The 62,399-nt window shown below is 56.4% G+C and overlaps 3 protein-coding genes across 4 annotated transcripts; 1 reads left to right on the plus strand and 2 right to left on the minus strand.

The window, feature by feature from the left end:
- The first annotated feature begins 6,011 nt into the window (after positions 1-6,011).
- PDK2 (pyruvate dehydrogenase kinase 2) lies at positions 6,012-16,699 on the plus strand. Its single transcript, XM_004591065.4, has 11 exons — positions 6,012-6,235; positions 7,645-7,786; positions 11,709-11,780; positions 12,084-12,268; positions 12,826-12,915; positions 13,121-13,198; positions 14,282-14,358; positions 14,446-14,544; positions 14,731-14,838; positions 15,378-15,491; positions 15,680-16,699. Exons 1-11 carry the CDS (start codon positions 6,118-6,120, stop codon positions 15,818-15,820), a joined length of 1,224 nt encoding a protein of 407 aa, XP_004591122.2. The 5' UTR covers positions 6,012-6,117; the 3' UTR covers positions 15,821-16,699.
- A 1,221-nt stretch (positions 16,700-17,920) lies between these two features.
- Positions 17,921-31,625, minus strand: SAMD14 (sterile alpha motif domain containing 14). 2 transcript variants are annotated; one of them, XM_004591064.3, is made up of 10 exons: positions 31,279-31,625; positions 27,810-27,864; positions 22,150-22,316; positions 21,397-21,685; positions 20,757-20,844; positions 20,583-20,657; positions 20,340-20,499; positions 19,275-19,394; positions 19,025-19,180; positions 17,921-18,226 (listed from the first exon to the last, which is right to left on the minus strand). In XM_004591064.3, exons 1-10 carry the CDS (start codon positions 31,285-31,287, stop codon positions 18,071-18,073), a joined length of 1,275 nt encoding a protein of 424 aa, XP_004591121.2. In that variant the 5' UTR covers positions 31,288-31,625; the 3' UTR covers positions 17,921-18,070. The 2 variants fall into 2 exon arrangements, with proteins under 2 accessions (XP_004591121.2, XP_058532264.1); XM_058676281.1 differs by lacking the exon at positions 31,279-31,625 and adding an exon at positions 29,666-29,730.
- A 2,438-nt stretch (positions 31,626-34,063) lies between these two features.
- Positions 34,064-49,015, minus strand: PPP1R9B (protein phosphatase 1 regulatory subunit 9B). The gene is made up of 10 exons (XM_004591063.2): positions 47,080-49,015; positions 44,040-44,172; positions 42,836-42,956; positions 40,724-40,828; positions 39,613-39,748; positions 38,664-38,816; positions 38,515-38,568; positions 36,116-36,345; positions 35,792-35,888; positions 34,064-35,622 (listed from the first exon to the last, which is right to left on the minus strand). Exons 1-10 carry the CDS (start codon positions 48,502-48,504, stop codon positions 35,569-35,571), a joined length of 2,508 nt encoding a protein of 835 aa, XP_004591120.2. The 5' UTR covers positions 48,505-49,015; the 3' UTR covers positions 34,064-35,568.
- Between the last annotated feature and the right edge of the window lie 13,384 nt (positions 49,016-62,399).

Consider the following 62,399-nt stretch of genomic DNA (forward strand, 5'->3'; position numbering starts at 1 on the left):
GGAGAGTGCACTGGCTGAGGACGGAGGAGGAGGTCCTGGGTGGTACTGAACTGGGTCAGGAAGAAGCTGAAGCTACTCAGCTGCTGAGGGAACAGGCAGGACCACCGACCTGTGGCAGAATTGAGTGGAGAGCCTGCCTTTCTGCCTCAGTTTCTCCACCACTACCCCAGAAGGCCCCAAGGTCCAGCCAAAAGATGTCTAGGGAATCTGAGCCCTTTGGGGGTGCCACAGCGCCCCCTCCCCTGTGGAGCCCCATCCTCTGTACCCATCCCAGGTAGCTGTTACTTCCCAACATTCCCTGGGGGTCCAGGTGCACCTGCTGTGTGTGGAAGTTGTCCCTCAACCATGCGGGCCTGAGGAAAGGGCAAGGCCTCTCTCCGAAGCGTGGTGGCTGCTTGCTGCTGCTATTGACTTGTTTGCTTGCAAGGGAGACAGAAAGATCTGATATCCACCAATTCATTCCCCCAAATGCCTGCAACAGCTGGGGGCTGGACCAAGTTGAAACCAGGAGCCCACAACTTATCCCAGGCCTGCCGCATGGGTGGCAGAGATCCAAGTCCTTGAGCCCTCATCTGCTGCTGCCCCGGGGTGTGCATTAGCAGGAAGCTGGAGTCAGAAGTGGAGCTGGGACTCCACCCAAGCACTTAACTGTGGGATGTGAGTTGCCCAAGCTGCATATCTTTATATATGTGTGTGTATATATATATAAAATATATATATTATAATATATATTATTTTTGATTTCTTTGGAAAGCTTAGTGACACACAGAGAAAAAGAAAGATAGCTCTTCCATCTGCTGGTTTATTGGTCCAATGGCCACATTGACTGGGGCTGGGCCAGGTCAAAGCCAAGAGCTCCAAAATCCACCTAGGACTCTGACATGGGTGGCCGGGGACCAAGTAATTAAGCCATCTTGTGATGCTCTCCCAGGTCATTAGCAGGAAGCTGGACTGGAAGGAAATCAACCATGGCTCTCATGGGCACTCAAATGTGGGCCAGCAGCATCACAGACAGCGACTTAACTTACTACACCACAATGTGGGACTCCAGCTGCCATGACAACCACTACTCCAAACACCTGCCCCACAAGGCTTCTTCGGCCTGAACTATGGCACCGATCCCTCTACTAGTTTCCCCCTGAGGCTTTGAACTTTGGCAGGACATCTCTGAGGTTGACAGTGAGTCCCCAAAGGAGCCTGGGGGTAAACCCAAGATTCACTCACTCTCAGAGCCCACAACCCCCGCACCTCCCACCCTCAGCTTGGGTGGCCTCTTCCCAGTGGAGGCCAGGGCTCAGGGCCCTCCCACCTCCTACCACCTTACCTCGCCCATGCTGGGCTGCCATCTGCCCCCTCCCAGCATGACTGATGGACAGCGGAATGTCTGTCTCCCAGAAAAGCTCTTCCTCTACCCAGAGCTGCCAAGGATCAGAGGCTTGACTTTGCTTTCCAGAATGTGGGATTCACTTTTAGGGACTGACATGCTATGTGGGTTGTCAAAGTCCGGCTAAGTCCTTCTAACCACTTCCTGTTTCGGGCCACAGGGTTTTTACACAGCTTCTGGACCCAGGGTTCCAGTTGAACTGGCCCAGGGTTCCCCAGTCTGCTGGGAGCTGCTGCTTGGACAAGGCACACACACATAGACACACATAGGCATGCTACAAACACACATGCACATGCATGCACATACAGTCCTGCTGTTTTCTGGGTCTCTGAAACACAACCGGCAGAGCTGCAGCAGGGCCCACTCTAGAAGGGCCTGTTCATGGCCAAGCATCTTGGGCCCCACGCAACTGCCGCACCTCCAAACTCGGCCCCTGAGAGGATCCCGGGCCATGCAGCACTTCAAGGTTCCATCAAGCTAACAGGTGGTGGGACTGGAAGCAGACACCCATGTAATTCGTTTTTTTTAAAAAAAGTTTTTCTTTTATTTGAAAGGCAAAGTTATACAGAGAGGAGACAGAGATCTTCCATCCATGTATATATTCTCCAAATGGTCACAGTGGCCAGAGTTGAGCTGGTCCAAAGCCAGGAGCTTCTTCCAGGTCTCCCACATAGATGCAGGGACACAAGTACTTGGGCCATCTTCTGCTACTTTCCCAGGCGCATTAGCAGGGAGCTGGATCACAAGTGGAGCAACTAGAACTCAAACCAGTGCCCATATGGCGTGCTGGCACCATAGGCAGAGGCTTAACCTGATATGCCACAGCACCAGCTCAATTCATGCTTAGTGTCTATTCATTTCTATTTACTTGAATGGCAGAGTGACGGGGTGGTGGCAGTGACAGGAGGTGGGGGTGTGGTGAGAGAAGCAGAGATCTTCCATGTGTTGGTTCATTCCTCAATACCCTCAATCGTCAGGGCTGGGTCTGGCTGAAGCCAGAAACTGGGAACCTGTCCTGGCTCTCACGGGGTGGCAGCAGTTCTATCCATGAGCCATCATCTGCACCTCCCAGATGTATTAGGCAGGAGGTTGGATCAGCAGCCGAGGTGGAGATGGAACTCAGTAGCCAGCACTCTTTATGGGACTCCTTTACAGGCTGTTCCAAGCAGCATCATAAGCAACCGCTCCCCTGTGCCCACCCAGCAATGGGGTTAATTCTTGCCAGGAGGGCAGTGGATTACTCCAGGGCTGGGTCATTTCACGGCCTCCAGCTCCCTGCCCTGGCCAGCTGCCAAGCTGGGGGCTGCAGTGTTTCTTGGGTTCCCCGACTTAGCCTAGTCAATGCACCACAGTACCCCAGCCCTAGCTGGTAACACACTCTGCGGAAGGCATTTCTTGCCCAGCACACAGCTCATGTGTGCCAGGGCGGCGCTAAAGTGAGGATCCTGGAACATCGCTGTCTGTCTTCCACACCAAGCCTCAGACGACCCGGCCTTTGCCTGGTCACTTTCACTTTGGCATTAATCACAACAGCTGGCATTTCTTTCATCAGTGCCTGCAGTGACTCTGGGATGTTCCAGACCAAAGCCAGGAACCAGGAGACCTATCTGGATCTCCCACATGAGTAGCAAGGAGCCCAGGCATCTGGAGCATCCTCCATTGCTTCCCCAGGTACATAAGCAGGAGGCTGGGTTGGAAGCAGAGTAGCCAGCACTCGAACCAGTGCCCCTATGGAACACGAATGTTGCAAGCAGTGACTTCACTTGCTGCTCCCCAACACCAAGGTGCAGTGTATAATCCCCCACGTCATGACACCCTGGGTCTCTTCCTAATTGCTAGCCCAGTGGTGGGGCTCTGCCCTCCGGTCACCTCACCTTGGTTTTCTCCCTGTCCTCCTTGCTGGACGCCTGGTGCTGGAGAGAGCAGTGTCACACCGGGGCAACCTCTGTCCCCTGACTTGCGAGAGGTGGGGAAGGCTTTCAGGAGGAGAGGATGACTAAGCAGACCTGAGTGGGTGAGGCTGAGATCAAAGCGGGATCCAACGGCTCAGAAATTAGAGGCAGTTCAAAGCCGTGAAGGTGTGGCTGGGAGCTGAGCAGGAGCAGGTGGCGATAACAGTCTGGGGAGAGCTAAGCCAAAGCAAATCATGAGACTGCTGGGAAGGTGCCAGGGAGAGGCGGGGAGCAGCTAAGAGGCTGTAAGCAGAAGCAACAAGGGCACATTTATAATTGAAGAGGATCCCAACCTCAGTTTTCTTGTCTATGAAATGGGCATCTCAGTACACACCGGCTATCTTGAGAATAAAGGGCCCAGTACTCAGCTACACAGTTCAGAGTTCCTTCCACTGTGTTCCACCATGACGCCCTGCTCTGTGCTTGCTATGTAGCTGTTGTCCCTCTTGGGTCACACAATTTCACTTTCCACAGGTTGAGTCACCCACAGTCAACCATGGTCTGAAAACACTCGATGGAAAGTTCCAGAAGTAAACAATCCGTGCATTTGAAATTCCATGTCATTCAGGTAGCATGATGAAATCGTGTGCTGTTCCTGTTCTGTCCCACTCGGGATGTGAGCCAGCCCTCTGTCCAGTGTACCCACACCTGTCAGTCCATAGCCAGCCTCCTGCTGTGGCGTCACAGTCCTTGTGTTTGGGAACCCTTGGTTTACTCACTCTAGGTCTCTCTCTGTCTCTCTCTGTACATCACTCTGCCTTTCACATAAATAACAGGCCCATGCTGTGGCATAGAGAGTAAAACCATTGCTTGCAGCACTGGCATTCCCCTTGGGCACCAGTTTCCTTATCCGGGTCTCAAGTTCCAGTTGCTTGAGACTTGCTAATGTGCCTAGGAAGCTAGCAGAAGGTGGCCCAAGTGCTTGGCCCCCAGCATCCACATTAGAGAAGAAGCTCCCAGCTGCTGGCTTTAGATCAGCTCAGCTCTGGCTGTTGCAGGCATTGGAGGAGTGAACCAGCCGATGGGAGATCGCCCTGTCTCAGCATTTCTCTCTGTGTAACTCTGCTTTTCAAATAACTAATAAAAAAATTCCAAAAACAAATCTAAAAAAGAATAGTGGTGCTAACAATTCTATTACAGCATATTGTTAAAATTGTTTTGCTTTACTATTATTCATTGTTAATTTCTTATTGTGTCTGATCTTTGTTTAAAAAATTTTTTTATGGAAAGGCGGATTTTCAGAGCAAAGGAGAGACAGAAAGAAAGATCTTCCATCTGCTGGTTCACTCCCCAAATGGCTGCAAAGCTGAGCCAATCCAAAACTAGGAGCCAGAAGCCTGCAGCCTCCTCTGGATCTCCCACGTGGGTGCAGGGTTCCAAGGACTAGGGCTATGCTTCACTGCCTTACCAGGCCACAAGCAGGGAGCTGTATGGGAAGTGGAGTCGCCAGGACGTAAACTGGAATTCCGACACTAGTCAGTGGAAGATTAGCACGCTGAGCCACGGCAGCAGCTCCTATGCCTGATCTTCAAGTTAAACTTTATTTTAGGTATGTATGTGAAGGGGGAAATATATGCCTAGACTTTGTGGTGCCTGGCCTCTTAGCAGCTACTGAGGGTTTGGGAGCCCAACCCCGTGTGTAAGGGTAGAGACTGGTAGTCGTCTTCAGTTACAATGGTTTCCTTATGCAGCTATTCTCTGACAAAGCAAACAATCTGAAAGACAAGGCTTTATCTTGCGCTGCTGTGAGGCGTTTGGTAAGCACCAGCGGAGGACTGACCGGCCCGAGGCGAAGCATCCACCTCTTCCGGCCACGAGAGGGCGCGCGATGGGCCCACGGGAGGGGAAGGTTCTCCCCAAAACAGCCCGGGGCTTGGGGGTCGGAGGGTGGCGCCGCAAAGCCGAGACTTTGGTTATTCATCCAAATAAACCACATGCTCTTTCTCTAAATGTGGAGCGAGGGTTCAGCCTGCCGGTGGAGACGCGTCTCCCACCCCGGGCACCTGTTCGACTCCAGGCTTGCACGCAGTGCACCAAGCGGCTGGGAGCTCGCTTTCTGCACCTGCCTGTCCACCTCTCAAACTAGAAAACAAAAAGGAAATTGCACTGGTGGTACCTGCTGCCTCCATTGCCTCTGGCCCGGAGGCCACCCCTTCCTGGGCCACCTGGGTCTTTATGGCAGCGGCTGGTGGGTTGCCCGTGGACCGGACGGGTTGGTGCAGGCCTGCAGACCAGTTTGGGGCACTGAGAACCTGCAAGACCCCGCGGAGTGAAAGCAGGTGGAGATGGGGGCGGGTAAAATAGACCTCGTGGAAAGCCATCCGGACAAGTCAGGAAATGGAAGGTTCATCGGTCCCCCCAGCAAGTGGTGCAGACATGGGGAGGAAGCCTGGCAGAAAGGCTCTCTCGGTGGCCGAGCGAGAGGGCTCCGGGGAGGAAGGCGTTAATCCCGAGGAGGAAAAGGAGGGACGTGAGGCCGGGAGGCCGGACCTCGGCGCTGCTTCCCGAAAACAACAGGCCGCCCCGGGCGAGGACGGGTTAAGGGGGCGTGCCCCGGGGGGAAGCCACGTGCCGAGGCGGAATCCCACTGGTTCTCCCGAAGTTGTTTGTGAGCAGCCATTGGCGACGTCGGGGCTCTGCGGCCAGCCGATTGGCTGAACCTGGCAGGACCCGCCGGGGCCAGGGTAGGGAGGAGGAGGTAGCAGCCGAACCACGTCTCCGGGCCCGGCAGAGCCGAGCGCCACCCGCGCCGGGACCGCAGCCCGAGCCGCGGCCGCCGCCATGCGCTGGGTCCGGGCTCTGCTCAAGAATGCGTCCCTGGCCGGGGCGCCCAAGTACATCGAGCATTTCAGCAAGTTCTCCCCGTCCCCACTGTCCATGAAGCAGTTTCTGGACTTCGGTACGGAGGGGACTGGGGGCGGGAGCGCTGAAGGAGACCTCTCCAGGAGGGGTCAGCGCGGAGGCCGGCAGAGGCTCCGAGTGACAGGAAAGGGCTGTCTGAAAGAGCACAGGAAGCAAGGGGTTAACGGGGATGGACGCCCCTGCTGGTGGGACGCGGCTGTTCAGGGAGTGGGGGCCCTGAGATGGAGGATTTCCCTGTGGCCATCAAGGGGGCAGGGAGCAGAGGTGATGTGGGAGTATAGAGAGCAGCCAGGGAGGGAAAGCCAGGGGGCTATGGGGCCAGGGGTGCTTGGGAAGAAGACTGCGTACCTGTAGCCACTCAAGGGGCTGCACCCCTGCTGCCTCAGTGGACAAGGACGCTTGAAGATCAGACTGGTTCTGGCCTGGCAGCCTGTGCTGCCCGGGCAGGGGCCCAGGGTGCCTTGAGATGGAATCAGGCCGCTTGTCCCCTCCCTGGACTGGCCCTGGGCTCCTGGGTCAGGATCGTTCCCCCCCCCTCGCCCCCCATCCCCAGCCTTCTCTGGGTGACTCCCCAGGAGCGGAGCGGAGGAAGGATGTGCCAGCCTGGCAGCTGAAGCCAGCATTGTGTGGGCCTCTTTTGTCTCCATAGTGCTTCCCTGGTGCCAGCTGAAGCCTGGAGGTGGGAAGGCGGGCCAGGCCTCTTGGGAGCCCAGTTGACCATGCGTGGCTTCCTTCTGTTATAGCTGCAACACTCACAGGAGCGGGCAGGGGGTGGTGGCCAACACCTAGGGCACCTTTGCCCAGGGACACATCTGCCACCCCCTTGCCCTGTTTGATTCCTGAGCTTCCCCAAGGCAGACAAGCCTCTGGGTTGCCCTCCCAGCCCTTAGCAGCTCTCCAGACAAATCGCACCCTGCTATAGAGCCATTATAAGTGGCATGGCTGCATAGGGGAGTGTGGGTCACAACTACAGTGGAACAAGCAATGTCCAAAGGACAGGGCAATGTCCAGGGTGACAGAAAGAACACAGATCCCCTGCCTCCAGGTTGGCCTACTCTACCCAGCACCTCCACTTCATCTTCTAACCAGCCTGTACAATCTCTGGCCTCATTTGCACACAGGAGAGCCTCAGTGTAGGGGTGGTGGCACTGGCACTTAAGCCATAGGGGTGCAGGCATACCCCTTCCCACAACCAGGGTCCAGCCCAAACTCCTCTGCTCACCCAGCCCATCCCCCTAAGTCAGTCTACCAGGAGGGAAAGGGAAAAGTGAGGTGGCTTGGGCCATAGGCAGCATCAGGGAGGCTGGAGCTGGGTGGTGTAGGGGGCAATCCCTGCCGGCTTTGCTGTGTGCCAGTCAGTCAGTGAAGGGTTCGCCTGGCCACCCAAGCTGCACCTGGCCACTGTGGTTTCCGGCTCTGGGGGCTTACTGCTGTCTCTCCCCTCAGGCTCCAGCAATGCCTGTGAGAAAACCTCCTTCACATTCCTCAGACAGGAATTGCCAGTGCGCTTGGCCAACATCATGAAAGAGATCAACCTGCTTCCGGACCGTGTGCTCGGCACGCCCTCAGTGCAACTGGTACAGAGCTGGTGAGACCCCCCAGCTGGCTCCCTGCACCTCCCACTCTACCACCAAGGTGTCCCCGGGGGACCCGCTGGGGAAGGCTAGGAGGAGGCCACAGGGGAAGCCCTCGACTCCACTCTGGGGTCTTTGAGAGGCTAATGAGTCGCCCTAGGTCACGGAGACTCCTGGGCCAAGGCAGGAGCAAAGGTCAGACTCCCAGCCTCCCTGTTCAATCCTTACCAACTCCTTCACTGTCGTTGACACAGCCAGGGCCCGTGGCGAGCTAATGTCAGCATTAGCCTGGAACCCTCTGAGGCAATGTTTACTTAGAGTAACCAGGAAACACAGAAATGAACACTCAGTATCATCCAAGATGCCAGTCAGACTCCCAGAGACTCGGGGATGGCACAGCCCCTGCCCTGAGAGCCCTGGAGAGGCAAAGGCCAAACATGTATTGTGCGGAGTCACAGGCGCCGAGGGGAAGCCTTGGCCAAGTTCACTCTAGACCTCTTACCAAGGTCAGGGAGCTGGAGAACCTCAGCCAGCAGCCAGTCATGTGACATACAAACCAGGCCGTGTCCAGCCTGCCACTGGTATGCCAGTGATTAATCATGGGCCTTTCATGGCTCTGGGCAACCCTGCGCTGGGTCTTTTGGATTTGCCCCATGCAATGGGCCGAGGTGTTCTGCTGGACTCAGGAGCAGGTGTCACACTTGGTCTGATCTTGGCCCCCATACTGGTATAAGGAAGCAGCAGCTGCTGCCTCCAGGGAGCCCACAGTCCTACAGGAAATTAGGCACTCTTTGCCAAGGCTGGGTAAACTCCGTACTACATAGATCGGGGGAAGGAGATGTGGACTGCCACAGTTAGTTTTACCTAAGACTCAAAATATTATTTAAGAGTGACATTAATTAAAAAAAAAAAGTAACCCTGATTGTTTTATTCCCTCATTGCAGAAGTAGAACAAGTTCACTTTGACATTTGCATAACACAGGAAAGGAGATAGAAGAGAATGCCAACCACTGATCTCCACTCCATAACCAAACACTGTTAGGTCTCCCAAGGCTTGCAGTGCCCTCCCAGCTTGGCTTCTGTGCACCGGGCGTGTACAGACAGGGCTTGCTGTGATCGAATGAGCTCCAGTGAAAGAGTATTGTCCACAAAGGCCAGGTGTGCATGGAGCAGGTGCATATGGACACTCACTGAGCCAGAGATTGTCGGGGAGTTGAAATGGGCACACAGGATGTGCCTTTGCCACTGGGTCCGGCCAGGACGACCCAGAATGGGAAAGAAGGGGAAGGCTCCCCAGGCTACAGGAACAGCTTGGGCAAGGGTATGGCGTGAGAAAATGGCTGGCATGGGCATCCTGGGCTCTGCGGATACTGTGCTACTAGAGCAAGGTGTGAAAGGGGAGTGGGCGGGGTGGAGGAGCTGATTTCCACACAGTCTAACCAGGTCACCCCTGGCTGTGGCCTGTCTCTTGGAGACCCAGGGCCTCTGTGCCATCCAGCATGTGCCACTGTGGGGTGGAGGGGAGGAGACAGAAGGCACCATCTGTCTTCCCAGCCCTCCTCCGGCTCTGTCCAGCTGGCTGAGCTGGCTGCCAATCCAGCTAGTCCTGGCTCCATGACAGGGCTCTGGAGGTGCCTCCCTGTACACGGTGTTCCTTGGAGAGCTGGGCGACGCAGGAGCAGGCAGGGGAGCTGCTGACCTGCCTCTCCAGGGTCCCTTCCCAAACACCAGCCAGCCGGGTGTTGGAGCTTAGCCCAACTTACTCTTTTTTGTTGGTTTGTTTGTTTGTTTTAAGATTTATTCATTTATTTTATTTTTTAATCACAAAGTCAGATAGACAGAGAGAGGGATAGACAGAAGATCTTCCGTCCGATGATTCACTCCCCAAATGAGCACAATGGCTGGTGCTGAGCCGATCCGGAGCCAAGAGCCAGGAACCTCCTCCAGGTCTCCCGTATGGGTGCAGGATCCCAAGGCTTTGGGCTGTCCGCAACTGCTTTCCCAGGCCACAAGCAGGGAGCTGGATGGGAAGTGGGGCTGCTGGGATTAGAACTGGCACCCATATGGGATCCTGGCACATGTTCAAGGTGGGGACTTGAGCTGCTAGGTCACCGCGCCAGGCCTAGCCTGACTTACTGTTCCTGGACACTATGTCAAGTAACAACAGGAAAGAGTAGAGTTAGATAAGAAAGGACACTTCCCTAGTGGCTGATTCCAAAACTGTCTTGAGCGAGAATGGGCATTGACTGCAGCAAGAAAGATGGAGGTGTGAGGACAGGAAGGACTTCCTGGCAGGGCTGAGGGGGTTGCCTGTGCAAGAGTGTAGATCTTCCTTCTCCATAAGCCCCTGTCAGTCGGAATGGAGGGTATAGACGTGAACAGGGTCTGCAGGTGGCAGGGGGCTGTCTCTGGCCTGTGTCTCCCCTGAGGAAACAAAGCAGGTCCTGTACAAACACAGTTGTTAGGAGTAGTGATGCTTGCTACATGGTAACAGCCAAAGGGGAGTTTCTGCTGGACTGGGGGGCCACTGTGGCCAAGGTGTGAATTCCTGGTTCCCAAAGTGGGGGAAGTGTTCTGTTTCTAAGGGCGAGAGGCCAGCGCTGCAGGGGAGAAGGCACAGCTCTCTGCCAGCATCAGGCCTGTGCACCTGCAGCCAAACATGATGTAATGACGGCAGAGGGTTCCGGACCAGGCAGCAATGAGTCATGGTGAGGAAGACAAATACACCTGGAGGGCTTGCTGTATGCCCAGAGTTATTTAAATGTCCGGGGTTTGATTCCTCAGTCCTCCACTACCACCTCACCAAGTTGGTCTTGTTGTTATCTCCACTTCAAGCTGAGAAGCTAGGGTTCAGAGGGGTGAAGAAAACACTTGGGGAGCAGGTAGTAATGCTAGCATTGAATCCCAGGCTTTGGGGCCTGGAGCCTGCACTCCTGATGGGAGAGGATGGCTGTGCTCTGGGGCCATGACAGAGCTGAAGATCTTCAAGTCCACAGGTAAGTCGGTGGGAAAGCAGGGTGACATGCAGAAATGCTTTGGTGGCTGGTGCTGCTGGAGCCCAGAGGGGGCACCCTGGGCTTCTCCCAAGCAGGAGCCTGAGGATGGGTGTGGGGCTGACCCAGCTGTGCTTCCAGCAAAGGTCGGTCGCACAGTAGACTCAAATGTCAGTCAGCCCTGTCACTAACGGGCAGAGGCTTCATGTGAGCAGCTGGGAAGGGGTGCGAGGCAGTCATCTCACACCAAGCCTTCTTGCCTCTCAGCAAGGTGTGTGTACCCTAGGCCCTGCTTGGTGGTGCCTCCACCCTCACCCCAAGTAACCCTCAGCTCCTGGCCCTTAGAAGAGCAGCTGTGGGCCCAGTACCGTGGCCTAGCAGCCAAAGTCCTTGCCTTGAACACACCGGGATCCCATATGGGTGCCGGTTCTAATCCCAGCAGCTCCACTGCCCATCCAGCTCCCTGCTTGTGGCCTGGGAAAGCAATCAAGGATGGCCCAAAGCCTTGGGATCTTGCACCCATGTGGGAGACCTGGAGGAAATTCCTGGCTCTTGGCTCCGCATCAGCTCAGCACCGGCCGTTGTGCTCACTTGGAGAGTGAATCATTGGACGGAATATCTTCCTCTCTGTCTCTCTCCTCCTCTCTGACTTTGTAATGAAAATAAATAAATCATAAAAAAAAAAGAAGAAGAGCAGCTGCTCCAAGTACAGTGGCTGGGATCTGCCCTGCCAGGCCCGAGGAGAGCTCTGCATTCTGAGCCTGGGTCTGCCAGGCTGCCAGGAGGGGGTGATCCCCAATCCCTCCTTGTCCAGGATCCCCCAGCAAAGGCACGTTGAAGGGGGTCCAGGACAGGAGAGGTGGGGAAGCCGGGTGCTGCGGCTCACCTTCACCAGCGCCGGCTTGGAGCTGAGACCATGGTCCACTCCGCCCCCTGCACACAGGTACGTCCAGAGTCTTCTGGATATCATGGACTTTCTGGACAAAGACCCTGAGGACCAGCGGACGCTGAACCAGTGAGTGACAGTCCTGGCTGGGGTCTGGAAGCAGGGGGAATCTGGGACACAACCAAGGGCCAGAATTGCAAGCAGGATAAAAGACCCTGCCTTCAGCACTGACCCAGTGTGAGGAGAGGCTGCCCTCAGTGGAAAGCCCCAAGGTCCTGCTCAGGGGGTGCTTCCAGGCTTCCCAGCGGGATCCTGTGTAGGTTCCAGGAGGAGGAGGAGGGTTTCTGGTGTTCATCCGAGTGAACAATGTGGAGTTGCAGGGTCTGAAGGTATTTCCAGGCCAGGGTAAAGCCGTGTCCTCCCTCGGCGCAGGTTCACGGATGCCCTGGTCACCATCCGTAACCGGCACAACGACGTGGTGCCCACCATGGCGCAGGGGGTGCTCGAGTACAAGGACACCTATGGCGATGACCCGGTCTCCAACCAGAACATCCAGTACTTCCTGGATCGCTTCTACCTCAGCCGCATCTCCATCCGCATGCTCATCAACCAGCACAGTGAGCGCCTGCGCAGGGCCCTGGGAGGGGGCGGTCGCTTGGGGTGGGCGGGGGTGCAAGGCTGGACAGAGAGGGACGAGTCCCTTTATTTTAAACATTTACAGAATGTAAACTTAGCTCAACACTTTCTTTTTTTTAATTTAGTAGTCATTACAATTCTCATTTTTTCCCCCTGGAGGACGGACTATAATTTGTAGCTAACCATAAGTTAAACAATTCCCTCATGTGTGAATAATTCCAACAGCCATATGGTAAATGCTATGATAGTCTAACAAGAAAAAACAGTCACTAATAATGCTAGTGGGGTGGGGAGAGGGAGGGTGTGGTTTGGGGGTGAGACTTCAGAAAGGATAGGTACTGAGGCCTGCACAGATCCCAAACTGCCTTGAGCCAGGGATGGAGGGGGCAGGGGACAGGACAGGGGGAGTAGCTTTAGAATCAGAGCCTCCTGAAACCTGAGAGTCAAAAGCAGAGAGTGGGAGACCCTGAAAACAGGACAAGGGGGTGCCTGGCATGCTGCGTGACCCAGCGGCAGCACTCTGCCTTCCCACCCACAGCTCTCATCTTTGACGGCAGTACCAACCCGGCCCACCCCAAACACATTGGGAGCATCGACCCCAACTGCAACGTCTCTGAGGTGGTCAAAGGTGAGCCCCCCACCACTGTGCCTGGCCCACGGGGGAGTCCACCTGACCAGAGTGACCCATTCATTCCCTAGTATATATGCATGGGGGGAGGGGAAGCATGTCAGTGTTGGGGTTTAGTGTTGGGGAATCCCAGTCAGTGTCAATGCCAAGTGGCCTGGCTGCTCAGTGGGCTTGCTTGTGCCCTGAGGGGTCTCTCCTCTCTCAGATGCCTACGACATGGCCAAGCTGCTCTGTGACAAGTACTACATGGCCTCACCTGACCTGGACATCCAAGAGGTCAATGGTAAGTGCACATGGCTCTGTGTGCACATGCATGTGTGTGTCAGGCTGGGGCCAAGACGAGGCCAGGCAAGGTGAGATGAGGAGTTAGGATGTGAGCAGTTTCCAAGACTGGGGTGAGGCAGAGCTAGTTCTGGAGAGTGTCATAGTATTAGTCTTATTATCAAGGGCTGAGCATCCCCCAGATCGGTACATCTGAGATCTCTGGTGCTCTCAAATCAGATGTTTTGAACACCAGTGTGATGCCACAAGTGGAAAATTCTACCCCTACCCCCCTGTAACAAGTTGTGATCAAAATGCCAGCTGCTAAAAATACCACCAAAAATTACCTTTAGGCCAGGTGTGTGTATGTGAAACACAAGGTGTGATGTTCAAGCTTGGCTCCCAGCCCTAAGTGTCTCAGCATGGGAACGTAGATATTGCACAAGCTGAAAAAACCTGGACTCCAAAATGCCTCTGGTCCCACTCAGGTTGCAGAAGGACGCTGGGCCCATAGAGATGGGTTTGCTAAATGCTGGGAAGGTGTGAACAAGACAGGGAAGGACCCTGTTCACGTGCAGCTTGCATTTTTGGTGTCGGGGATGCTGGGAGTGGGGTCTTCCACCTGTGAGCAGATAAACAAGTGAGAGAATCTCCAAGTGTGGGGAGCCACAGGAGGGAAGTGGGCAACGATCCAGGCGAGCCGCAGGTAGAGCGCTGTGGTGTGCTCGGCGGGGCTGTGGTCGGTCAGCTGCCTTCCCGGGTTCCAGAGGTTTCCTCTTGTGCCTCAACCCCTGAGAGGGGTGATCAGAGCGAGCTCCTAGCTACACTGCCTCCCTTCTCAGTTCCAGCAGAGGAAGGGGAGGTGGAGTAAGGCCGGGAATTGAGCCTGTGGCTTCCCCAAGTCTTCAGGCCAGCCATCCTCAGCTTGGGGCAAAGCCTGGAGTTCAGGTGCCCTCTGGGCATCCGCATGCCCAGTGACCCCTCTGGGAACTGGTGGACTGGGGGCGCTGTGCATTCATGGGAAAAGAAAGCTACTGGGTGGGTGAGCCAGTGGAATGGTGAGCTCCTGCAATCTCCTGGTCTTTGGCCTCGCTGTCCCTTGCAGCAGCCAACTCCAAACAGCCGATCCACATGGTCTACGTGCCCTCCCACCTCTACCACATGCTCTTTGAGCTCTTCAAGGTGAGCAGACCAGCCAACCCATTGTCAGGAACTGCAGCGTTCAGGGCCAGCTTCTCCCACTCATCTCCTGCCTCTCTCCCACCACAGAATGCCATGCGTGCCACGGTGGAAAGCCACGAGTCCAGCCTTGTGCTCCCACCCATCAAAGTTATGGTGGCCTTAGGCGAGGAAGATCTGTCCATCAAGGTTATGGCCCTTGACCCTGGGGGACCGGGAAAGGGGCGGGGAGAGAACGTGTCTCCTACCAGGGATGTGCTCTCGGGACAGATCCTGGGGTGGGGAAGGGCTAACCGTGGAGATGTGATAGAGTGCCAGGGCACAGGCTGGAGGAACGAACTGTGGGGAGCTCCTGACATGTCCCCTGTCTCCCAGATGAGTGACCGAGGCGGAGGTGTCCCCCAGAGGAAGATCGAGCGACTCTTCAGCTATATGTACTCAACAGCACCTACCCCCCAGCCAGGAACTGGGGGGGCCCCACTGGTGAGATGGCATCACCTGGCCCCCCCCTCACCTCCTTAAACATGCAGTTTCTGTTCTCATCCCTCCTCATCCTGCTTCCCCACAGTGCTCATGGCTGTCCCGTGGTGCTGTGGATGGTGTCGGTCACCTTCCTCCTCTGTGTCCCCTACTTGCCATGTCTCTCTGGCAGCATCTACCTGCCACCTTCCTTCAGGCTTCCCTCCTTTCCGTCCCCCACCCCAAGTCCCCACTTTTCACCCGGCTTTGATCAACTTGCTGCCAACACCATTTCATCCACTCCATGAAATAGAAACGACCAGGCTTGGGACCCACTCAGACCACACAGCCACATGAGTACACTGCTTCTCCCAGCTCCAGCCTTGCTCCCTCCCTACTGCCTGTATCCGTCCCAAAGCTCTGCCAATCTGACCACAGAGCCCTGTCTCTTGGGTGTCCTCACCTGTGTGACCACAGCCCAGGCCCTGGAGCCCATCAAGGCCTGAGCTGCAGCAGCCAGGTGCCGGCACCATCCCTCACCCTGCCCCATGTGCCTGTTGCAGGCTGGCTTTGGTTATGGGCTCCCCATTTCCCGCCTCTACGCCAAGTACTTCCAGGGGGATCTGCAGCTCTTCTCCATGGAGGGCTTTGGGACTGACGCCGTCATCTATCTCAAGGTGAGGCCCTGCCTGCTAAGCCCACCATGGGCCTCCCATTGTCCCTCCAACCACTCCTAAATGGCCAAACTTCAGCATAACCCCTGTGCAACCTGCCTCCCCAGTCCCCCACAACACCCATAGCTGCTTGAGACCTGACAGGAGGGAGCAGGGGTGGAGAAGCAGTTTCTGACCCTGGCACCCCACAGGCCCTGTCCACGGACTCAGTGGAGCGCCTGCCCGTCTACAACAAGTCAGCCTGGCGCCACTACCAGACCATCCAGGAGGCCGGCGACTGGTGTGTGCCCAGCACGGAGCCCAAGAACACGTCTACGTACCGGGTCAGCTAGGGGCCACCATCCCCTTATCCAGGAGGATACACGGCCGTCTCTGGGTCCGTCCAGCCAACCATACTGACCCCTCCCTGTTCAGGGCCAGGGACCAGGGCGGGTGGTGGGCTCTCCTCGATGGCCAGGTCCATCTCTGGGGACATCACTGGTGGCCAGGCCACAGTGGTCCCAAAGTGTCAATCTGTCACAGGTGGGACACCCCGTCTCTGTGGGCCATGCCTGAGGATTGCGATGGCCTACCCAGGGGGTATCCCAGGGCATTCCTCTGTGTCACCAGGCCTGTCTCGGGTCTCATGCACTGTCCCCTGAGACACTGGTCCCCACGTGGCTGCCCCTACTCGCCTTATGCCCCAGTGCCATGGCCCACCATCAGTGTTGAAAAGGGACCCAGGGCTCCTGGATCTGGGAAGTGGGCAGCAAAGGGCTTGCAAGTCCGCTCTCTGGTCTCAACCTGGTCCTGTAGCTTCCCTCTCCATGCTGGGTCTGAAGATCAAGCTTGGCTAGAGGGGCATGGGGCTCCCTCAGAGCCCACTCTAAAGTGTAGGATCCTAGGAAGACCCCGATGTCACCACCCAGCCACGCTGCTTGAGGCCCAGGCCCCACAGGTGGCCTTGGTAATGTGTGCATGGCCTCTGGAGCCTGCCGCGCATGGCCTGTCACTCACATCCCTCCCTCACCTGCCATACCCCTGTGGGTCCCCGCTCCTGCAGGTGGCCATGCTCAGGCGGCTCCCTACCCCTCCACCCCTCCTCTGTGTACATAGCTAGTTTTATAGCCTTGAATGCCCCACCCTTCCCCATAGCACACAGGGGGTCAAAGTGCCCCTCCCCGCAGCTGTGACGGTGACAGTGACATCTATAGTAAAAAGACTGAATGAGAGTGCAGGCTGGCTGTGTTGTTGGGGTGTGTGGGACAGGCAGGGTGGCCTGCAGTGCCCGTGACTGCCCATGATTCAGTCAGCCCACCCAGTCCCACTGGGACCTGCCAAGGGCACCCCCCACACCGTGGGCTGACAGAAAGGGCACTGGCACATGATAAGTGTTTATTGGAGTAAATTCAGAACCTCCTGCCCCTTGCATGCAGGTGGGCACCCATTCCTTCTAGCTCCTGCCAGCCATCCATACTCCCCACTAACCCCTTTACCAGGTGTTGGGAGCACATGTGTCCCCATCCCTGTTCCTCCCACAGCCCCTCTGGCAGAGAAGAGGACAGTGCTGAGTTCCAGTGACAGGGCCCTGAGCGTGAGCCACAGCCCTTGCTCAGGAGAGGGTTGGCATACGTGGGTCCTATCTACCATTTCAGGCAGATGGTCCTACAGGTAATTCTGACCATCACCTGAGAACTGGGCTCATTGCTATGCTACACGTGAACACCGCCTCCCTGCATGTTTCCTAAAAGGGGCAAGTGCCATCCCTGGACTACTCAGACTCCACTGCAAGTCCTCCTTGTAGCCTACTCAGCCACAGCCTGCACGGCCTGCCCATTCCAGAGCCTGCCATGACCCACCAACAATGACCAGAGCCCTTCCAAGCCCAGAAGCCCCCAGATATTATCTCCTGCTTGGCTGGGGTGCAGCTTTACCATTGAGACATTGTGGGGTGGGAGAAGGGTTAGTTGTCCGTCCCCATCATCCCCCAGAGGGCTTAGGTGGCCTGTGCAGGCTCCAGGACAGGAAGGGAAAGAATAGGGGTTGTCACCTCCTGTCTCCTCCATTCCCTGCAGAGCACCTGACCCTGCTGCTTTTCAGCTCCTCGGCTAGGGCTGGGACCAGGAGTCTACCCTGAGTGTAGCTTGCTGCACTTGCCCACCAGCCTCCCTGGGGAGTGGTACACAGCTTAGGCAATGCTGAGAGCTACCAAGGAGCAGTGCTGTCTACCACTGCCCACCTACATAGATGCCTAGCCCAGCTCTCTTCACGCTGGGCCCTCCTAGGGTTCCTCTTAGGGCTGTGGCCAGCAGCCACTATAGCCCCACCCAGCCCGAGGACAGAAGGGCAGGCCACTCTTGGCTCCTCCCTGCTTCCATACTTGCTGCAGCCCTGCCTTACTGCCCCTTCACTGCACCTGCCGCCCTTCTCCCCAGGAACTTGGTGCCCAACAAGTCCTTGAAATAGGGTTTATTACAGGGCCCATTCCCCGAGGATCTCCGTTGCTGAGGGCTCTGGGCCCAGACCGAGTGATGCGGGGCTAGAGGACTTGGAGCCAGGTCCAGGTTCCCCTGGAGAGACACCACAGTGCCCCTGCCCCTCCCCTAGCTCCGCTTGGCCTCCTGCTCCCGGCGCCGCAGCTTCTCCCGCTGCCGAGCTGCCTTCTCCTGCGCCTTGCGCTCCTTCTCTGCGGCCACTGCCAGCTCCTTCAGCTTCCGCTTCACCAGCGCCCGGTCATGCGAGTTGCTGAGCCCCAGGCTCTGCGGGAGGAAGCCAGAGAGCTAGATGGAGGATCTGGTCCTGCTCACCCATTGATCCCTGGCTCTGGCTCTGTCTGCCCAGGTATCTTCTGGGGTAGAAGGGGAGATGTCCCCTCCCTGTGACTTCTAGCCAGGGGGATGAGTCAGAATCTCATGGACGGAACTTGGAATGGGGGAATGGGCAGAACCAGGGATAGGGACTCCAGGGCACAGTGCTCCTCCCACCTCCATCCTTAGTTCATCTCTAAAAATGTCACCCTTAGCCAGACTGTACCCCACCGAAAGCTCCTGAGGCCCAGAGATGGGATACCCCATTTCCAGAGGCTTCCTAGGCCCCTTGCACCATCCCTGCCTCAAACAACTCACCGGAGAGCAGGAGACAGGCCAGGAACCTCCCACCGCCCACTCTTCCCTGTCCCCCACCAAGGCCACCAGTATCCAAGGCTGGTATTCCCACAGAGCCAACCAGGGAGGTGGGGGTGGGGCATCCAGAAAACTCAGAAGTGTCCAGGGTCAGGCGATAGCCTTAGAGATCAAGGTTATCTTAGAGACAAGCTGGAGCTTGAAGGTCAATCTCAAGGACTGGGCTGAAGTTTCAGGTCAGCCTAGGAATCCATGCTAGCAGGCCAAGGTTAAACTAAGGCTTGCAATAGAGGTCTGAGGTCAGGGCAGTGGCTCTGGCATGAAAGGGTTCGTCCTAGAAACTGGGCTTGAGGGCCCACGTTTAAGATGAAAGTTCCCAATCCTTGGATGTGGCCTCAGGTGCCCACTAGATGACTGCCCCTTTTCTAGACCCACCTTCAGTCGGCTGCCATCCAGCTGCAGCAGCTGTGGCCCGTCCACCTGCCGGGCAGCGAACTCGGCGGCATACTGCTCCAGGTTGAGGCTGTGCAGCCACTGGCCCACCTGCTGACTGGTCCAGTGGTGGACAGTGGGTAGGGGTTCATCCAGGAACTGGGGCAGAGACCACAGAGCATGAGTGGAAGGCCTGGCCTGCAGCCTGCACCCCTGGGTCCCGGAGTAGTAGTTAGGGGCCAACCTCACTCACCTCATCTGAAGACTGGGATAGTGTGTGGTAGGGGTAGGAACACTTGGCCTCCTGCCGGGGACCACTTGGGATCTTGGGGCTGCTGCTCGGGGGCGTGGAATCATCACTCAAGGTAGATTCCTAGACGGGAAGGGGTGCACATGGCTGAGGACAGCTTCAGCTCCAGCCCTCTACCCGTCCTGTCCAGAGGCGGTCAAAGTCCTCAGCCGGAGCTGAGCAGGCACACACCATGTGACACAGGACACATGAGACATGCATGCTAAGCTTGGCACAATTAGAAAAGAAGGAGGTACCAGGCTCGGTGTCACTTCCTACAGGCAGCCTACCCACAGGATTTCCCGTGGGCTAGGACAGGTGTCTTGCTATTGCCTCCCTTCCAGCTGGCCTGAGGCGTGAGCTTTGTCCTTGCTAACCTAGCAGCCCCAAGAAGTCACCGTGCACATGGCCCAGAGAGAGGAGCAGAGGGAGGGTGAGCAGAGAAGGACAAGAAGAAGAAAGTCCCATGTTGGACAGAACTCTCCCCCGATGTCCTCCTCTACCCTGGTTTTGCATGAGGAACAGACACTATGCTGAGCTGGGGATCAAGAGTTTTGCCAAGCAAACCTGGCTGAGGATGAGGACGAGCCCGCAGCTGCCCATCAGTGCAGTGGGATGTCCCTGCTGTCCTCCCTACTTTCCTCCTGCTCTGTCATTGGGTCACACCTTTCTCACAGGGTTCTGGGCCTTCCGGACACTGGGCTGGAGTCCTCCTCAGCTCTTGAGCCCCAAGCCCCACCCATCAAGCAGTTGTCCCTGCTGCAGGCAAACTCAGGCTCATGAATGGAGGAGACCTCTGGGTGAACAGCAGGAGAATTCTGGATATGGGTACCAGTATGTCAAGTGGAGGAAACCATGAATGAAGCTTTGAGTGACCTATTCAGCATCGGAATAAATGAATGAAGCCAAGGGATACTGAGGGATGCTGCAGCTAGACATACTTTAGCAAGGCCTGACACCCAGCCTGCGCCGCACGTGGCTGCTGGATGACTTCAAGTACCGCCGAGACTAAGGCAGTCAGGCACTTACCTGGGAAGCTGATTTCTTAGGGCTGAAGCCCTCGTGCTTAGGGGAGCAGGTGGGGGAGGTGGTGCTGCCGGAGGATGCTGAGCCCTTGCCACTGTCTGTGAACCAGGAAAAGGGCAGGAATGGCGAGCCCCCTGACCTGCCAGACCCTTCCACCGACTCCCTGTGGAGAGAGGGTGCATCGTGGGGATGGGCCCAGAGTGGAGGGCAGCCGTGGTTTGTAGCGGTGGCTGGGGTGACCCTTACCTGCTTCCCATGGACAGGCGGTTGCTCCCCTTATCTTTCCGGCTCTTGCCAGTGGATGCCCGGCGTAAGGTGACCCTGCAGGGAAGTGACGAGAGGAGCGGGGCGTTGCTGGGATCCCCTGATCCCCATAGTGCCCAGCCCTGCACCCAGGCCCTGGGCATCCCAGGCCCTCACCCCAGGTCCAGAAACTTCCGGCGAGTCTTCTTGTCCAGCCCGATCGTCGGGCTCGCCGGCTCAGGAGGGCTGGCATCCCGGCTGTCATCTTTCATGGGGAGAGGGAGGGAGGGGGAATTACCAGGTTGGTGGCTGCACCAGCTGTGTGACTCAGGACAGGTGGCTTCACCTCGCTGGGCTTGCTTCACAGCACATATTGGGATACTGACACCTGTCTGTTTTGTGGGACTTCATGGCATGTTTAGGAAAACCTTGCACAAACCGCAAAGCACTTGACAAAGCTGTTCATTTTATCCTGGCCAACTTCCAATCAGCCTTCCAATCTCAGATGTCATTGTCCAATCAGGTCAGGCACCCTACACAATTCCTACACAGCACTTAATAGTTTGTAAGCTAATATTTAATCACTTCATTAAGGAATGATTTGATTCTCTCCAGCAGCTCACCTCCCCTGTGTGTCCTGGAACCTAACAGTGTCTTGGCACGTAATGGGCGCTCAGTAAATGAGAAAGGAACCAGAACCGCGGGGTTGAGCCCCCACGTTTGCAGTTCCCCTGTCCGACCTGCTGTGGCCAGGCCAGGGGGAGACGCTGTGATCCCGGTGCGCACCGGCAGGGGGCGCCGCGCCGGCCGCGCTCACCTTCGCTGTGCGGCTCCGCGCGAAGGTAGCGGCGCACGAAGCTGGGCGAGCTGTCGGAGGAGGGCGCCGAGCGCGGTGGCGAGCAGGAGGCGGCGGCCAGACCCTCGTGCGAGGCGGCGTTGTGCAGGGGCCGGTAGCGTGTAAGCGGAGAGGGCGGCGGCTCGTCCTCATCCAGGCTGCGCCGCAGCCCGGGAGGCTCCAGACAGAAAGAGCCCCCTGCCGGGGACCCCGGGCCCGAGTGCAGAGGCGAGCGCAGCCGGTGCAGAGGACTCCCGCAGCCGTCGGTCACCTGCGGGAGGGGACAGCCGCTCATCACAAGAATTCTACTGCCTTCCAAAAGAGGCTTGGAGACACCCTCGTCCTGGAACCTGCGCGAGAGCCACCAGAGAGGGGCCGGAACTTCTGGGAGGGTTCACTTGTGCCATGTGGCTGATCTGTGAGAGGTGGAGAGGTCACAAAGACCCAAGTTTTAATCGCACTTCCTTTATTTGCTAAATTGATGTGTTTACTACTGAATCACTCAGGGTCTCAGTCTTCCCATCTATAAAATAGGGCAATAGGTTACTAATCTCTTCTTTGAAAGGAGGAAATGAGCCAGGAGTGAACTGCAGCTAGCATTTGTTAATGCAACAATGTTGATGTCTGATGGTGCAGACTTTCCTGGAAGAATCTAGAGGGGTTATCCAGGGGCAAGAAGGGCAGGCAACTCTGTGTGCGTGTGTGTGTGTGTGCGCGCGCGCAGCTAGCGCCAACCTTGCCTCCTGGCCCATCGGAGCCTTCACCATCCTCAGCAGAGCTGGCACTGTCGCGGAGCCTCGAGCGGGATGGCCGATGCCTCCGGCCCTTGGCCAGCAGTTGGGCCCGGGCCTTGTGTAAGCTGCTGTCCAGCCTGGCGGTCTCAGGCACAGCCAGGTCCAGGTCTGCAAAGTTGAATGAGTGGGGTAGACAGAGATGAGACACATGAAATGGCCAGCCCAGTGGCCTCCCTCCCTCACACCTGCCATTCATGCGGTGTTTCCAAGGGCAAGGTACCAGCAGTACAGCAGAGAAGAAGGCTGGGGGAGGGGGCGTACTTGTCTCGGGCAAGAGCCAGTCACTACAGCATACACAGGCAGACCCACTCCAAGGGCTGAGGGTGGAGGACTGAATGGGAGCTGGCAAGAATGACGTTGATGTGCCTGGCATGTGCAATGCTGGGCAGCAGGGGAGGAAGCAAGGGCCATGGCTCCAGGGACAGTTGGGGGCTGCTCTGTGGAGAGAAGGGCTGGGGCAGGGGGCAATGTAGAGATGACCTTGGTGACAGTGAGTACCAATTCAAAAGCACCAACCTTCATCGCTCAGGCCAACCTGATGGCATTAGGCCAACTTTCAGGCACATCTTACAGCTGAATAAACAGGCTCCACAAGGCCCAAGACACTGGACTGAAGCTACTATCTAGCACTGGTCCAGGATATGAGCCTGGCTAGGCTGGCTCTGTGGAATAGTCCTTGCTGGCTAGGCAAAGCTCGGGTCACATACACATACACACACACACACACACACACACACACACACTTCACCGCTGAGTATCTGGAGGGCTCACAGCTGGAGCCTGGCAGAGGGACTGCCCCTCACTACCTCCCAGCCATGAGCAATGGCCAGGAAAACCCAACAGTGTCCGTCTCTCCTGCTCTGTGACCTGGAGAAGGGCAGGCAAGTCCAGCAGCCCCTGCAGAGAAATGTAGATCAGTCTGTCTCATTTTTCACGTTTTCCATCCTTATTCTGTTCTGGCCCTGACTATGGCACTGGGGGTCCCCAAATGAAAGACTCTACCCAGGCCTGAGGATGACTCACAGCCATCCTCCCAGTCTCTAGGGTCTCAGGGACCCTCATTCCATCCTGTGCCCACCCTGCCTTGCCTTCTCCTCTCTCTTGTCTGCAGATACCTCCCCAGCCACCCTAACCACTTTGCTGTCTTCATGACCACCTAAATCAACCTCCAGCCTTGACCTGAAATTCCAAGCCCAGGCACCTGCTAGGACACTTGCCACATTAATGCCACTCGACCCACCGAAATGAAGCCCTCTTCCTGGCTCAATCTGTCTCCTTATTTTCCTGGCTCCGTGGGAGACTCCTGGGACATCCACATCAGACAGTTTCGGGCTCCCCTTCTCCCTCAGCCCCATTATAATTCATGAGTCCACCTGGCTCCTGGACACCCCCAATTGAACAAGAGTGGGCATCGCTGATGTCTATGCCAGCGGGAGGCAGCTTCATCCTTCTTATTACTCCGACTCCTGTCCTGTGAACTAGCCCAGCCACTGTCCCTACCAGTGCCACTTTCACAACACACGAGCATTGGAAATCCTCTGATGGAGCAGCATGAGCCTTTGGGCCATGGGGGTGGAGAGAGGAGCGGGATGTGTGTGGGGGATGGGGCTGGCTGGAGCTCACCATTTTCATGGAGGACCTCATGCTGTTCTTGCCCCTTTAGAATATGGAAGGTCCCCCAGTACTGCTGGGAGGTCTGAGTGCACACTACAAATGCATACGTGCACACACATGTGTATGCACTGGAGACACAGCAAAATGGAGTAGAGGGCGACCGGCTGCTCTAGGTTATGGCTCTCTCTGGCCCCTGTTATTGCAGGAAAACTCTAGCCGGCCTCCCCTCTGCTCCCCCTCCTACTTTCAGCCTATTTTCTACACAGTGAGCAAAGTGACCCTAATGAAACATGTCAGTTCGTGTCACTGCTGTGCTCCCAACACCCTGGTCACTTCCCTCTCATGCAGGGTTGCGGCCACAGTCCTCCCAGTGACCTCCCACACTCAGCCTGCGCTCTCACCATCTCCCTGAGCCGCCGTGTCTCTCCCCTGTCTCTGGCCACCCTGGTCTTCTGGTTGTTTTTCACACACCAGCCTAGCTTGCACCTCGGGGCCTGTGCACGTCTCCTCCTCCCTCCTACAAGGTTCCGGCTACCGAGAGCTGCACAGTGTTTGTGCTGACGCATCTCATGGAAGCCCATCCCGACCATCCACTCTGAAACAACCTCTCCGGCCCAAGGTCCAACTCCTGCTCTCTCCCTACATCACTGATTCACTTGGTGTTCTCCCCCATCCATTAGAATGGGCTGATTTTTCTATTTGGCTCACTGCTCTGGCACAAATGGAGGACAGTGCCTGGCACAAAGCAGGTGCATTATGAATAGTTTTAATGACCAGAACAAAATTCTGCCCCCTGCACATGCATGTAATGGCCAGACTCTCTTCCTCCTTTGGACACGTATGTTTTAGCCTGGACCTGCACCAGCTGCCACCTCCTCCACCCCTGGCACCCTAGGTGTGACCTCAGCATCCACCCCTCCCTCCATCCCTGCCTGTGTTCAGCTCTCCCCCCACACATGTACCTTCTATAGGCCAGAGGGAGCTTTCTAACGCACGTCTCTATGGCCATGGCCATAGGTTTTGGAATCCTAGGCAGGGTAGCAGGCAGGGCACAGACAGGGGTCCGGAGCCCCAAGCCAAGGCTGTGAAAAGTGTGTTCCCAGGCTCTCACTGAAGGCCCAGCCAGCACACTCTCCCTGTCTCTTACACCCTTCCCTCCTTCATTCCCATGTGACACTGCTGTTATCAGTACAGGCTGCAGGCTCCACAGCTTGATGGCTCAGGCCAAATCCAGTCCTGTCCTTGGCTGGCTGGATGACCTTGAGCAAGCTACTCAAATGTAGTTTTTAACTGCCTCATCTGTATGATGGGATCATCCCAGCAGGGCCCTTCCTTAGTGGGTGGTGGTGGTACTCAAGTAACCTGCATTCAGAGCCCCACTCTAACGCCTATGACTTTGTGAGAGTTCAGCAGGCACTAACAGGATGGTGTTAGCTGGAGCAATGCTGAACTGCTTATACTCACTCTGGCATAGACAGCCGTTTCTCTTCCTTTTGCTCCTCCATCCCTAGGCTTTCTTTTTGTGTTTATTTGAAAGGCAGTTAGAGACAGGGGGCAGATCTATCCATTGGTTCATACCACATGATTACAATGGCCAAGGCTACACTAGGCCAAAGCCAGGAGCCTAGAACTCCATCTAGGTCTCTCGTGTGGGCAGCAGGGGCCCAGACACTTGGGCCATCTTCCGTTTCCTTCACAGGTGCACCAGCAAGGAGCTAGATCAGAAGCAGAGCAGCCAGGACTTGAACTAACTCTCCAATATGGAATGCTGGCATCACAACTAGTGGCTTAACCCTCTGTGCCATAACACGGACTCCCAACACTATACTGTTGCTTCCTGCTCTCTCTGCTCTATCACCCCCCCACACACACACATACACAGAACACACACACCCCTTCTTTGACCAATCTCTGTATTATCATCTCTCCCATCCCCATCTGGACAACTGCACCTGCTTAGGCCAAGGCTCAATGACAGGCCAAGGGATGACCAGAAATGACACCTCCCCATGCCAGGCTGACAGTAGCAAGGGGCAGAGCCTTCCCCATCCACTGTGTTTCCTGAGAGTCTAATGTAGTGCCTGGCAAGGAAGAGGGGCCTGGCCAGTGCTGAAGGGAGGTCATTTCTGTGCATCACCATGTGCTGTGGCAGAAGTGGCCTCTGTTTTCTCCCCTTTGCTCCCGTGTGTGCCCCTGCACTGAACTCCCAGCCCCACAGAGACCATGACCTTGGCGGTCTATTCATGGCTCTCTGCCTGACCCTGGCACAAAATAGGAGCTATGGGGGAATGGATGAAAAGCCAGTGGGTGACTGACTGGGGAGGGTGCTAACTTAGGCAGCAGCCAGATGTCTGTGTGATCATGAAGAACTGAGGCTGGGCCTGATGTGGTGGCCTAGTAACGAACCACCTGCCTTGCAAACACCAAGATTCCATATGGGCGTTGGTTTATGTCTGGGCTGCTCCAAATCCCATCCAGCTCCCTGCTTGTGGCCTGGGAAAGTAGTGAAAGATGACCAAAAGTCTTGGGACCCTGCACCTGTGTGGGAGACCCGGAGGAAGCTCCTGGCTCCTGGCTTCGGATCAGCTCAGCTCTGACCCTTGCAGCCATTTGGGAAGTGAACAAGCTGATCTTTCTCTCTGTCTCTCCTTCTCTCTGTAAATCTGCATTTGCAATAAAACATAAATCTTAAAATAAAGAAATAAAGAACTGGGGCTGCAAAAAGACCAAGACAGAAATTCCTAAGGAGAGAAAATGGTGTAGACCTGGGCTGGCCAAGTCTGAGGAGCAGTCCAGGGCTTGTACAACTGTGAGGAGCAGGGAAGGGGATACTTCATGGAGGAGGGATCCCTCTCTCCCCCAAACCTCCCATCTCCAGACAGTGTCTGGAAGCAGCCAAGCCTCAGGACTGGGCCTTAGAATAATAACAGCTAATGATCTGTGAGCTCTTACTGTTCTGGGCACCGTTTTGAGTGCTTGGCAATTACTAGTTCATTTAGCCCTCCCCACAACTCCCAAGATTCCCTAGGGCATAGAGCTGGTGCTGAGTGGGCCAGGGCTGCAGACAGGCAGTCTGGCTCCATGGGAACCCCAAAGCATGTTCTACCTGCCCCCCTTTCAAAAACACATCAGCACTTTGGAAGTCCAATTACCCACTCAGTGAGTGGGGAAACAGGCTCCGTGAGACCAGGTTCGACCAAGAGTGTATGTTAGTGGGAGGAGGATGGCATCTAGGTGTCTGGGTTCCTGTATCAGGTACCCGTCTGGAACTCAGCTGGTGCTCACCCTGCCTGTGCCAGAGGAAAGGGCCTTAGACTCTGACCTGTGGGCCGCATGAGCACCAGCCCCATGGTCCTTGACAGCCAGAAGCTCCAAGGAGCCGAGGCTCTGTGAGGAGCTGGGTGAGGCAAGGTTGAGCTGGCTGCTCCTCATCCCTTGTCCCAACAGACCCCCAACCCTTCGCCCATCTCTCCTCTTTTCTCTGCCTCTCTACCTCCTTTCCCCTTCTTACTCCTCCTCCACCCTGCCAGTGAAAGAAATGAATATATTCATTGACTTTCATTCCAAGAGAAGGCCAGGAAAGGCCCTGCTACCTCAGCAGAGAGGAGGCAAAGAATAGAGAGAGTTTGTCTGTGCTGGCCATAGGTTAGGCCCAGTCAGAGTGCAGAGACTCAAGGACTGCGGCCTCCAGGCAGTCAGAAGCTGTGAGAGAGTGTAAGGGAGTGGGCAGCAGCCTTCCTGGCATGGCCAAGGCCATCAGTAGTAGCACTGAGTGAGGTGCAGGCGGGAGCAGAGACAGGGAGCAGGTAGGGAAAGAGAAGCTGGGAAGCCTATGGGGGTGTGGGAACTCCTCTCTAGGCCACACACACACACACACACACACACACACACACACAAAGTGATGCCTCCCAGGGCCTCATTCCCCTCTGAGAAGGAAGTGATCCACAGCTGGGACCATTATCACAGAAACAGTCACAGTGAACTTACCAAAAACGTCATCTGCAGGTTCTCGGAGCTTTGAAGAAGCCATGGCTCGAGAGAACTGGGAAGGATAGGAGGGAAGAGAGAAAGACAAAAAGAGCCTGGGTAACAGGTTCATGGTGAGGAGACGCCAATGACCACCTGCTCCTGTCCTGCTGGCCCTCTCCACACACCCCTCACTACCCCCCAACACACACACCCACTCTTCCCCTAGCTCCCAGGATCCAGACCCAGCTGTAGGCCTGAGGATAGAAGGCTCAGCAGAAAGTGCAGGGAACCCCCCTCCCAGCATATGTAGCCTGAGCCCCATGGTCTGGTCCCTCAGTGCAGTGGAGTTTGCTCTTACTCAATCCTCAGCCCTCCCATCATTAGCATCCCCTAGCAGGATTCTGTGATCATTGGCTATCCAACTTCAAGTTTGGTAGAAATCATGGCAATGAAGTCTAATCCTTTCATTTTGTAACAGCAACAACAAAATCAGTAGGAGTAACTAATCCAAAAGCATACAGCAAATGTATGGCCAAAGCAGGACCTGGACCCAGGGTCCCTCTTACTTCTACCAGTTACCTTCCTAGTCATTTGCCCACTCACTCTCCATCACCCATGCATGCATGCGTGCATCCATCATCCACCACTAACCATCTATCCACCTGTCCATCTTGGCACTCATCAATTTTCTGCCCATCTCTCATCTATCATCTGGTCCTGCCTCCCCTCTCCCTACCCTCACCCCCAACATTGGTGCCCTCCCACTTGCCTTTGAACAGAAGCTATACAGGAAATTGGCATCATCTACCAGGTTCCAGTTCTAAGCAAATCCACAGTCCTCACAGTTTGTGACAGACTGGCAGAAGCAGGAGGACTTATCGCAGAACAGTGGACAGCCAAATCTCTGGTACACCCAGCAGAACAGTGGACAGCCAAATCTCTGGTACACCCAATGTGTTCTGGGCAGAAGTGTGGATGGGTGGGGTTTGGCTGGGGTTGGGTTTTCTGTGGGCTTTTCTGGGCAGACACAAGAAGGGTGAGCAGGTAGCGAGAAGCTCTCTGGGCAGGTTTCCCAGCAGGTGCAAGGTAGCCCTGTAGCCCTGTAGCCCTGGGTGGAGAGAGTGCTTAGGAACCATGGGTAGCTCAGGGCAGAGGAAATATGCAGCTAAGCCATGGTCTGCACTTACTGCTAACACTGCCAGCCCCAGGGGAAGGTCAGGGACTGGGCTAACCACACCCTTGGCAGGTGGAGGAAAAGTCACACATGTGCCTGCTGGGGTCATTTACAACTGTCCTCTTTCATGGCTGCCTAGACATCATCTTGCTGCATGCTGGCAAGGCTGGAGGATGTGTCCTCACAAACAGATGTGAAAACCCAGAGTGAGATAAGAGGCAGAACTCAGGCTGGGGGTTGGTCTCCTGCCCCTTAACCCTGCTCTGGGTGATGATCATAGTTTTGGGGATGCTCATGAGAAAAGAACATTGCTGGTCAAGTGACCAAGGGCAGAAGCAGGGGAACACTGGGGGGCAGCAGCAAAACCACCTTGCTGGAGCCAACATTGAAACATAGTAGATAAAGCCTCTGCCTGCAAGATGCTGGTATCCCATATGACCACTGGTTCAAGTCCCAGTTGCTCCACATCTCGTCTAGCTCCCTGCTGATGGTCTGGGAAAAACAGCAAGTGCTTGGGCCCCTGCTACCCACGTGGGAGACCCAGAAGAAGCTCTGGGTTTCTAGCTTTGGCTTGTCCTAGTGCTGGCCATTGTGATCATCTGGGAAGTAAAGCAATAAATGGAAGATCTCGTTCTCTCTCTCTCTCTCTCTCTCTGACTTTCAAATAAATACATTAATTATTAAAAAAATAAAACCAAACCTTCCTTCCAGACTCCATGGAAGTTTGGTTCTGAACACAGGAAATTAGGTATGGGAGATGCATTATTCCAGGAACGGAACCTTCATGTCATTCTAGAATGGGGGGATGGGGAGAGGGAGGGAATAGTACCCAGATACAGAACATTCCCTCTTGTCCCAAGGGGCCAGATGGAAATGGAGGCCTCCTCTAAGGCCACGTCAAAGCTGCTCACTCAATTAGAAAGCTTGGTCTGGCTGGGACCTGGCTCCCACCTCCTCCAGTTTTCCTGGGTGCCCCCCTTCCATTTGTGGTCCTAATTTCTGGATTCACCCTTCTTCGGTCACTGGGAAAGGGAGCTACTGCTACACCTTACGGACTCCCTACATGGGTCTTTTCTCCCCTACATCCACTTGGGAAGGGGTCTCCGAGCTGGGGGACCATGTATTCCCCCATCAGACTCGGGGTGCTGAGAAGGTGGGAATGGAGGCAGAGCCCCTCTAGTAGCTGGAGTCTTCTTCCATGAACCCCAGCCACTAAGTGTGGGCTGGACACTCCAGCTCACACCCACCTGCAATGCAAACTGCTTTCTCTCCCTCCCTTCAGCAGCTAGCTCCCAGGATTGGGTCAGAGAGTCCTGTGTACAGTGTCCCAGCAGGAGCTCTGGGGAAGCTCCCACCTAACTCTCTCCTTCCCAAACGGAACCTTGGTAAATCAGACACACACACACACACACACACACACACACGCACACACACACACACAACCTCCAGCAGGTAGATGCACAGGGTGGAAATGAACCTATCCTTCAGTGACACCTGCAGACAGACCACTTGCTCAATCAAGGCTTCCAATTCCCAGAGAAGGAGCATCATCAGGACTCCTGCAATTCCTGGGGAGAGCTGGAGACCGGATGAGCTCTAAACTTCCTGGGGCACAAGAGATGGCAGGGAGGAAGAAAGTGCCCAAGCCCTAGGACAGAAACAGGAGAGGCAGTGGGGAGCAGGATGTGGCTCATGCCTGGAGATCTGCCCTGGGAAGACCTCTGAGAAGGCCAGAGATACTGGACAGAGGAGCAGGCCTGTGAAGGCAGGCAGTGGAGGAAACCCAGGGCTCCAGGGCCCTGAGAGGCTCAAGGGCGGTGCGAGGAGAGAAGTCAGAGGGGAGGAGAGTGCCCCAGGAATGAACGGGGTGGGAGAGGCGGTTAGTGGAGCCCTTGGGACCAGTGTTGGGGGTCCTAGGCCTAGAGAAGCCGGCGGAAGTCCCACAGCCTCCCCAAGGCCCAAAAGGCAAGGTAGGGAGACGGGACATCTCCTCCGCTGGCTGCGTCCCTTGCCCAACAAGAGCCCCGAGGCTCTCCCATTCCTCTCCAATCCCTCAGGCCAACTCCAAGCCGAGCAAGAAGGAGTTAAGCCCTCTCTCCCTCCCCCCACATCAGTTTTTTATTAATTTCTCCGAGCGTTGGGCAAGAGGGAGGGAGGGGATTAGGGACACAAATCCTATCTCCGCCCCATCCCCTGACAGCTCGGCACCCCAGCCCCGGGCCGTGCCCCTAGGGAAGGAGCCCCAGCCCCACGCAAGCCCCCTCGGGGTCCCACAGCCAGCCCGAGTTGCTTCGTTGGGGGCCCGGCCCTCACCTGCAGCATCGGTCATCTTCAGCGTGCGACGCCCCGGGAACCCCTCCGGCCCATGGTGCTCGAGGTGCGAGCCCGGTGGCGGAGGGGGGGTCTCAGGGCTGGCTCTTCACCCCGGCCGCGGGGGGCTCCGAGCTGGCTCAAGCCGCTCCATCCCGGAGGTGGGGGTGGGAGGTCGGCGGGAAGGGTTCGGGAGCCGGAGGGAGGGGTGGGCAGAGGAAGGTCGGGGATGGGGGGCGCGGCGGTGCGGGGAGAGGGAGGTCTGCGGGCTGCCGGAGGCGCGGGCGGGGCTGCACCGGGAGACCTGCCGGGAGGATGCTCCGTGTGTGCGTGCGTGCGCGCGTGTGTGTGTGCGTGTGTGTGAGCGGGGGAGAGAGGGCGAGGGGAGCGCGGCACCTCGCGCCCCGCCCCCCGCCCGTGCGCGGTGCCGCGCGAGCCTCGGTGCGCGCGGGTCCCCGGGGGAAGGGGCGTTGTGGGGGGCGCGGGGCGGGGAGGCTCGGCGCCCAGGAGACAAAGAGCGGGAGGGAGGGACGGAGGAGGGGGAAGCAGGCAGGGGGCGGAGGCGGCGCGAGGACCCGGAGGAGGAGGCGGTCGGGCCGGTGAGCCGAGTTGCTCGAGTTCTGGGCCGGCGAGGGGAGTGTACGTGGTCCCGCCTTGGGACCCACGGGGCTTCCCCTTCCTCGACGAGGGGCGTCCTGAATCACTCACTCATTCATTCAACAAACATGCAGCTAGCAGGCGCGTGCCGACTGGGGATGGAGGAGGAGTGAGGAGGTTCCCTAAACCCGCTAGCTAGAGGGTGGGCAAGGGCGACTCCTGGAGCAGTTACTCCACTCCTCTGCGCGACCACCGCAGAGAAGTGGTCATGGGGTTTGGGGGCGGGTAGGCAGAAGGACACCGTGGATTGAGGCTGTGGGGTTCTGGCTTATCGCAGGGAGCCCTTCCCCCCAAGAGGAGTGATGCGGGGGAGGTGGCAGCAGGCGTGAATATTATAAAGATCAAGTTGAGAACTCTCCCGGATGTAGAATTGGAGTTGACCGGCTTGGAGACTGGCTGACTTGGAGCTGAACGTGGAGGCCGGGTCTGGTGTGGCCCTGGGTCTTGGCTTGAGGCTGGGAGCCCTGCAGCAGGAAGGGGGTGGGGATGGATGAGCTCAGACTTGGACCTGGTGAGCTGGAGGAGGTGGCAGGCCTGGCAGGGGGATAGTGCAGTCGTCAGCAACTAGCACCCATGTGGTCAGGCTCAGTGGGAGCTAGGCACCCTCCTAAGCACTCTCCTGTTAGCATCGCTCTCCCAGTGACCAGTAAGGAAGGTGTTGCTGTGTCTGCCCATCTGAGATCCAAGCTGGACAAAGGCCTGAGCATCGCAGGGGATCCACAGGGTGGGGGTGGGGAGATCATGGGGCTTGAGGTCCCTGTGGCCAGTGAGGGCAGCTGCTGAGCCTGGGTGCTTTTGGACTGGGAGTCAGCAGCGTGAACAGCTCACAAGGGACGTGTTATGGGGGCTTTCTGTGAACATTTGGGGGCTTCTGAGCACCTTCTGAATGGGCTGGCTGCATGGAGGGCTGGCTAAGGCATAGAGAGGTGAGATGAGTTGTGCCTGGGGTCCCTTGAAAGAGAGTGTAGCTTGCAGGTAAGACGGGATTGGAGCTGGGGGGGTGTCATGTTAACCCCTGTGGGTCCCAGTGTTGGGGCAGGGTCTGTGGGCTGTCTGCTAGCCCACAGGATTTGGGGGAAGCAGAGGAGGACCATGGTTCTTAGTGATGGGGCCTCTGCTTTTCCCCCTGTGGCAACCTGATTGGGGCTCCCAAAGAGCTAGGCAGGTGAGGGCCAGGGTGGGGGAAAGGCTTGGCTGCCAAGCATCAGACCTCCCCAGATTCAGACTGACCTTGGGTGACTCACATTCCAGACCTGAGAAACAGTGAAGCCACATGGCTGCTCAGGCCTAAATTTGAGAGGGCCAATATATCTGTAATATACAGGTCAGATAAGGCAGCAGGACCCCACCCCCGTGCCTAACCCCAGCCAGACCAGTGAACATCCTACCACACACCCCACCAACAGAAGTACAGCCAGATTATGTCTCAGCATGTCTCCTTTGGTTTTCAGAGCCAAGCCTCAGTGACCCCTGATGTAGCCATGATCCATGCCCTCATGGATCAGTGGTCTCAGACTATGTCCAGGGAGCTCCCTGAGCAAGCCAAAGATGACTCACTGGGAAGGCCTGGCCACTGTCCCCAGGTTTCTAGGGGACCCGCAGGTGTTGTGGTAGGGTTGGAATAGTCCTACAGGACCCTGCAAGGCGTGAAACTGGGATTTCTGATGCCCTAAGGAGTAAGACATCACATGGTATGGGAGGAGGGTGCTTCCTCTGGAGCTGTCACCTGGAGTTCCTTAGAGACAAGTGGTATCTCAGGTACTGTCGGGACTTCCACTGCTTGGGACAAAGGGAGAGGAAGAGGGACTCCCTGTGGGGCCAGACCTCTCAGCACAACTGCTTCGGTACTCTCCTCTTCGCTTACAGGTGCCAGGCCCAGGCTGGCACACGAGATGCCCTCCCACTCCCCTCTGTGACCCCAAAGCTTGTACCTCATCCTCATCTACCTAGAGGGTCTGTGGTGGATCCCTGCTGTATGGTTTCTGAGACCTGGTTAGAGTCCTGGGAGAAGCCCCAGCTCTGGCGGCCCTGGGGAAACTGGACAGAGCCCGAGTGCAGCCCCACAGTTGGAAGGACAGCTCCCCTCTGCCCTCCCCAGCCTTCCCCTTCCGCAAATCAAGAGACCAGGCAGTGAGGCTCTGGGGGCTGCTTTTATGAGGGCGACCTGACAGAGGGCATGGTCCGTACAAAACCGGAAACAATACATACATATATATATTTATATACAGAGACGCGGTCCTCCGCAGGCGGACGGGCGCCCGCGGCCCGCCCCCTCCTTCACCTCCACAGTGAAGGGCGCGGGGCCCCGGGCACCCGCACCAGAGACAGCCAGCTCTTCCAGGGGATGGGGGCACATCAAGGGGAGGGGCGAAGAGGCGGGGCCAGAAATACTGATAGATGGCGTGGCGTATTTACAGGGGACAAGAAGCCAAACATTTTTTTCTTTTCTTTTTAAATGAACAGAAACCCAGGCTTGGGGACAAGGGACATGAAAAAAGTGGCAAACTGAGATTCTGAAAGAGGAGGGGCCCTGGGAGCAGGGGTCTCACCTCCCTTGGTCCAAGCCCCAATTTGGGGTTAAAATAGGGGAAAGTAGGGTGGGTTTTACTTAGAAAGTGGGCTGCTGCAGGCAGGGCAGCCCTGGTCTCTAAAAAGATGAGGAGTTAGTAAAACTCTGCCCTGCAGCTGGCCGGGACATTACAGCACAGTGTGGGGTGGGGTGGGCCTGGCCGAGCTGGTGGCAAGGCTTCCTTCCAGGTGCTGGCCCTGGGCAGTGAGAAAACTCACCCTGGCCTGAGACCAAGGTCTCTGCTGTCTAGAACCCCAAAATTACCCCCTCTTCTTCCCGGCATTCCCAGGCATGACCAGGACACCCAGACCCCAGGGAGGCCCCGGAACCATTCCAGGAGATTATGGCTATTTGGCACCTGGGAAAGGGAGGCACAAGGATAATGGGGGACTGGTGTCCGAGGCGGGGGGGGGGGAGGAGGAGCTGCGGAGCAGGTGTCCCGGACTCTCCCTCCCCTCCCCAAGGACACAGGAGACATCTGTGCAGGGTCAGGCCCAGCCTAGGAGCTCTGCCCCTCCCGAGACAGGAAGTGGAAGGTAGTAGGAAGGGGAGGTGCCACGCCACCACCACCCGCTCCCCCAAGGCAGGAAGGTCAGAACGCAACAGACAGCACGAGGATGAGGGATGGGGAAGGGCCAAGGAGGTGGGCTCTTGAGTCAAGGGCCCCACAGGCAGGGAGCAGCCTCCAGTTGGCGAGATGCTGGGAGAGCCCCCAGCCCCATTCCAGTCCAGAGACAAAGGCTAGAGGTTGTAAGTCTGGCAGTTTGGTCTGCAGGTCCTTGCGTCCACCCACTCCCCGGGCCAGCCCTCAGCATCCCTTGCTGGGCCGCTGGGCCGCTGGGCCTCAGCCCCATGGGGCCACGGAGGAGGCCACCCTTCCAGCCACCTCTGTCTGCCCGGGGCCACCTGAAAGAGGCCTGTGATGCAGGCCCTCTGGTCCCTGAAGCTGGGGAGGTGGGGTGGAGGGGGCTGGGGGAGTCGGGGCACCTGTCCCCAGGCTGGTAGGGGGTGGGGTAGGCGATTGAGGATAGGGGAGGGAGGATGATGGGAAGGACTTATAGTTCCTGTTAGGTAGAATTGGAATTCCTCAATGTCTGCAGGTTGCCTTCCAGTTCTGAGATCTGAAAAAAATAAAGCAGGGAGGAGCACTGGGCATGCGCCCTGCCCCTCTTTTCCACAGCTAGAGTCATGAGCTCCAAGCTCCTGGCCAGTAGCAGGACCCCTCCCCTTAGGATCCCCAGGGGAGATGGCAGATGTGGGGCTCACATGCTGCCCTTCACACCAACCTACCTTGTCCAGGAGCTTGTCCATTTCCTCCTTCCTCGCCAGCTCTGACTCCTCTATTACCCGTCTCTGTGCTGTCTCCTTCTTCAGGAACTCGATTTCCCTGGGGGCATGCAAGGGAAGGGTGGGTGGCTTCGCAGTCACTCCACTGCTCCTTCTGTCCACGTCAGCACATCCCAAGCCTGGCCCTAGGCTGCCCTGTGATACTCACTCCAGGTCCCACAGCTTACTTAACTCGGCTCCAACTTCTGGGCTCCTTGCCTCCCTCTGCTGCTACCCCTAGCCCCTCTCCCCATCTCCCAGTGCCCGTCCCGAAACCCGGCCACGTACTTCTGCTGGTAGTCCTTGATGAGGCGCTTGGCCTTGCTGTACTTGCGTTCCAGGGCCTGGTATTGGGCCTGGGTCTCCCGCAGGTGCTCGTCCACAGCCTGGCATAGGCTCTGGGCCTCACCCCAGTAGCCCTCCAGCTTCTCCATACGCTCCTTGTTCTCCTCCACGCTCTGCTCCAGCTGGGCCTTCTCTGCCCGCCAGCGGCCCTTCTCCTGCTCCAGGCTCTGCAGCTGAGACAGGAAAGAACAAACCCTGGTTGGTAGGGGCTAGACAGAGCCAAGCATGCCCTGCAGCCAAGGCACCCTGGCTCCCTGGCTGAGGCTGAGATGGGAGGAGGGAGGTGGGAGCCTGGTCTCACAGCAGCAACCCCTTCTCTCCCACCGGCTCTGTTGGTCACTGATGGGCTCTGCAGTTTGGGCCAAGGCAACTCTAACTTAGGACTCAGCTCTATCATCTGTAAAATCGGACTGATAGCCATCGCCACCCCAGCACACGGGAATACAGAGAGCTGGATGGAGTCAGACAGCAGGGCAGGTGAAGGCCATCAGTGTTCTGTATCCCCAACTGCTGCCCTGGCCCTGCCCACCAGCCCATGCTTCAGGGGCTACCAGGTGACACCAGTGCTGACCCCTGACCCTGACAGCTCAATCCTGGATCCCTTGCTCAGTGCTAAGGGTCATAGCCCCCACCTCGCACAGCCCCGTTCTGCACTGAGCCTCAAGTCCCTTGCTCTTGCTCCTAAATTCCAGCCTCATCACCTACCTCATAGGCATCATGCTCCAAACCAGACCCTCTATTTGCACAAACCCAGGCCTCCTTCCCCAACCCGCTGCTAACAGGCACCACCCATTGAGAGCCATCCCAGTGTGCAGTCCCAAGGGGACAGGGTAGCAGATGCCCTTGGCTCTCTGTGCCTCAGCCACAGACTTGTTGCTACAGGACCTCTGCAGGTGCTATCCACACTGCCTGCACATTTCCCATGTGCCCTTGTCATTTCCCACTAGCTTGCCCCTTGGCTCTGGCTTTCAGAGGAGTCTCCTGTGCTGCTTCCAACGACACAGCCTCACCCCGCCCCAGCTGGACTAGGTTCTTCCCACTTCAGAGCTTGGAGTTGTTTGTAATAAGACAGCCGCAAGTCTGTAGCTCCTAGCAGGGTGTGGACCCCTGGTTCTCAACTGACACCTGCACATGGAATGCATGAGCAGAGTTTGGGCCTGAGCCTCTGTTCCCTCCCCTGTGGACACCCAGGACACGGCCTGCATCCAGAACCCAGAAATATGCTTCTTCCCCACCCTTCCTTCCCACACCCTCAGCCAGTACTCTCTGGGCAGGGCTTGGCTGCCCTTGCCAGAATGCTGCCTCTGGATCCTGTTCACCTATGCCCTCACCCACCTAACACAGTTAACTTCTGAAACTCCCATGGCCATGCATTCCTGGGCTGCCTGCAGGAACCAGGATGCCACAGGCCACAGCCCAACCCTGGCAGGCCAGCAGGCCTCCTCCCAACACAGCTGCCAAGCCCCAGCTTCTTTTGCTGCCAGGAACGCCTTGCCTCTCCCAAGGCTCAACTTCACGCTCACCTTTTGCGTGTGCTGGGTATCTATGTGCACGGTGCTTGTAGACCTGCCTCTCACTACCACACTGGAAGCCACAAGGGGTCTGGGGATTCAGTTTGCTGGGCCCTGGTGAGGGGGTGGGGGAAGCTTGGCAGGTTTTTCAAAGGAACTGTGAGCATGCACATTCCTGTATGCATGTGTGTATGGCCTGTGTTTGTCACAGCTGGCAGTACTGCCCATGTCCTGGGACGCCCTTCCTAGACCAGTTGCTCAGCACACCCAGGCCAATGGCCCTGGAGAGGATGCTGAAGAGCAGCCTGGGACTTAGGCCTCTGTGGCTGAGTCTGCAGAACATGGGGGTCTCTGGGTAACTAGGTATGTGGCTACCACTTAACCAGGTTGACACGGCCTGGATGTGTGCCACTGAGTGGCCATATTTGTCACTGGACCTGGAGGCAGAGGACATGTGGAGAAGGATGCAGGGTGCTTGGTACAGCCCCTGAGGCACTGGCTTTTCAGTGAGCATCTGAGAGACACCAGATGCTGTGCGAGAGACCTGACAGGTGCTATCCATGATCTCCTTCCTGGGGACCAAAGAGCACTGCTACAATGATGGTTCCATTTCACAGACGAAGAGGCTGAGGCACAGCATGGTGAGTGGTGGAGAGGGACACCAGACTCAAGCTCTCCTGAGGCGCAGGTACCCCTGGGTACCACAGCGTGCACAGGTGGAGGGTGAGAGAAGATCCTTCCCCTAGAGCTGAGACACGGGTCTTTTGCCCACAGGCATGGTACACGTGTGCACACTCGTGCCTTGCAACAACACACAAACACCACACTCACCTTTCTCTTGAGCTGCTGGATTTCTGCCTCAGTCACAGCGTGTTTGATCTGCAGCTGTGGGCACAAGGACAGGCATTCAGCTCCAGCTGGGACAGGTGACTGGTGTGCCCCCTCCCCAATTCATCCCTGCTCCTGCCAAGGGCTCCCACCTCCTTGAACTTGTGCACCAGCTTCTCAGGCTCCATGTCCACGGGGGACAGCGCGTCCTCGTTCTCCGCTAGCTCGAACACCTCAATGGCCACCTCGCTGCCCGGGAATGTGGGACTCAGCTCCTCCTCCTCATCAGTGGCATACTCCCCTGTCTGCCAAGAGAGAGAGGCTGTCTGCGTTGGACTGGGAGCAACCACGGCTGTGATCCTTGCCTCCCTGTCATGATTCATGTGTTCTGTGACAATCAGGGGAGGCCCCTGAAGGCAAGGGTTGTGCATCCAGAAGATTGGGATTCTTTTTCTTTTAATATGTTTTTTTAAAGATTTATTTATTTTCATTGGAAAGGCAGATATACAGACAAGAGAGAGACAGAGAGGAAGATCCTCTGTCCGACAGTTCACTTCCCAAGCGGCCGCAATGGCCCGAGGTGAGCCAATCTGAAGGCAGGAACCAGGAGCTTCTTCCAGGTCTCCCACGTGGATGCAGGGTCCCAAGGCTTTGGGCTGTCCTCAACTGCCTTCCCAGGACACAAGCAGGGAGCTGGATGGGAAGCAGGGCCGCTGGGACTAAAACTGGCGCCCATATGGGATCCCAGCGTGTGCAAGGCGAGGACCTTAACCACTACACTATCACGCCGGGCCCGAAGATTGGGATTCTGGACATACAGCCAGAACTGTCCCCTTTATACAAGGGTCACCATCTGCCTCCCTCCTCAGATTAGATCTGAGAACAGCCCCTCTGAGTGGGAGCTCTTGGAAGGAATCATGTTTTCCTCGTAGAGCCAGGATGCGCTCCAAACAGAAGATGAAACCATTGGGTATTTGGGGACACAGAATAGCACTTCAGAGTTCTAAATTTAGGGGATCTTGTAAACCTGAAGAAATAACTGTAATGTTGTGTGTGGCCGCCAGGGGGTACCCGTGTTGCCAGCAGGCCGGCACCACCTACCTCTTCGTCATCCTCCCCATACTGGGCGTATCTCTGCTCCATCATCTCCCGCTGCCATCGCTCCTGTTCCAAGGTCTGTTGGATTAGCTGGGCCACTTCACTCTGCTCCCCGGGCCGTTCCCGGCCAATCAGAAACCTGCAGGGGCACCGGCGTCATCCTGGGTCTCTGTCCTCAGCTAAGTGAACCACCATCCTCCCTGCTGGTACTCCTCTCTCTAAACCCAGGCCCTCCCAGGGGAGGTGAAATGAGAGGGCTGCTGAGTGTTAATAATGAATGGAGGAGCTGGGGACCTTCCTGAGTTTCCCTCCAGGGGAGGCGGAGGGGGTGGTGGGTACAGGAAGGTCCACCAGCCAGAGCCCCTGGCCAGTTGGAGGAGCCCATTATCTGCCAGCCTCCGGGCTGGGCTGCAGGGGACCTGAACTCAGAAGCTTAGAAGCTGCTCAAGGCCCACCGTGCTGGTGCTGGGAGAAAGTGAGGCAGGGGGATGATGCTGATGGCTCCTGCCAGCAGGGCGGGGGCTGCCAAGCTGTGCTGGGTAGGCTCCAAGCCCTGGCGCTTCAGGAAGGGGAGGGACGATGGTGACTGGAGATTAGGATGGAGAGGAAACAGGGGGACTTCCAGGCACCAACTCCTCCTCCCCATGGCCACCCACATCCTGTTTCTCTTCACCACCCTTTCCTGGGGGCAGCCCTGCTCTTGGAGGGGGCCAATGAGTGACCCTTCAGATGCTACACTGGAGGTGGTGCAGACCCCTGAGAGCATTGAACCCACAGGTTTGGGGGTGAGGTCTTCCCGGGAGAGAGGGACACACATCCCACCTCCCACCCCCCACCCCCACCCCTGTATATCTTGCTTCCTCATCAGTCAGGGTCAGGTAGCAATCGGAGAGGATGGTGTGAAGAGACATGCGTGATAGGGCTGGAAGCCTGGGCACTTTGGGCCGGTGCTGTCTTGGGAGCTGGGATGGGAAGGCAGGCCTTGGGCAAGCAACTGCACACACAGCAGCCAGCGACTTCCCCCAGAAGCAGGCACCCAGATTGAACTGGCAGTGGGCAGGGGGCACGTCAGCTGCGTGAAGGCTCAGCCTCCCACTGCCGCCGGGGCTCTCACCGAACGCGGCCCTTGGTGTTGCGGAGCACGGAGGCTGCAAAGCTCTGGGTCACACCCACCAGGCTGGTTCCATCCACTTCCACCAGGAGGTCATTGACCTGGATTCTAGGGCAGGAGAGCAAGGGGGTTTTCAGCCATCTTGGCAAGATAAATGAACACAAATGCAACGGAACGACAAAGCTTAGAGTGACACAATGCTGTCCTAAAATAACCCAAACATGTCTTAGCTATTTTTGAGAAATATTGTTACTCTTTGTAAAAACATAAGAAAAGTGCTAAAAGGGCCCAGCGGCGTGGTCTAGCGGCTAAAGTCCTCGCCTTGAAAGCCCCGGGATCCCATATGGGCACCGGTTCTAATCCCGGCAGCTCCACTTCCCATCCAGCTCCCTGCTTGTGGCCTGGGAAAGCAGTTGAGGACGGCCCAATGCTTTGGGACACTGCACCCGCGTGGGAGACCCGGAAGAGGTTCCAGGTTCCCGGCATCGGATCGGCGCGCATCGGCCCGTTGCGGCTCACTTGGGGAGTGAATCATCGGACGGAAGATCTTCCTCTCTGTCTCTCCTCCTCTGTGTATATCTGGCTGTAATAAAATGAATAAATCTTTAAAAAAAAAAAATTCAGTATTGCATACCCAATAAAGTGTCAAGAACAAAGATTTAAAAAAAAAAAAAAAGTGCTAAAATAAGATATACTTCTGTAATCCCCCAATAGACTTATCAATGCATTTCATCTTGCTGTTTCCTTCCAATATTCAGTTGAGACATAAACACACACACGTGTGCACATTCTCACACACAAAGGGTTGAGTAGAAATCGTGGGGCGAGGCTGACCTCTCCCTTTGGAAATTCAGTGTGCAGTCTCCACAGGGGCTTTGTCCACCTGAATAAAATGCACGAGGCCAGGTCCACGGTATGGGTAGGGACAGCAGAGTGAGCCAAGCAGACATGGTCCAGGCAGGGAAGGACAGCAGGTACACGTCCCATGACAGTCTCACTCTGGTCCCCTCCTCCACCATAGCTGATAGGTAGTGTGACACCCTTAGAACTCACCTGTTTCCACACATGCCAGCAGGGGTCCAGCAGCACCCGCGTGTCATGCTACCCTCTCACACAGACCTTTCTACATTTACCTGAGTCCACAGGTGCCCTGGGGGGCATACCCTCTGACCCCTCTCTCCTGCATACACTCCGCTGGACCAACCCACCACACCTCTTCTCCCTGCCTGAAGGGCACGGGGGTCGGGGGACCTTCTGGCCATCTCCTGCTCCACCATTGCCTTCCTGGGGGATCCAGACATTCCCTCAGGGGTCTGACACACACACACATCCACAAGGGCCCGAGTCTGTGGACAAGCTCCTGTGCACACACGTACACCCCCAAACCCACCAGCAACAGGGGAAAGGCACTGGAAAGTTTGGCTTAGGGACAGAAGATGCTGTCATCCTTCCTTTCCCTGCACCCCCCACACCACCTGGACCACAACAGTCAGAAGTCCCCTCTAGCCTGGTGACCCACAGTCCTCCAACTCTGGCTCGATCTCTCATCATCTCTGTCCCAGGGAGGGGCTGGGTTTGCTGCTGTGCTGGGGTATGCCTTGTGGCCTTCCCCAAGCACCACAAACAAAGCAGAAAAGCCAACACTGGGTGGTTCAGGTGGCCATTCCTGAACCCTTTTTCCCAAACTCACCCCTCTAAACAGAGACGCGCCATGCTGACCCATGTACATGCAAACAGTGGCCCATCTCCAGGCTATCTCCAGGCTGGGCCAGTCATACACACTCACCTGGACACCCCCTCTGAGCCGCAGTCATCCTCCTATGCTAATCCTGCTCATGCTGCAGCACTCAACCTGTGTGTCCACAGGCTTAATGCTGTCTGCCTTGCTACGCCGCCAACTTCCCCAAGGAGTCATGGAGGATGCCCAGATGTACTTCGGACACAGCTTCCACACTGCACACTCCCTAAACTGGCCCGATGCCTGCCCAAAGCCAGGACAGCTGTGCCTCCCCCTGGAATGCAAGCAGAGGTGCCAGGGCCTGGCACAGCTGTGGCCCTTCCCCAGAGATGATTCCATGGATGGCAGCTGGCAGAGGAGGGAGGGTGGGGAAGTACCTGCCGTCCCGATGGGCCGCACCACCCTCAGTCACGGTCTTGACAAAGATGCCCAGCTTCTCCAGGCCCATGTCGGCCCCAGCTCCCATGCCAATGATGCTGATGCCCAAGCCTTCAGAGTCTGGAAGGGAAAAGGAGACACTAGAGTTGATGGGAGGGCCTCTTGCATCTCAGCCCTCCCTGTAGGGCAAGCCCTGTATCAGGAGTCAAACCCTATACCCAGGGATGTCCTATTGCTGGGGAAGGGGCACAGCCAGCCATGCAGTTGGGCTCCTGGGTCGCTTGCTGCCTTTTGCCCCTTTTGTGGAACTGACAGGTAAGAGAGTGTGCCAGGGTGGCTTGTTGCCAGGTGGAGCTTGTGCAGACAGAAAGTGTGACAGGAGTCCCCACCCCATCCCACTCCCTGGGGTGGCAGTGATGGGCTTGTTCCTGAGCCCTTTGTTCCCTTTCCCTAAGTGGTCCCATCTCTCCAAACAGCTGCAGGGACCAAAGACCTGATTTCCTCTGCCAGCCACACCTGCCCACATATCACCCAGGGCACTGACATCTGAACTAGAAGCCAGCCTCCCCCACACCCTGTTCCCTGGTGGGACTGGCACCACCAGCCTCCAGCTGCCAGCAAAGAGGCCCCTGGATTCCTCCCTCTGGCCTCCGCTCAAGCCAAACAACCACCAGCCCCCGTGACTCTCTCCCCAGTCCACACCACAGTGTTGTCTCTCCACCCACTGGCACACCTCTCCCTTCCACACAGCCTGAGGCTGTCTACCCAGCACCCCTTTCCCACCTGTTAATAGCTTCCAATCTACCTGCCCAGGGCCTGTAGGTGTCATGCTCTCACTGTGAATATGCAGTCCCATCTCTCCTCCTCTGTCCTGGACTCCCAGACGCTGGGTCCCCAGAGCTCAACTCAAGCCCTGCTTCCTTCCGTGGGAGAGTCTGCCCCTATTCCAGCCCTCCCCTCTGATCAGGCCCCCAGACAGATGTGTCCTCAACAGCCTTCTTTCTCCACCCTTGGGCCGCCCTACCAGCATTCTCAAAGTGACTAATCCCTCAGTACACAGGGAGCCAACAGGACTCTGTGGCCAGGCTGGAGATATGTGCTCAGGCCCAGTTTTAAGGCCCTTCCAGGGCTGCAGCTGGTGCCACAGCAGTGGCTCTGGAGCCAGCCCAGCTATGTACCTGCTGCTCAGACCCAGTGGCTCACCCTTCTCCAGCTCCACGGGGAATAGCTCCAGCCGCTCCACGCGCTTCTCTAGCTCATACTCTGCGGAAGCCGCCATGGGGTCAACATCCTCGTTGCGCCGATCGTAGTCTTCATTGGAGTAGGTGCTGAACACCTGAACATGAGGACCACTCATCAGAGGATGGCAGGACAGGGGTGGGACTGGTATCAGGAGCCTGAGGGGCAGCTGAATCCCTAGCTTCATGCCCTGCTCTCTACTGCCATGTCTCCCCTGACCCCCACCTCCACTTCCCCTGTCCCCCAGCCGACCAAGACACAACCTCAGATCTGAGTGAAGATCCCTGTCATTCTAGAAAGGTGGAAGAGAGGGGTGGAGGCGCAGGTGGAAAGAAAAGGCTCTGGCTTTTCCTGATTCACTCTGCAGCACTGACCAGCATGGGGGCCTGTCTGCAGCAGAGGCAGGACAAGCCCAGATGAAAGGTCACTTAGGAACCAGACCCCAGGCCAGAGGGAGAGAGATATTGGGAATTAAAGATCCAGGCAGAGAGAGCCAGATGCCAAGAAGCAGGCTGTGCAGAAGAGGGGGAGACGAGAATGCCAGCTGGGCAGGGGGAGGGTACATGCTACCAGGCGGAAGGGAGCAGAAACCAGGGGTGCAGAGAGGTAGAGATACATCCGGGAAGGACCCTGCCTGCCCCCACAGAGGAAGGGCAGGCCCTGGGCTAGGAGCACCCCCAGGGAACAGAGGGGTTATGACTGGGCTCTCTGCTCTGCTCCCAAGTGGGATGCTGAAAAGTACCACCTGGGGTACAGGGTGGCAGCCCTTGGAGTCGTGAGGGCAGGGGCGACTCCCCTACAGCACAGGGATTCCTTGCTAGGGTCCTCTCTGCAGCAGCACAGGCCCCATGGGCAGGCATCAACCCTATACTGTGTCCCAGCCTTTGGGCCGGCTCCAGGTCATCCCCATGACCATCACCCCAGCAGAGGCTCCCTGAGCTCCACGCCCTCAATTGTACAGCATGAGGGAGGTACAGGCACGGGCCTTCATCGGGCAGCAGCCGGTGTGCTATTCTCCCATCTAAAAAGTGGCCAGACCCCTCAGGGACCCTAGTTCTGCAAAACAATCCAAGATGCTGGGTCTGATGCCCAAGGTCATGGTTACACATGGGTTAGATGGCACAGAAGCAGGACAGGACCAGTCTGCACCCAGTTGGGCTCTGTCCCCTGGTTCAGGTGTCCAGGCCAGGGCCCCTGCAAACCAACTTTGGCATGCTTTCACATCTGACCCCCTAGGCTACAGGAGAGCATGCCCCCTTCTCATCCCTCTCCTGGATCAACCAAACCCCTCTGCGGGCACACACACGACACCCCTCACCCTGCCCTGGCTCTACTCTCCTCTAGTCACCTTCTCCACCTCAAATCCTCTGCTGCCTGCAGGTATTCCCCATGTTTCCCATGGCAGTGGGATGGCTGTGGGTCCTGCCTCACTTCTATAGGTGAACATCTGGAAAAATCAGGCTTCCTGTCTATACCTGAAGCTCCATCCTTTCCAAGGGCAACAATTGGGTCATTTGTGGGACATGGGCCCCAGTGAAGCGGTGGGCCCAGAGAGAAGAAAAACCAGGGTCCCTGTGCCACGGTGGGGCAGAGGAAATCCCCAGCAAGTCCGACACATGGGGCCGCACCACACGTCCCGGCTCTGTGCCGGGCAGGCCAGCTTCAGAGGCCCCAGGGAGTCGGGAAGTACTGCTCTAAATCAGGTGCTATTTTTTGCCAGAAAATCAGGGTAAGATGTCAGATATAGACATAGGCCTGGACTGCACTCATCTCTGAGGGCAGGAGATGGTGGGATCCTGACCCTCCCTCCAGGATCCCACTGCCTGCACACAGGAAGTGCGGACTGGAAGGCTTGGGAAGGTCCTGGGCCAGGGGAGGAGGGCAGCAGTCTTGTACTTGTGACCTTGCATGCCTCTCGCTGCCCGGGAGCTAGGAGAGGGGCAGAGAGGGACAGGATCTTGGTAGCTTCCTCCTCTACAGTCGTCATGGAAACTACAAGCAAACAGAAGGGGTTTGGCTGGGATGGGTAAAGGCTGGGCAGGGTCCAGCCTAGGAGGTCCAGCAACCTGGACACTCCCCTGGGCTGAGGCCTGGGGTAGTGAGAGACCTGCAGAGGCTGCCTGTGCAGGTCAAGTGGGGATGGGGTCGCTTGGCTGCTGGGGTCTCCCTCACTCCTTTGTGGCAGAGCTCCAAGGACCTCAAACCACTGGCTCCAGCCCACAACAAGCCTTCCACCAGCAGCAGTAGTGGGTACAGGCAACCCCACCAAGTGGCAGCTTCCATCCATCTCCCAGGCCACCTGAGAATGTAGCAGGAGCACCAGGGGAGGACAACTGCCAAGACCTTGGGCACTGTCCAGTGTGCAGCCAAGAGCAAAGGCATGTAGGCCATTGCCAGGCACCCTGGGGCTCTGCCATGCCACTCTTCTTCCTGCCCAAGGCCTGACCCCCATTGCCCTGACAAGTCACATGGTCCCACAAGACCTGTGTGCTGCTTCCCTCTTTCAGTTCTGCAAAGCTGGGGGTGGAGGGGGAAGCACACAGACAAGAGAGAGGAGGGGCTGCATTTCCCTTCACCTTTTTGGGAGGTTCCACCCCATACCACTTTCACCTGCATACGGGGCCACCAGCGCCCTGGCCCCAACCTCTGTAGAAAGGAATGTGTGGGCCAGGAACACAAAGCAGGCGTCCCAAGTCCTAAGTAGGCAGGATGGATGCAGAGGAGCCCAAGAGTGCCTAGGCCAGGCAGCAAGAGGAGGAGCCTGAGAGCAGGTCGGGGCAGGTCACCTCCAGCCCAGACCTGACAATCACCCCTGCTCTGACAAACAGCTGGCACTCCCCCTACTCCCCATCCCCCCTAAGGGTGGGAACTTCTGGGAAGGGGGCTGGGCATCAGGGGCTGACTCAGCCTGCCAAAGCCAGTGGGCTGCCTAGCTGACTGGCTGGCAAGGGGGGGTGGGGCGGCGTGCACGTGGCGGAGGCGTCGCGGGCGCCAGCGCACTCACTTGGATAGGCGCAGTGCTGAAATGGATCTTTCGGCTCGGGGCTGGGTCCTCTTCCTCCGACAGCCCGGGGATCTCCACGCACCCCGACTCGGGCTCATAGGGAGGCTCACCGTCCTCCTCATCGTCTTCGTCGTCCTCCTCCAGGGCACTGCCTGCAGAGTCCTCCCCGAGCCCACTGTAGGCGCTTACGTCCACCAAGTCCGCCTCTGAGAAGTCCTCCTTTCTGGACTCCTCAGCCTCCTCGACAGCAGGGGCCACGTCTGGGGCTGGGCCATGGCCTACCACCCCCCTCTCCAGCGCTGCCACTGTCACCGCAGCCTCATCCTCCAGGATAGCTGGGGCCTTGGGCTCTTCGGGTGCAGAGCTGGCTGTGGTGGCCACCGTGGCACTACTGCCATTCTCCAGAGCTGCATGGACCGTCACCTCGGCCTGGATCACATCCCCGGGTGCCGATTCGGCCTCCGACTCCCCGCTCTCCTCTACTTCCACCGGCTTGATCTTGCGCACCTCCCGGGGCTTGGGGGGCGGCCGGGCAGGAGCCACACGGTGCTGTGGTGGCTGCTGCCCTCCAGGGCCGCGCTCCTTGTCAGACGGGGCCTCCCCCGACGACGGGGCGGATGGCGGGGGCGGCGGCTGGGGCGAGGGTGTGGGTGAGGGCCCCGGAGGCTGAAACACCCGGGACCGCTTACTGACCAGCTTGGAGTTGACCTGGGGCGCCCCTGCTGTGGCGGCCCTGGAGGGACCGGGCCCGCGGTGGAGGCCGGTCCTCGAGTCGGCCTTTTCGAAGACGGCGCTGAGTTGGCTGACCGTGGGCGATACGGCTTCGGCGTCTAGCTTGTCCAGAGCCTCAGTGCTGCCGTTGAAGCGGACCACGACGTCCAGCTTCCGGTCCTGCAGGCCGGCGCGCTCCTGCCTCAGCAGCCTGCGCGCAGCGGCCTCCTTGTCGCCGCCTGCGGCCGCCGGGGCGCTACGCTCGAACAGCTTCCGCGTCTCCTGCAGCCGGGACGGCGGGTGCGGCGGCGGCGCGGGCTGCGCCGAGGGCGCGGGCTTGGAGTCGAAGCGGCTCACACGCTCCGACACGCTGGTGCCCAGCTTGAGCAGGGCGCTGTGGTCCACGTTCTCATTCAGGCTGCTGGCCCGCGGCAGCGACAGGCGCACGCCGCGCTCGGACGCCCGCGGGGCCTCGGCCAGGCCCGCGCCACCCGCCTCACCCGGCGGCCCCGCCGTCGTGCCCATCTGCAGAAACATACTTTTGATGCGGTGGACGTTGGAGCCATATTTCTTGTGGTGGGCCACCTTGGGGGCCTCATCTGGCCCGGACGCGTCGGGTGGCTTCAGCGCTTGGATGCCCGCCTCGTAGGCACTGCGGTGCGGGGAGGCGCTCCGGAGGGGACCCCCGGCCCCCCGCGGCTCCGTCTTCATCATAATGGGGGGAGCCGGGTTCGCATCCCCCACGCTGCTGCCTGCGCCTCCCCTCCCACAGGCGGCAGACCAAGTCGGGACCACCGCCCCCTCCCCCCCCCAAGAAAGGAACCCCGACAGGCTTTTTTTTTAAGGTCCTTCCAAAACCAAGCTGCCAAAATCAGTTAACCTCCCGCTTTGAAAAAAAAAAATTTAAAGCCACCCTCCACCTCCCAGCGGGAGGGCGCCCGGTGTGGGTCACCTCCTCCAACCTAGCCGCCCAGGGACAGGCCAGTCCCCTCGTACCCCGTGCGGCCTGGCCCACTCGCCTGCACCCCAATTACGAGAGCGGCGGCCGGGGCCGGTGGGACCGCGCGCCCTGCCCGCGAAGCAGCGGCCGCGGCGCCGGCTCACATCGTCCGAGGCGGTGTCAGCGGCGCTGGCAGCCCGGGGGCCTCGGCTCTCCGGGGGCCTGGCAGCCCGGCGTCCATGGCCGCTCGGCGGGCCGGGGCCGCTCCGCCGCCGCCTCCCTCCCTCCCTCCCTCCCCCCCGCGCCCCGAGCCTCGCTCTTTCTCTGGCTCTGCCCGAGCGGCGGCTGCCGGAGACCGAGCGGCTGCCCTTCTCGCCGCCGCCGCTGGGGGACTGGCACCTCTGGGTCCTAAAGGGATCGGATTTCCGGGGCCGGAGCCTTTGAGCCCTCCTCTTCCCCTCCCCTGCCCACCGCCACAGGCGAGGGAGGGGACAGCGTTCCCCTGCCCTCCCGCGCTGGACCTTGTCACTCCCGCAGCGAGCGGAGGTTTATTGGAGCCCACGTCACCCGCGACCTCCAAGACACGCTGAAAGGAGGCCCTGGGGGTCCCAGGACGACCCCTCTCCTCCCTAGACCTGAAGGGCAGGGCGCGGTGGGGGGAGGGGGCCAGGAACGGGAGCCAATCACTTCTCTCTGGGCCTGTGGAGCTCCTTGGTGAGCTTCAAGGCCCTAAACTTGGGAGGATGCCCTGGGCAAAAAATACAGATTTCTAGGCCCTTCCCCCATCGCCTGAATCAGGGAAATCGCAGTGGCGGGGCCCAGGAATCTGCATTTGAACACCCTCCCCCGGGGCCCTTGAGGTGTCAAACTTGGACCCAGCATTGCCCTCCTTTTGTGACTCTAGAAGGTGGAGGTGGGGAATGCGAACAGGAGGCAGTTTCCCCTCAGCCAAATGTCCGGGGGCTGCCCAGGCTGCCCTTTGCCCTTTGAGAGTCTCTGGGGAGCAGCCTGCTGTGCACCCCAGGCTGTTCAGAAAGGCGTGGAGGAGACCCAGCTCCAGGCCCCCAGCAGGCCACTGAGCTGCCCACAGAGGAAGAAAGGGTTTGCAGGGAGGAATTTGGAGGCCTAGAGCCAAAGTTTCCCCAGTGACAGCTCTAACTTGGGTCTCCGATTTAAAGGATCCTGGCTAGTGTGTGCCAAGGCTGGGGGTAGACCTACAGCTTCCCCCTTACCCCCGCACCAAGTGACCCTGAGAGCTGCTGTCATGCTCCCCCCACCCCCCATGCTGACACACTCAGACCAAGGGGCCTGAGGCTGCCCTATATGCCAGGCCCAGTGCTTGGGTCCTGACCGTCCAAGTCTACCCTCTGGACAGGTCCAGAAGCGCCACCCCATTCCACAGAGCCCAGGAACTGAGAACAGGGTGGATCCTAGGACCCAGAGAACAACTCAGGCACAAAGCCTCCCCCCTCTCCCAGCTGCTTCCTGCATCTTGGGCCTTCCTGCGCCTCTGCCTCCTCCCCCGCCCTCTTCCCCTCCATCCTCTTCCTCCTCATCCTGACCTCCCACTCTGGAGCCCCCCGGCCTGCCAGGGCTGGGGCCCTGCCTGCTCTGTAGGAGTGTCTGTGTGTGGGTCTTGTGGGCTCTTAACCAGTTCTGGGTTCCTGTGCCAGAGCTCTCTCTAGCATGGGGGGGGGGGGGGATGGGAAATGGGGAAAGCCGCCTGGGAACCCTGAATGTTGGGCTGGGGAGGAGCCAGGAACCACGGGCCCGGATCCCAGGGCTGGTACTGAGGGGGAGGGAAGATGTGGGCTCAGAGCTGTGGCCAAAAGTGAACCCAGACCTCTGGCTTTCCCATGCCACCTGCACTTCCAGCTGCCCAGGCACTTCCCCCTCCCCAGTTTGGCACTTAGGGGTAGTACAGAGTGAAGAACCTCTCTCAGACCCTTCGCTTCCCAGGCCTTCCTAGAGGATCCCTTTCAGAAACCACCTTTGAGACTTGGGTTTTCAAGATCAAGGTTGGGACTTCCCCAGAGGCCACTCCCTGCAGCATCACACACACACACACACACACACACACACACACACACACACACACACACAAACCGCCCACCCCCAGCTAGAAGTCCGGAATCTCCCCAACTCTGGGTTCCAAGTTTGGGCCACGTCCTCAGAAGCTCCTTTGCTGACTGGAGGAGGGCGCAGGCCCCTGGGTGTTCTGCCCAGAATCTCCCACACCCTTAGTGGTGAGTCATCACAGCTGGTCCCAGCCCAAGGGGTCTGTGCCCATGCTGTTGGCCAGGTGGGGAAGCCCCCAGTTTAGGAAGGTGGGATGAGGAGCCAGAGGCCACAGGACATTCCCCCTACCCCCAGTATCTCCTGCAGCTGCTTGGAGGAAACTAGGATAACTTCCAAGGATAAAGCCCTTTAAGGGCCTTGGGATAGTCCGCCGCGGGTATGAGCCCAGATGTGAGGTGCCTGAGGCTAATGTGTGAAATTTTTATTCTCTGGGTTGCATGAGTAACAACCCCAGCCAAGAATCCTGCAGAAGCTTTCCTTTAACCCTACGTGATTTAGCAGCTCTCTGTCCCCAGGGAGGGTCAGCAGGGTCAGATGAGTAGCAAACTGGGTGTCATCTTCATCCCCTTCCTAGCTGCCTGGAAGAAGAGGGGCCAGGTCCAAACTGAAGACCCCAGCTTCTGTTTCCCAGGCTGCCCTCCTCATCTGTCCCCTGGGGTCCCCAGGGTAATTTGACCATCCCTACTCTGTCCTTGTAGAGGAGACCTGTATGGCCAAGTTGCCTGCTAGTCCTATTGACCTCAGCCTAGGAGGGACAGTGTGGTTCCCTAGGAGGGCCCAGGGCTCAACCCTGGGTTCCCCGGCTTCCTGGCTGGGTGACCTTGGAGAAGTCACTCACCCTCTCTGTGCACCGAGTGGACGAACCTAGGCAATGAGCGGTTCCCAGGCCGCAGGCTGTGGAGGCTGTCTCAGGCAGAGATAATTGGCTTCCAACTCCCCTGCTTGCTAAACTCCTCCCTGTTTTCCCACACCTTCCACTTCTGAGGAGGGCCCTCTGGGAAGATGCACTTGGAAGCAGTCCCTGGAGGCTTGCTAGTTTTAAACACCAGTTTGTAACTGCAAAGAAGGTGATGAAGGTGGGGAGAGGCCTGATGGGTGATGATAAGCCCCAAGCCCTGAGCGCCCTGGGCTCAGCCCGGGCTGAATGCCAAAGCTGGCAGCCCTGGGGCCTTGAGGTAGCTTTCTGAGTGTGGGTTTTTTCCTTGGCCACTGCCACTTGAGTTGAGGCTAGTCTGGGCCCTGCCCTTCAAATATTTTGGAGTGAGCCAGTGGTTCCAGGGCTTTTCCTTCCTTATCCCACCCCAGACCCTCTGCTGGGGGTCAAACTGGCACGAAGAGTGTATGTGTACCCTCACAGGCAGGAAACTCCAGGACGCCTGTGTTGGAGGGGCCTTTAGCAACTTTTGGGGGAATGAGGCAGGCCAAGCAATGACACATCCTATTTTGGAGAAAAGAGACCAGGCTAGGATTCTTGAGGTCCAAATGCAGCCTAAGTTCCACCCACTTACTGGGTGACCTTGAACTAGTCATTTCCCCTCTTGAAGCCTTAGTTTTCTCAAGAAATTCAATCTCAATGTCTGGGTGTCTCCTAAAGCCCCAGGCGACCTTGGGGGTCCCACTGTGTATGTGGAACAGAGCTTGGAGACCATACCATTTTTAAGTTTTCAATCTGCTGCTTCCTGCCAAAAGGACTTGCGCAACTTCTGACATCTGTAAGCTGGAGCAAACACAGCAACTTCAGTATGCTCCAAGTGCACAGGGCACAGAGAAGGAGCTGTTAGTTGAGGGCACATGCGTATCTCCAGAGATGGACGTGTGTGTTTAGCCATGCCTAGAAAGGTGTAGCTGAGAGGGAATATACCTGCTTGCATTTCAAAGTGTCTCTTAGGGCCCGGCGGCATGGCCTAGCCTTGAACGTGCCTGGATCCCATATGGGCACCGGTTCTAATCCCGGCATTCTTTGGGACCCTGCACCCTTGTGGGAGACCTGGAAGAGGTTCCAGGTTCACAACTTCGGATCGGCACAGCACCAGCCATTGCGGTCACTTGGGGAGTGAATCATTGGACGGAAGATCTTCCTCTCTGTATATCTGACTTTGTAATAAAAATAAATAAATCTTTTTTAAAAAGTGTCTCTTAAATATTTATTTATTTATTTTTATTGGAAAGGCAGATTTTACAGAGAGAAGGAGATACAGATACAGATGCTGGTTCACTCCCCAAATGGCCACAATGGCTCAAGCTGAGCTGATCCAAAGCCAGGAGCCAGGAGCCTCTTACGGGTCTCCCATGCAGGTGCAGGGTCCCAAGCATTTGGGGGGCATCCTTGACTGCTTTCCTAGGCCACAACAGGGTGCTGGAGAGACATGAACTGGTGCCTATATGAGATCTCAGCTTATGCAAGGTAAGAATTTAGCCACTAGGCTACCAAGCCGGGCCCCTCTTACTGCCTTTTAAAAGAGAAAAATATTTATTTGAAAAACATAGTGCCAGAGAGGGAGAGAGACAGATCCTCTCCCTATCTACTGACTTACTCCCCAGGTGGTGCAGCAGCCAGGTCTTGGCCATGCCAATGCCAGCAGCCAGGAGCCCCATCCTGGCCTCCCACATGGATGGCAGGGCGCCAGGTAATGGGACCATCTTCCGCTACCTTCCTAGATGTATTAGCAGGGAGCTGGATTGGAAGCAGAGCAGCAGGAAGAGCCACAAAACTGGCCCCGCCTTGTTCCCTGTTAATGTACATTATGTGTCATTCAAAAATACCAGAGGCCTTCAGAAAGTTCACAGAAAATGTGTATTATGGGAAAAAGAACACATCGATTTCAAACATTTTTTTCACACTAAAATAAACCTGATCTTTTCATGTTGCGTGTATCCATGTACTGTTTGAAGCATCCTAGCGTAAGCACCTCCTTGCAGCTCCTCCAACTCTTTTCAGGATCTTTCTTAGACTGAAGGTGACCTTCCAAAGGGTTTGTCATTCCTGACTCTTGGGGCCTTGAGCTTCCCACTGCACCTGCGGGGAGAGAAGTCCTGTGGTAGGGGGAGGGGGTTTCCTCCCATTGCCTGGACAGGCCTAATTGCCTGTTTCTCTATGTTGTCTGCCTTTCTTCTAGTCACTGTACTTCACTCCCATGCTGCTTGGCAAGTCCAAATCCCTCTGGAGTGTGGGGAGAGAGACAGAGGGAGGAGTCAGGCCCTCTGTGTGTGTGTGTGTTGTGTGTGTGTGTTTGGGTCACACACTGTGGGGGGGAGGAAGGGGACAGGGGGAAGATTTCTCCAAATCATCAGTTTCTTTAAAAGAAAGCCTATATTTAGCTGGGCTTAGAGGGCCTGTAAATATGTATTTTGCAACACAGACAGCCGTAGCTTGTGGGAGCTTCAGATTTAGGCAGGGAGGTAAAAAAAAAGAAAGATGTGGTGGTGGAGGGGGAGATTGGGCAATGTATTTTATCATCAATGTGTTTGAAGCTGTGCCTGCTCAGAATACACAGGTTTGCTTTGACAGTTGACCGTTTTCCTCTGCCCTCTGGGGCTCGTGGCGGTGAGATGGGGCTGACTGACAGCCACAGGAAGGAGTATGTTACCCCTCCCTTCCCGTCCCCACTGGCACAGCCAGCTTCTGCCAGGCTAGCCTGGTATGCAACACAGGTCCAGACTGCCTGACTCTAACTTTCTGGTCTCCCACACTCCGCTCAGTGATAGGGGGTGGGATGAGAATGCCTGCCACTTCAGAGAATCAGGGAACAAATGGAATTTACCAATGCCAGCACTGGGTCATTTTTCTTCAGGTTTTCCCATATACAAGAACAAGAATGTGTTTGAGTGAAGACCCTTTTTTTTTTCTACCCAGATGTGTTGTTCTCAGACATTCACAATACTCCTCTGTAACTCCTTGTTTTTTTGCAATATTTTGTTCAATGTAGCAGATCAAATGTATCTGAATTTCACTGCTACAACCATTTAAGTCTGTCTATTTGAAATTGTACATCTGAAGAGAGACAGAGATCTTACATTTGCTGGTTCATTCCCCAAAATGCCTACACCAAGCAAGATTGGGCCCAGGTCAAACCCAGGAGCCTGGACTCAACCTGGCTCTTCCAGGTAAGTAGGAAAGGACTCAACTCCTGCTGCCTCCCAGAAAGTGCAATCTGCAGCAAGATGTAATTAGAAGCAGAGCCGGGACGCAAACCCGGGCCCTCTGATATGGGATGTAAGCATGCCAGGCAGCCACCTAACTGGGGCACCTAACATCGCTGCTCCTCCAAGCCTTTTGATGTGGACAGACAGGCTGTTGGCATTCAGCATCCTAACTGTGTTGTGCAGTCATCACCATCTGTTTCCAGAACTGTTCTTTCCTCTTTCAAAACTGCAACTCCATAGCAATGTAGCTCTGCGTTCCCCTTTACCCGCCCCTTAGCAACCGCCACTCTCTGGTCTCTAAGGATCTGGCTAGGTTGGGGCCTGAGGGGTCAGTGGACTTGGTAGTGTTTGTTCTGATTGGTGTACTTCATTAAGCATATTGTCTTCCTAGTTCATCTGTGTGGTGGATTGTGTCAGAATGTCTTTTTCCCTTATAAAGCACAGCCCAGAATTTCGTATTTCCCCTACATAGTGAAGCATTCATAAATGTAGTAGTATTTTGAAAAGTTATGTAACAACTGTTGTATGACATGCACAATTGTGTGTCCTTTCCCCACTTGGTGTGTTTTCATGATAGAGTCACACTGTTAACAACTGTAGCTTGTCCTCATGAACTTAGGTTTATTTTATCACGAGTAAGTCATAAATTATTGACTCGTTCCTCTATTGATGAGCATTTAGCTGGTTTCCATGTTTTGCTATTACAAGCAATATACGGACTTTTCTCTGAACCCATCCTTTTTTTTAAAGAATTATTTTTATTTTTTGTTGCAAAGTCAGATATACAGAGAGGAGAAGAGAGAGAGAGGAAGATCTTCCATCCGATGATTCACTCCCCAAGTGACCGCAATGGCTGGTGCTGTGTCAATCCAAAGCCAGGAGCCAGGAACCTCTTCCAGGTCTCCCACAAGGGTGCAGGGTCCCAAGGCTTTGGGCCATCCTTCACTGTTTTCCCAGGCTACAAGCAGGGAACTGGATGGGAAGTGGGGCCACTGGTATTAGAACCGGCACCCATATGGGATCCTGGGGCGTTCAAGGCAAGGACTTTAGCTACTAGGCCATCGCACTGGGCCCCCTTGTTTATTTTTATTGGAAAGTCAGATATACAGAGAGGAGGAGAGACAGAGAGGAAGATCTTCCGTCCGTTGATTCATTCTCTGAGCGGCCAGGATGGTCGGAGCCGAGCTGATCCAAAGCCAGGAGCAGGAGCTTCATCCCAGTCTCCCATGTTAGTGGTAAGACCCCAAGCACCTGGCCCATTCTCTGCTGCTTTTCCCAGGTGCATTAACAGGGAGTTGGATTGGAAGTGCAGCAGCCCATGAGGGATGCTGGCATCACAGACATGGTTTTATCTGCTAATCCTACAGCAGCAGCTCCTAAACCCTTCTTTGAGTAGGCAAGTTCACGTTGCACATGATCAGCCTTGCAAAAACAACTAGTCTTCGTAGCAGCTGAACCAATTCACCCTCTCACCACCTGTGTTAGTACAAGACATTCTGTGGACCACATCCTTGCCAACATTCACTCTTTCTGCCAATCCACTGGCTGGGAAGTGGAATCTCACAGGAAACTGCCATCCATTCCTTCTTAAGCCAAGTGTCCCTTGGCCATCTGGGGTTCCTCTGGACACCCCATGTGTGCTGTATCCTTGCCTACCCTTTGGAGCTTTTCCTGCCAGTGACAGAAAAATCAAAGGGCACAAGTAGATGTGGTTCGAGCAACAAGAAAATTCCATTTCACATCACAAGAAGCCGCAGGGTAGGCTGATGCATAGGCTCCACTGGGCGGTATTCTTTTCATCTGACAATGCCCTCATCTGCATTGGCCTGCTCTGGGCCCTTGTGGTCCCGGGATGACTGCCTCAGCCCCAGCTGTCTCATGGAGATCATGTCATGGGCAGAAGAAGAGTGTGAGTTCTCTTTTATTTTCAACTTTAAAAATTTTTTTAATTAATTTATTTTAAAGATTTACTTATTTACATAGGGAAGGAGAGACAGAAAGACCTTCCACCTGCTAGTTCACTCTCTAAGTGGCCGCAAAGGTTAGAGCAGAGTTTCCATCCTGGAGCCCACCTCTCCCTAGGGGAATGCCCCTCTTCTGGTCTTAGGGACCAGCACTGCAAACATGCCCATATCTGTACCCATCAGTGACCAGAGGACCAAAATGATCATGGTTATAGTTAGACTAATCCGACCTGATGGGGCAAGGGATAGCCGAGCCTGCTACGAAACTCAACCACCGGACCCCATCAGGGTTTTGTGTTCAGGGAAGAGAGGAAAGGCTGCCACTCGCAGTGGTGAAGGGCTCTGCTTCCTCCATGCTGGTCCCTGTTAGGTCCTCCTGTCCTCTGATCATTAACCTCTCATCTGCTTTATACGTTGCAGCTTTGCCACCCAAGCTGTTGCTTGTATTTCAACTTGGTTTATGACAGCGTGTTCATTTGGGAAATAACATAATGAAATCTGTTAGTCCTGGGTGAGTTGTGCTCCTTGCATGTACCAATCCCTTTCCTCCTGCTGGATCCTAATTCTCTTTAAAATTGTGTTGCTCCCTGTTGGGTCTTGAATTCGTCTGGAATTAATACTTAGCGCACGGTGGGGGAGTTTCCACGTGCAAACCCCATGGTCCCAACGATCTGTGTTGAATGATCTCCCCTCTCTCACTGATTTGCAAGGCCACCGTAAGCATAAATCAGATTCCCACTCTGCTTAGACCTGGGGCTGGGCCTTTTACAGATCCCTTTGAGTAGGCCGACACCCATCCCAAGGTGTTTTAATTACTGTCCCTTTCATCGAAGCTTTGCTATCTGTTTGGGAATCTCCCTTATTACTCTTTTTCAGAGTTGCTTAGCCTTTTCCAGGCCCTTAGTATCCCTTTGCCTTGTTCTGTGAAAAATCCCATCGGGATACTCACTGGACACGTGTTTTCCCAACAAATCACCATGGACAGAAGTGCCTTCACAACAATTAATCTTCTCAGCCCTAAACTTTGGGTATCTTTGAACCGTCCCATGCCTTGTAGAACCTTTGATAAACATGTGTTTATATCTTAAATGCATCTTAGTAAGTTTCTTTCTAGGTTCGATACACCTTTTACAGTGATTTTTTTTTTTAAAGAGGCCATACTTTCTTTTTTTAATGCTTTAAAAAAGATTTATTTATTTTTATTGGAAAGTCAGATATACAGAGAGGAGAGAAGAGAGGAAGATCTTCCATCTGTTGATTCACTCCCCAAGCTGCTGCAATGGCCGGACGTGAGCCAATCTGGAGCTAGGAGCCAGGAGCTTCTTCCAGGTCTCCCACGTGGATGCAGGGTCCCAAGGCTTTGGGCCGTCCTCGACTGCTTTCCCAGGCCATAAGCAGAGTTGAATGGGAAGCGGGGCCGCCAGTATTAGAACTGGTGCTCATATTATATGGCAGCGGCGAGGACTTTAGCCACTAGGCAACCACGCCAGGCCCAAGAGGCCATAATTCCTAATAAATTATTACTAGCCTATGGAAGCGCTGTTGGGTTGTGTCCTGGAGCTGCATGTTTATCCAGCTACCTTTGCTAAACTCACTCTTCTGATGGAGCCTGTACAATCCCTGGACTTTTCTCAGTAGCCACATCGGCTCCCAGAGATGCCTGGCGGGCAGCGACTTCTCAGCTTGGCCTTAGGCCTGGGCCACTCTGGCTTTGTCCTGCTATAAATAAATCACAGGCCCTTGGCTTTTTCCAGAGCCTTCCCGTTCACAAAGCACTTCTCCTATTACCCCCATTGATTCTTCAGGTCCCCACAGACACACAGGGAGTGTATGGTGGAAATAGCTCCGGGGTGCGAGTGAATGGGCTGAGGCGCCTAGGCTTATCCCTGCTTCTTCCTTGTGAAATTAAACTTGGGCCACGAATGTTCCTTGACGTTCTCCAACTCCTGCTTAACAGCCTTGGCAGGCAGACACTTGAAGAAGCCCTGTGGGGGCGTGAGTCCACGAGGGGCACCGCGTGGGAGGAGGTGTCTGGGTGCCCCCCAATGTCTGAGGGGTGAAACTGGGAAAACGCCAATGTCCTAAATTCAAGCAGGGGCCGGGGCACCAGCGGGGAAGAGTCCACTACGTGAGGCCTACGCCTACATGCGGATCGCCTATTTCACAGGGTAGAGCCGCCCTTCTCGGCCAGGGGCAGACGGAAGCCGACCGTGGCCTTCCGTCGCCCCCTCCGAGGGCCGCGCTCCCGCACGCACGGTGACGCGCGCCCCCGCCCCGCTCCTCCCCAACATGGCGCATGCGCGGGTCCCCGCTGGGGCTGGCGATCGCGCCCTCTGGTGGCGGATTGAGCGCGTCTCACCCTTTGTTGTGGCGCTGGGGTCGTCGAGGCGACGATGGGGGCGGGTGGTGAAGTGGGCGGAGTCTGCGTCGCAGCTGGGACGCTGACGCCGAGAAACCCTTTCCTTTGTCCCCTACGACGAGAGTGAGTTCTCCGCTTTAGATGCAGGGGAAGGAGAGCAAGAGCGCTGGGGAGACATTTCAGAGAGATTTGGGGGGACTGACGCTTTCCGTCGCTGGCATGCACAGAGATGGGGACAAAGGAGCAGATGGATGACTTTTAGGGTCCGAGGGGCTGATAGCCCGGAGACAGCTGCAGGGGGCGGCGCCGCAGGTACAGAGGAAGTGCAGGCTGAGAGGGAAGCGAGGGTGTGACACCCCAAATGCAGAGAGCCACCAGCTGTGCTGAAGCCCTACATTCGTACTGATTCTGCTCCTACAAAAGCTCGTTGGGCGCCGCATTCCCAGCCCCACCTTGCATGGAGTCAGCTTACTTTTTTGAAACTGATAAATGCTGGGAAAGAATAAGTATTTATCCTGCCATTCACGTCTGGACCTCACCACTCAGGAACCAAAGTAGGACACCAGGGCTCTGTGTCCAGCGAATAAGGAAGGTGCACTCACATTTGGCCACCATTTGGAAAAAATAATAATAATAATAAAAACAAACCCTGATGGCTAAGGCTCTGGCCCTGCCAAGACCACAGCGACGCCAGGCTGTGCATCCAGATGGAAGGACCCCACCATCCATGAAGTGACCTGGCCTCCCAAAGTTGAGTCAGAGACTGGTCGTGCTTCTGGATCCAAGCAGGATTGACAGGAGGGAATAATTAACAGGAGGAGTCAAAAAACACCGTGGAGATGCAGTTAGCATTTGTGGAAAAGCCACAGCACACCTGAGCTGGTTCCTTCCCCAAGGAAGAAAAGAGGGAGAGGAAGAGGAGAGGAAGCCAGGCAGAGGAGGGAAAGAGAGAGGAAGAGAAACAAAAAGATTTGAACCGCGGCTTTGAAGCTTTCTGAAAGATCTGTCCATCAGATCCAATGGGTACACCCATGGGCTCCAGATTGCACAAATACATGACAACGAGGGACATTTATGAGTAATTGGAAATTTACACTGAAAGTTGAATGTTAAGGAACTATTATTTTAATCATTGGTTGTTATGTGATCATGTTGAGTCATTATCTTTTTGGAAACACACACTGAAACACTGACAGGAAATTGGACAGGAGGGAGCAGGGAAATCTGGAGGGGGAAGACAGGAGGTGTTAGCTGGACAGGGAGGCTCATTATTGGCTATTCTGTGGACTTCAAAAACCTATTTCAGGGCTCCACTGGGTAGCCTAGTGGCAAAATCCTTGCCTTGCATGAGCCAGGATCCCATAAGGTCACAGGTGTGATTCCTGTCCCCCCCCCCCCCCCCCCCGCCACTGGCTGCTGCAGCTCCCTGCTTGTAGCCTGGGAAGGCAGTGGAGGATGGCCAACAGCCTTGGGACCCTGCATCCACGTGGGAGCCTGAAAGAGGGAGTTCCTGGCTCCTGACTTCAGATCAGCTCAGCTCTGACCATTGCAGCCAAATGGGGAGTGAATCAGTGAACAGAAGATCTTTTTTTCCAAATCTCCTTCTCTAAATATCTGCCTTTCCAATAAAAATAATAAAGAAATAAATCTTAAACAATCAAACAAAAACACCTGTTTCAGAACCAGAAGCCTAAAGACCCTGTTGTGACCTGCCTCTCTTGCCCAGTGATGGACCCCAGCAGACCTCAGGGTGCTAGGTATCAAGTAGCAGGTTGGTGTCCAGACAGCTGGGAGGGGGTGATCGGGGTGGGGCGGGGGGTGTGGTGGTGGAGGGGATGTCCTGCTGCCCCAAGCCTGGGGAGGCTTTTGGAGATTTCCAACTGGCTCCTGGGACTGACTCTGCCCCCTGAATAGGGTGAAGAGGGAAAATGCTGTGGTTAAGGCAGGTCGGTCCCAGTGGGTACTGGTCACATTGGGCTCAGACACTGCCACCTTAAGATAGCAGAGGGTGTGAGCTGGTGGCTCCAAAAATAGCAGGGGCAGCAGCAGGAGGGAGTGAGGGGGTCATGTGCAGGAGCTCCGGGACTGAGGCCTGTGCAGGGCTGCCTGGCTCTGGCACCTCCGCCCTCTGACTTTCCCTCAGCCACCAGACCCTTTTTTCCTCTCTCTTTCTCCACCTCTGGGAAGGCGGAGGGATGCCAAGGTGATTCTGGGACAAACACATGCCCAGATGCCGACTTTGGAGTCTGGTGGCTCTGTAGGGACCCATGGGGTAATCAGGTAGGATGCAAGGGAGAAAAAGCCAAGGACTGCATCACCTGCCCACCAGTCACCCCACTCTGCAGGGTCACCCAGGACAGTTCCTGGGACTTGTGACGGGGGGAGGGAGGGGGAGCATGGTGAGGCAGCAGCACCCTCTGTCTGGAGGCCTGATGGAATGCTCACTGTAACATCACGGGTTTGGAACCTTGGCAGCCCTGGGTCCCTGGGGACACAGCCTTGCTGCTTGCTGTGAGTGGGAGACGAGGAGAGAGATGGGCACCCCCACCATGTGTCTTCTACACACCTGGACCAAGGTCCTTGCCAGAGACAGGCCCAGTGCTGGGGCAGTGCCTCTCAGACAAGTCCAGCCTAGTCATTTCCTGTCAGGCACTTGGCTGAGCACCTGCCATCCATTGGTTACAAGCGGCCTTGGAGAGGTGATACACCCCGTGCGTGCATCAGTCTCACCACCTGTAAATGGGCCAGCAGTAGGATCTGTGTCATGGAACAGCCCAGCTTCGATCGCCTCCACAGCTGCATGACATCTCCACAGTCTATTTCCTGTCTCTATGTGGCTGGCCTGGAGACAAAGGGCTGGGGGTGGGGGGCGGGAACAGTCACCAGCCTTTATCAGTAAGGAAACTGTCACATGGCCATATAATCCAGGGGAGGGGAGACACTAACATCACCTGGTCAGAGCAGTGTGAGTGCTATCCAGTCACCTCAGTGATGTGTAGTGGGGTGAGGGGCATCTGCTGGCTTAAGAGAAGGCAGGGGGTCCAAGGCACAGGGGCCCTGTGCATGGTCTAGAAAGGTGAGTGGGACTTGCCAGCTGGAGGAAGGCAGGTGGTGGTGGTGGACT

Source organism: Ochotona princeps, chromosome 17 (genome assembly GCF_030435755.1).
Source record: "Ochotona princeps isolate mOchPri1 chromosome 17, mOchPri1.hap1, whole genome shotgun sequence".
In the NCBI taxonomy this organism is placed as follows: Eukaryota; Metazoa; Chordata; class Mammalia; order Lagomorpha; family Ochotonidae; genus Ochotona; species Ochotona princeps.

Excerpts from the sequence above, each read along its gene's own strand:
- PDK2 (XM_004591065.4), top strand. The coding sequence starts at position 6,118 with ATGCGCTGGGTCCGGGCTCTGCTCAAGAATGCGTCCCTGGCCGGGGCG. Across the intron at positions 6,236-7,644 it reads GAAGCAGTTTCTGGACTTCG|GCTCCAGCAATGCCTGTGAG; the intron begins GTACGGAGGGGA and ends CTCTCCCCTCAG. Across the intron at positions 12,269-12,825 it reads CATGCTCATCAACCAGCACA|CTCTCATCTTTGACGGCAGT; the intron begins GTGAGCGCCTGC and ends TCCCACCCACAG.
- PPP1R9B (XM_004591063.2), bottom strand. The coding sequence starts at position 48,504 with ATGATGAAGACGGAGCCGCGGGGGGCCGGGGGTCCCCTCCGGAGCGCC. Across the intron at positions 42,957-44,039 it reads CCCCGTGGAGCTGGAGAAGG|ACTCTGAAGGCTTGGGCATC; the intron begins GTGAGCCACTGG and ends TTTCCCTTCCAG. Across the intron at positions 35,623-35,791 it reads TGGACAAGCTCCTGGACAAG|ATCTCAGAACTGGAAGGCAA; the intron begins GTAGGTTGGTGT and ends TATTTTTTTCAG.
- SAMD14 (XM_058676281.1), bottom strand. The coding sequence starts at position 29,728 with ATGCATCTCCCATACCTAATTTCCTGTGTTCAGAACCAAACTTCCATG. Across the intron at positions 19,181-19,274 it reads TATCCCAGTCTTCAGATGAG|TTCCTGGATGAACCCCTACC; the intron begins GTGAGTGAGGTT and ends TCTCTGCCCCAG. Across the intron at positions 18,227-19,024 it reads TGGATGGCAGCCGACTGAAG|AGCCTGGGGCTCAGCAACTC; the intron begins GTGGGTCTAGAA and ends TTCCTCCCGCAG.